Below are 72089 nucleotides of genomic sequence, written 5' to 3'. Positions count from 1 at the left end.
CAAACGGAGCGTCTTCGAGGAGATCATAGATATAGTTGTTGTAGATCTCGATGTAGGACACAAAAACGCTGTAACAACAGTCTTCATCCACATTCTCATATTTGCACGCCTCGTCTGAGCTGATCATATCCGCGAACTCTGGGTCAGCCTTCTGCCTGGAAAAATAAACCGAAAGAAAAGAAAAGCAACATCATGAAACAGCAGTGAACGTGTACTTTACATTCAGTTCACTCAAATTGCATAAGTAGTATACACACCATAACTAGTATAGAAAGTAAAAAGGGAAATAAAGTTACTCAGTTACCTGGAGGATGGTGTTTTGGGCACAGACTGCTGACTGTCTCGCTTCTGTCTCTCCAGGAGAGCATCAACTTGACCCTGGACCTCCATCCCATTTTTGTCATCTGGTTTAAACACCTGATAAAGATTGAAAAAAAACTACTACCATCCATCCCACAAAAAGGTAAATGCTTTGTTTTTTGAAGACCAAATACGCAAAATTTCTTACAAATCGTTTGGCCTGAAAGGGGCTGATGGTGTTGAAGAGCATGTCTAGAGAGCGGGGGAGGAGTCCACCTTCACCAGGTGAGCCGGTCATGGTGAAGGTCTTACCGCTTCCAGTAACACCATACGTAAACAGCAGACCTATGAACATGGAATATCACAATCACATAACCACGTCTCACACAGAGGATTAGGGCTGCGCTGAGGTCAGTGCTCTGCGAGGGCTGGCAGTGGGACAGACAATTATTTTAGAGGATATGTTAGTGATTTTCACTGGAGAGGATACAAAATCAATGGATGGGATTCTGCACAGTTCCTCATTAAAAACTGAACCTCACTTACCATTTTTACAATGAATAAGGTCCTCTATCAGAGGCTTGGCCACATCCTCAAACAGCTCCATTTGAGTAGTATTAATACCAAATACTTTTTTAAATGAGTACTGCGTCTGATGGATAAAACAGAAACAAAACATACAATACATGTAAATCATCACGTAATATACCAGTTAGTTTTCGAAGAAAGTATCGTGTCTCTACTGTGACTAAACCAGTTATAGATATAGGCAAATATGATTTGCTTTACATTGATAAAGAGAGGTGGGCAGCACACTTACCTCTTTGAATTCCCCGTTGCGGTTGGCTTTAAGGCCATCAGGAGCGTGTAGCTGAATAGTGGAGTTGCTGATCATGTCGACACAACATTCCTCATTTTCTGCTCCAAGTGGACGTATACGACAGTAAACCTACAAACATGAAGGAATAGATGAGGTCTACGGGGATGACGCCATCACAACTGGAATAACTACATTCATACGTTCACTTACTCCAACAGGATCTTTCTCTGTGTTGGACGCCTTTTTTTGGCCAGGCCTCCGAGGAGTCTTCGCTTTGCTGCGAGCGATGAAGAATTACAGAATCAACATCAAACACAAAAAAAATGCATGCTGCACTGAATTAATTAGACACATCGCCTCATCACTAATTCACCTGAGTAACTCACACAATGTGGACACCTGAACCTTAGTAGCTCACACTCTGAGGTCCAATTCATCCTCAAACTCCTCCACACAAAACTCAGATACATATTTCTTTATGGCTTCGTGCATCTTCATGTAGAGAACAGAGAAGACTTTCCACAAAAAGTTGTAAAAATATTAAGATTCCCCGAAATAGGAACTGAGGCCAAAAGTACATATGTTTAAAGCTACACAGCTAGGTCTAAAATTACTTTTGTAAAATAACTAAAAGTGTAATCAAAAGTGTCCCCACAGTACTCGCTTTTTGTATCCGTTAACGTCACGATAACTAACGTTAAATTAGCACAGGTGTAACTTGCTAACGACAATTCACATGTGACGATCAAGAAAAATATGAACTTAACATGATAGTTGCCTCTTCAACGTTAAGATAACTAAAGCTGGATAACGTTTAGCCCTTTTCATAGACACATAACACACATTGCTGGATAAATGAGCTGTGATATATCGATATATTGACCTATATTGTCACCTCGTTAGCGCTAGACAGAGAGCTATGCTAACAGTATGACGCTAACACTCTTTTTCTTCTGAACAACCGCTACGTGTGCTAACGTATATGGTTCATATTGCTACCACAATGCATAGGTGTAGATTGTTAGCCGTTTATCGTGTTGAGTACATAACAAAGATGGTAATACTCACTACGGTCTCTGCATTGTTTGTGTTGTTTGCCTTCCTCTCCACTGAACACAGAGCGCCTCTTCTCGATTTGAAAATTCCCTCTGTGAAACGTTTTTCCGTGTCGCTAATATTTCAACCAATCACAGAGCATGACACAGGTGGTCAGCAGCGGAAGTCCCGCCTCTCGGATCTTTGCTCGATTACAACTAACTGAATGTGAAACTCACAATTCGTCACTTTATTCATTATATTCATTTAGTTGCTTAATTGCAAAAAAACAAAACAAAATGAGCACATTGATTAAAATGACTTGACTTTAGTGCCATTTCTTTCTCATATATTAATTTATAAACAGTTCACAGCATTATCCTGTACCACTGTCAATTATAATATAATTGCATGGCACTATGTCCTGCTTCTTGTTCTCATACATGTATATGTTATTGTATTTATGTTTATGATAGTTTCACTCAATTCAAAAATGTATTGAAACGATCTCCGACAAGACAAAATGGACTTTCCTTGACTGTTTTATTCTTTAAAAAACTGCTTTAATAAACTGACATCAGAATGACACACAGGTAAGTTTGTTTTGTAGTTTATTTGAAAATAAATAACATTGTACAAAAATACTTTCAGTTTTGCATCAAAGGCACATTGTGGCAGGGGACAGAGACAGCAATCATATGAGGTTAATATTCTGAAAACATTTTCTCTGTATCAGGCTACATATTTTACATTAACAGTAACTACACTTTGAACTTGTTGACTTCCTACTGTGCAGGCAGCTCAAACTCAACGGCAATACATTGTCTTCCCTTGTCATAACTGTCTCCTTTGTCTTGGAATGTTTGTCAGTATGTGAGTGATGTACAAGGCAGTACAATCCAATAGGCTGTGAACAAGCACACGCACTATAAAGATGAGAAGGCACAGTGTCTAAATGCAGCACTACAATTTGAAATTGACAGTGAAATTGACATTTTGAATTTGACACAGTGATCGTTCCCTGCAGCGGACAGTCTCTTCATACCCCACGAGTGGAAATCATAGAATGTCTATGAGCATGTCTATCTTTTTATTAAGATAGACAGCACTTCCTCATAGAAGCAAACGTGCTACTTTTGTAGCTTTTGTAGAAAAGTTTCCTTAGAAACATTTAGATTCATTACATATAATAGTAACAAACATTTTGTTTAATTTCCAGTGTTAATTTACGTACGCCCTTATTTTCAGTTTACCCACACATGTAGCAGCAGTCATCAGAGTGACGTCTTAAGGCCGAATACCACCTCGAGTTTAGTAGACTGCAAGTTACACTACATCAGCTCCTCATAGCTCAAATATGTTCCTTAAAATGTTTTATAACACCCATAATGCACTCTTTCCCCACATCTGTACATCTTGTGACCAGCTGAAATTGAATAAGCCGGAGGTTTAGGAGCAGAGGCAGGCCCTGGCTGAGGCTGCCTTTGCACCTTTGTCATGTTTCTTTTCTTGACAGGCTGGAGCAGAGAGGAGAGGTAGACTGTAGAGGAAGATGACAGTCAAATTCACCACCACACAGAGCACCGCTGCACCCACTGAGTTGGCGAAGGTGATGGGCATGGAGTGTTCAATGAGCCAGGGGCGCCGTGCCACCATGTCCTGTTGAACGGCCTTCATCTGGAAGTGGGTGCCGAGGATGCCGCACACGTGGAAGAGTTGATGGCTGTGACCTGCAGGGGGAGCAGTCGAGTCGCGTTTGAGTTCAGGCGGCACAGCGAAAAAATAAGTCACAGTTGGAAACAACTGCCAACTGATTTCAACAGAGAACGTGGAGGTGGTTATAGATTAGCATTATTTCACAATGATTAACACAAATGAGAAAGCATTTCATGTGTTAATGTGACTCCAGTGGTGTAGAGGTCTAAGAAATGTGACATTTGACAGGGAGCTGTTAAAAACACTGCATTCAAAAGCTATACAAGACAATATTGTAGGATCATCATGAATGCATCATTACTGCAAACCTCTCACGCCATTTTTGTATTGTTTCATACGTTTATAAGACAAGTTGCTGCAAGTTTAAAACACAGAGGTTTTACACATTTATAATTTGATCCTGCTTTAACTACTTTTTTGGCTGTGAAAAAACTGTAAACACACCACTGACATACCATCACCATAAGTTGTTATGACTTATTGTAAACTATCCTGCAAATACGAAGCAACATTTGTTTGTATAGCACTCCTTTTAGCTTTGTTTTGGTCTTCACCTACTCTTGAGGGAAATATCTGTCTCTTTAGCTGCTCCACTATGATCACCAGATAATTGCTAACTCTGTCTGCAGTTCGGTGCTGATCAGGTGGTGTGCAGTGGGTTTTTAGAGTTTTTCTTAAAACAGCCGCCAGCTGTGACGGGAAACAACGCTGATGAGACCGGTGAGAATGAATCAAAACAGTAAAGCTAAATCATATTTACTCAAAGACGCCAAAACAGACTCATGTGATACTTCTCTGCTGTGGTTGGCACACTGAGCAAACAAACCAATGTGTAACATGCTAATGACAACAACAACACTCCTCAGATCAGTCTCACCTATGTAGTCGAAGCTGCCTGGCGCCAGGCGCTCAGGTAAATGTGTGGCAAACAGAAAGCCTGTGAGTTGAGCCAAGGCGATGTGGTTGTAGTGGAGCATGTTGGTATCATTGTCTGTGCAGCCGTCTCCTACACACAGAAACACCTGTAGGCACAACACACACAGAACAGATTACAATGCTATCTCCATTTCTACCACTTTTATCACCTTCAAATTGTTTTAATGAGGTGTAAACACATTTATTAAGTATCTCTCAGTGGAGCATAAAACTGTGGTTCTAGTCTCAAGAGGGAATGTGTCAAATGTTCCTCTTTCACTGACCAGATTCACAGCATATATCATACCTCACATACATTTACTATGTGCATTAAAAAAAAGCTTAACTACTGCTTATTATTACTTTAAATCATATCACATCAAATATAACCTTTGTCATGGACATTACAGTAATATAAAGCCATGTATATGAAAAAAGCAGAAAAGTCATTCAAGTAAAAGATTTGGATTTAAAAATGATGTCCGATACATCGAATGTTATCTGTGACACTTAGTGAAGACACACGTGTGTGTGAAGTTCACGGATGTGGTCCTACCCTGTAGAACAGAGGAATGTGGTCAAACATGTAGGGGTAGGCGAAGGCAACAACACGGAGATATTTGCTGAACTTTGGAGTCTGGCACTCGGAAAATCTGAAATAAAAGACACAAAGTGTTCAGTAGCTGGAAATGTCAGGATAACATCTGTTATAAAAGGTCCATGCACTTAAAAAAGGTAATTCAAATAACTTGAAATACATGAATGATTTAATAAATAAACTATTAATTAAATGTCATGTTTTCTGCGCTGCACATAAATGGTATACTTTAGAGAACTCTTTTATCTAAAGAGTTATTATGGCCATATTGTTTAATACCAGAACACTTTGTTAGAGTTAAAGTCAGTGAGTCAGGTTGTTACAGAACACGTTTTGCCACTCTTTTTGTCAGCTCCTCTAACCAGCCCAGCTGAAACTACAATTAGACTACATCACTGCTTAGGGCTGGTCCCCATCGTCACGCTTAGGTAACACCCATTGTGTTAGACAGAGAGTTGCTCAATTCTTAAAAGTCAAACATGTCCGTGGGATGAAGGCGGTCTGAAGACATGTCAATAATCACACATTTTGACAGGATGATTTTACATTTATCTGTTGCTGCCGTCATTTGAGGGACGATAAACACAATTTATGATAGAATGGTGAAGCAATAGGAGCAGATTTTTAACAAATGCATTGTTTTTTACCTCTTTAGGACGTCATGATTATAGTGGACAAATGGTAGGCCAAGCCTTAGCAGTGGGGAGAGATGAGGAAAAGAACACTATATTAGCTAGACCGAGCCAACATCAATCCAGTACATGAAGAGATAACATTGTGATAATTGTTCGGAGGTACGGTGCTGATTTTATACAGAATGTGTTCTCCTCAGTGACAAAGGTCCTACAAACTTAATATTTCTCATTTTAGTTCACATTTGATGAAAACCACTGCATTATTCGGCCTTATTTACCAACCACAGTGATCACACATTTATTCACAAGCAACTCAGCAGAATATAATGTGCAGTAATTAGCTCCACCGTTACCAACTATAACATTAAGGGGATCAACATATTAATGCATCAATAATCATAATCCAACAATCTTCTGAAATTGGCGTAATGACTAGTTTTAATGTGAATATTTGTACTTTTACTTCAGTCAAATTTTGAATGAAGGATTTTTACTTGTAAGAGAGTATTCATACCATGTGGTACTGCTACTTTTACTGACGTAAAATACCTGAGTAGCCTACTTCTTGTACCTCTGGACCAGGACTACACTTTTGAGGTACACGTTAACGTTATCCTTATTTACAAGTGAAGCCAACAGTAAATAAAGACACTGGAGATGAGCGAACACTGTATGGATACCATGCATGTTAATGTAGCTACTAAATGTTAATTTGCTGAGGTGTAACATTTAGCATGAACATGCTAAAATGTAGTATCTAGCATTTAGCATATTAACCTGTTATTATGCTAACAGGGACAGTTTGTACCTCTCATGTATTATAAGTGTTCACATTTAACTAACAAAGATCATTTTACCTTAACTGTTGCAAGTAAAACACCTTTCTGGGGATTTGTATTTTAGGAACGCATGCTAAGCCCTGTGACAACTGGATGCTTGCCAGCAGGTTAATCTTCTTTCTAAAAGAGAACACTGACATTTATTGTTCTCTGTGTTGTCACCATACCTGGAGTAGCAGGCTATGACAGTGCAGATGACAGTGTTAAACACAGCGATGGGGACGTAGCACCGGTGGAAGAAGCTGTTCACCCACTTGTCCGGGAAAACATAAGCTGAATAGACGATTGCTGAGCCTGCAGCAGGGCACATTAAACAGTGCACAATTATACATTTTGAACACAGTTTGTTTCATGTTAGGAAAAGTATGCGTACACTCCAGTTAGATACTTTGTCCAACACCATTTACAAAATGTACAGGAGGAAGACAGAGTATTAAAAACCCTTGTTTTTAATACAAAGACATTCAACGCAACACCATCAATAACTTCCATCAATACTTGAATCCAAACATTAAAGCCTCACAAAAAAGTATGGATTGATTATACTGGTAATAATATTCTGCAGTCAGTTTGAGTATCTCTGTTGCTGTCTTTTTATTTTTTAATTGTTTGAGAGTCAGAACTTTGTTACCTCTATGTTTACAGACAAAGACAGCATATTTGATTTGATCTGATTAAATTTGATTTCCCTTTATCGTCAGATTTCTCTAAAATTTAAAAAGACATACACAGTTTCACTAAACACAACATTTTAAGACACTCCATGCATATCTTTTACATGCACATGGTTTCCGTAACTGACGCTAACTTGTTAACCTCTTAACAAGCCAGTGGGCAGGGGGGTATTCCGCCTGCCAACGGGTTAGGGTTTAGGTTTTAAGGTTAGATGACCAATGTTTTATTAAATTAAGGTAAAATGTTTTATATTCATCAAACTGCTTCTGTATGTTTCCCGGTGTCACAGAAGTGAGTAAAAGCAGTTGGCACACACTTCATTTTAATGAAAATAAAACCTTTCATTCAAAAAATTGTTGATCATCATTTAACCCTGGACCCTCAATCCTTGCGGTCAGGTGGGTTTTTAAGAGGTTAAGTTATAGTAAAGTAAGTGCTCAGTGCATAACACATAGCCGCTCTTGGACCTTTTGACAGAGAACCACATGCACTTACCCAGGCTGTAGAAACTGAGGGCAGCGTAGTCGAAGAAGAAGCAGATGTGGCGTGCCCGCGCCGACATGCTGCTGAAGGTGTGAGCAAGGCTCGACGCCAGCGGATAAATGCAGCAGGTGAGCAGGAAGAGCACCAGAGGCCAGCTGAAGGAGTCCTTCCATGCTGTCTGCACCAACACCACCGTCACTGCTTCCCATAGGAAGTACCTGCCAGGAGGAACAGGCCACATTAACTTGATCATATTGGATGCAGCAGTTTTGGAACCTGAGTATCATGTCACACGTCAAGCAATTGGTCCCATGCACAATACAAAAAAGGGAGCAAATAAGTGTCAACATATACAGAGGACTGACATATTAAAGGAATATAAAAAGGGGGGTCACTGGATGCTTTCAAGAGTATATCACCTATGTGAAGGATATGTCCTTCACAGTCACACCTATGAGAGATTTTGGAGCATTATAATGTTTGTTTCTTTGAGTTTGTCACCAACTGTGGATTCATGGAGCTAAGTGGAGGTATGTAGCCTCTGCTCAACTTCAATGAGGGGAAGAAATGCTGACATCCTTACCAGGGGTAGATAGAGAAGCAAAACACTGTTGGTGTGGTCTTACTTTATACGTCTGATAGCATCATGAACGCATTAAGAAATGGAAGTAGTCAATGTTACAATAGAAGATATTTAATCAGTGAAAACATTGCCTCAGTACTGAGTTCTAGCAGCCAGAGATAACAAAGCACACAGCTGATCAGTTTCTATCTTTAATTTAGGCCGTTATCTGTCCCACTGTAGTAGTATCAGTAGTAGTATTGCAGGAATATTTGTACATAAGAGAAAATATAGGAGTGGCTTAACATTCGGTGTATAATATTTACACATCATAATTTCAGCATGTCACTTAGCATAAAACCACAACTTGTCATTTCAATATTTCTATTTGTTTAAGGATCAAGCAAACACAACATAACATAATTGCTAAGCTTCCGAGGTGTTGCTAGTTATATTTCTAAACATGTGGAGAGAGCCGTGCGAGCTGTTTCCCTCTGCTTCTAGTCTTTATGCTAAGCTAAGCTAACTGCCTCCCGGCTCTGGCTCCATATCTCATGCACGGACACGAGAGTGTTCATCTAAATCTAAGCAAGAAAGTTTTTTTTAACCAACCAAAACAAACTGGAACATTCAAGCAGCTCCGTTTGGTGAAAGTAAACCCTGAACCATCGAACCTTAAGAGACTTAATAATGAAAACTACAAAACAACAGAGATGTACGAACTTCCTGTTTGATGGCCAATTACCTTCTCTAGCGGGCCTGAACAGAATGACAATATTGTCACACACACACACACACACATAACGATAACCGAGACAGACATCTGATATGCTCACAGCATTTCATCCCTGTACCTGTCAGTACCTGTCAACGTAGTCAGAACAAAGCGTCACTCAATCAAACCCTGCATTTGTTAGTAACTCTGAGTGACATAACAGTTCCACACAAAAAGCTCAGTCTTATCATAGTTTTTGCCTCGTGTGTCCGTTTCCATGCCTCTCATTAACAAATCATCATTATTTGTGCTTTTCCCCGTCACTGAGCAGTTAACTAATTGAGTCAACTCATAAGCCTCGAGCACAGATCTGCTCATTAGCGGTCTGTGCCGAGCCCCAAGACACAAACACCCATGTGGCCTTAGCATATGCTCAACGCTCAGCCACCCGCAGACACACAGCCACCTGCACACACACACACACACACACACACACACACACACACACACACACATATACACACTTTCTCCCTGGACTATGCAGTCAAAGCAACTGGCATCTCAGCAGGGAGGAAGTGCATCGTGGCTCCTGGGGGCAGCAACCTCTGTAGTATCTTTAAATCACGAGATCTACTCACATAAACACACATCTACAAAATAAAAAATAATTGCATCAGTGAAGTCTTGGATTTAACCTTCATGCGGTCATGCTGTGGTTGTCAAACAGAGAGGAGACGCTAAACTTGGGGAGGAAGTTAAAAATGTTGCTTTAAGCTCCAGATCAATGTTAGCCGGCAGATACGGAAATCATTCTTTAACTTGTCTATCTTTGGCATTCTTCCTCTTCAGTTGTTCAGCCTCTCTGTTTGCTCGTGCAGGTGTTGCATCCTAAGTCTCTCAATACACTGTAAAAAATATGAGAAAACTCAAAGAAATTAGGCAATAAGCTGCAAAGTCGTCTTGAGTTAAGAAGTTCTCCTGTTTGTTTCATCAAACCTTAAATTACTAATTACATCACTTGGTTACTCTTTTGTCTGGACTTCTTGAAAGTTTTAAGGTAGAGAAACAAAATTGAAGTTGCTCCGAAAGCTTAGTTATATTGTCACCAGTTGATATCCAGTTTGTAAAGCAGTGCTTCCTCCACGCACAGCGACTAATCTAAGCCCTACAGCTTCTGATTCTTCTAACCGCCACATTCAAACATGGATCAATGGATCGGGGTTTACAATGGGAGGATTAAATGTGTTTCAAAGATGACAAGAAATGGATTTTTTTTAATCTCTTAATCAGAGAGAAGACCACCGCGACTCATCTAAGACACATGTATAGTCGGACTGTCCTCAACATTCTTAGCCGACGAAGATTTTGTCGACAAATCAATCAGTTGATTTCATCGACAGATCTGTAAAACTGAGTTCTCCACAAAGAACCACGCAAATCATCACTTTAAATCTTGTGTTTACCAGAAATATGCTCATAAATGTATTGGGAAGAAGTCGTTCAGCATGAAAAAAAGCATTCAAAAATGACTAATCGACTAAAGATGCTAAGACCAAAATGGCCAGTTAATTGACTAAGAGGGGGCGGCCCTACACACAACTATAAATAGACAAATCCAATTGTTCTCTCAACTCAATAAAAATGAGGCTTTCCGGAGTTGTCAAACTTTTGTGACGAGGTGGACTTTCATCAGTTGTACCAAACAGTATTAATCGATGTTTTCACAATGTATGGTGAAAAGGTTGAGTAAATGTATGAGCTGAATGACGGATAAATACACTGTATGAATGCAGCCGTACTATGAGAGTCCTGTTGGACTGGATGCCTGCTGCACATACAGTACAAGGCCACTAACAGGGAGGCACTGCAGGAGGTCAATAGGACACACATGGTTGCTGGGATGTATGTCTTCAAAACATGTGCAATCATTCTCATTTTGCTTGAGTCCTTCCAGTTCATATGTGTCCTATGCCAACTGCCCACGCTATCCTCAACGGCTTCGTTACTAGGAAAAGTCCATTGCTCTCCCAACACCTTGAAGAGTATATTTATGGTACTAAATATGCACCACTGACAGATACTATGAATACCAATCAGACAGATACTGTAACTCTGGATATGAGCAGTAAAAATGAATGGTAGCCTTTAGTCGGTAATGTGCCAGAACTGATATAATAAATCCTCGGTCTATGTGTGATAGTAGCTAATGACTTCAGAAAATGTCAGTCTGTAAATCCACAGATTGAAATTCTGTCTTACTGTCTCACCTACAAGCTCTACAAGCTGTGCAAGATTCCTTTTAACACAAAGACAAGCAACGTCTCGTCACTGGTATGAAAACAACAAACGCTCTGATTTGCTTAAGTGGGAATTTGGAAAATTCCAGAGGATGCAATGTAATGTGAAATAAACTCACTAACTCCGCCACTGGCCTGCAAAACAAAAACAACTGAAAATTCCCTCAGGTGTGTCACATGTTGCTGGTCTACAAGACACGACAGCTAGCAAGCACACGTTTATGGCTCTTAAAATTGCGATGCATTCGGGACACATTTAGAGTGTTTACCAGGTGGGCAAAAAGTGGGTCCAGATGTTGAGCGTCTCATTGGTCAGCTGGAAGAGGCTCAGGATGCAGTCGGTGGCTGAGCTGTGGGGGTGTCGGTAGCCGGAGATGATGCTGTCCTCGTGGAAAACCTTGAGAGAGGAAACTCTTAGTAAGTCCTCAGCCGCTTTGACAAATTTGTGAAACCTATTATTCTCCTGCTCTGGAGGCAGAAGAAGTCGCTCAACGAAGCAAAATACTCAAGACTAGGAAATCTCAGTGGACCAAGTGTTGCATGTTTGAGAGGGGTTCCACCAAGGAGTCCCAAAATAAAATGGTTACAGTTATTAGAAAGAAAAGTAGAGGTTTTTTGTTGGTCAAGATTATGTTTTTGATTTAATCTTTCTGGGGTTTCAAGCCAAAATGGTTATCAACCATTCTTCACATTATATTGGCAGTTTTTGTACAAAGCACCAATATGTTTTGCAGCAGCCCTCTCAAACTCACAGGAGTAATCAATGTTTATTTCATGAAGTGAAACATTAAAGGTGTAAGTCAAAGTGTGACTCTGTGGGCAAAATGAATACACTACTTTTTACTCTTTTGACTTGAAGTTTTAAAGGTCCCATATTATAAAAAGTAAGATTTTCATGTTTATTTAGTGATGATTTTCAATTGTATCATATATTATTCAGGTCCAAGTGCTATATAAATACTGCATTGAAATACACAGCCAGTATTCAGAAACTGTCTTTAAATGAACCGTCAGGATTTCTTTGATTGTGACGCCACAGCTACACAACATGTAGACCATTTCACAGTTTTTAAAGGTAAACTGTCTGAACGTATCCCAGTCTATTTCCTGTTGTAGTGTATGTGAATGACATCAGCTGACAGGAAGTAAACATGGACCAAAGCTGTTGCCTAGTAATGCAATTCTGTTGAAAAGAGCTAAAACAGAGCGTTTCAGACAGAGGGTGAATACAGGTACATTCAGACAGACTGTATGAGAAGAATAAAGAGTTCTTTGATCATTAAAGCATGTAAACATGTTCTAGTAGAAACCCAAAATACAAGTGTGGCGATAAAAATTAAATTTAATTTCCCTCCTCAACACTCGACCTCCTAATTGAGTCCAGCTCAGTCTGAGCGTATGAAATGTCCAGTTAAGATACAGTGAAGATGAACTTACTTTGGGCACTTGATTGATGGTGAAGACTTGTGGTAATTTGATGAGGCTGAGCATGACTGCTGCAAGGCGCTGCTGCTGCTGCTGCTGTCATGGAGGCGCTGAACTGAAGCTGCCCGCTGGGGTGTGCCTCATTCTTTATAAGGTTTGGGTTGCCATGCTGCTCTCCGGGTTTCTCCCCTTCATCTCCACCCTCTTCAAACCCAGCGAGAATATCCAGTGTACCTGTGCTACTCCTCCTCCTTTTTCCTCCTCCTCCTCCTCCTCCTTCTTCTGCTCTGCTGCTGCTGTCTCTGGAGTTAGAGGGTATGTGCACACAGGTGTATGCTCTCACACATAAAGGCATGCACACACACACACACACACACACACACACACACACACACACACACACACACACACACACACACACACACACACACACACACACACACACACACACACACACACACACACACACACACGTGCAAGCAACACAACTGCTGTTTGGCCATGGGATTATTATGTAAATGGCAGACAAGTCTTTCCAGATCACAACATCTTCACATTCACATAATGAGTCTGTCGTTTCCAAAACAGATCTCTTCTTTTTGAAATTGCATAAGTATCTCCCAAAGAGATGACAGTCAAACCAGTACAACAGGTTTCAGTAAAAATTAAAAAAATTAAAAACTGAGGCTAATATTTTCTAAACATTTCCCCTGCCAGAAACTCTCAGCAAAAGAAGCTGCAAACAGACAGCTCAGCTCAGCGCTGAACTTAACAAGTGCTATCTGAGTTTCAGCCGGTCCAGATAAGGTCTAACCTCATGAATGAAGGGTGTGAATAGGTCTGGCAGGAAAGTCAACAGAGTTCCTTTTATGCCACTTTCTTGCTCCTCTCCTGGTTGACATGTCACCATCTGCCCTCAGCGGTCACACCCAGAGACCTGACGGGGCCTGTTATCTTGTTTAAACTCTGAGACAAAGAAAGCAAACAGTTCTCACCGCCACCGCAGAATTAGGAAGTCAAAAGGCTGGAGACGTTGTGGTTTGTTTGACAGTTTTCTCACATTATAGAGAAGAAGGAAAAGTCAATTATTACATGTCACAGAAAGTCATGCTCGCTTAAGTTTGAACACATTAAATAAGTTAATGCTTCATCTCAACGGCTTGATGAAAAACCCACATTGTTCTGAAATGCCTAATCCTGAGCTACAAGTCCAAATTGTTCAAGTATGCTTACCACGCGTACACATTTTATCATGATTTTCTTTTTAAGCTACGCCAAAGAAGTCAGCTCTTAATTTGAAAAAAAAAAAAAAAAGTGTTGTACCTGCAATCACAACAGACCAGTGAGGTGAAACACACACGTAGTGCAGAGCACCTTGGGATCTCATTCAGCTTTCTCTCTCAGAGGAGCAGAGCTGCAGAGCAACACCTCAGGTTCAGAGTGAAAAGACAACAAACAAACAGACGAGTCACTTTGGGTTGGCTTGGAGTCAGTTCGTTAGTCAGTAAGACTTTAAGTGGCAACAGTTTAGACAAAGTCAAGAGGAAGGTCAAAGTGACAACAACATAGGAAGCACACCTTCGTAGCTTTATAGTAACGTTAAAGGTGATTTTAATATAATATATTTTGGTAGCAAAAGTGTTTTACTGCCCTCTCTGGTTAGAATTCTCAAGACGGGTGCACTTATGACACCCATCGAGCAGCACTGACGAGTGGGGTCAGGAATGTGCTCCGTGGCTCCAAAACACAACCTGCATGGTGCAGCGCAGCACACGACACGCCGACCTGAATCACCAGGCATCAAAACACCACATCAACCAACAGCATCGTAAACAATACAGACTTATAAAAACATATCCCACATGGCTTGTAGTGGAAGAGTAAAAATAGAAAAGCTTCTGCAGTCTTTATCAACACTTACAAACTGTAAGTTTTAAGTTTAACTTGTTTTTTAAAAGGATTCAATTAAAGTTTATGTCACAATCTCTACCACCTGCTGCTGTTTGATACCAGCCACCTCGTAGGCCTTAGAAGGCAGAAGTGCCACAAAGCACCGCCACATCTAAACTTTCATGCAATCAGTAGCCTGGCTGTTCACACCAGCTCAAGCTCATTTCTCTGTGTTGGTTAACAAATAATTATGCTCCTCTGCTCCATCCCACCTCTCTCTCTCTCTTCCCTCTGTCTGACTGTCTGTCGGCGTGTGTGTGTGTGTGTGTGTGTGTGTGTGTGTGTGTGTGCACATCGAGGGCAGGCAGTGGAATTTGGGCACAATGACAAAAAACAACAACACAGCTTTTAAGTGCAACTCGGTTCCCTTCGTTCATACCAAGGAGCCGTTCAAAAGATTCGGATCTTTCGTGAACGTTACATCACCAACAGTGATTTCACAGTTTACTGACAAAGTTGAACCACTCGAGGGAGATTTCCAGGTAGAGTTTCAAAACCAAGAGACCACGGACATTCATGTACAGAATAAATATATATTAATGCTTTTTTAAGTTTAAGTTGAGGTGAAGTTGATATTTGTTTGTAAAATCCTAATAAAGAAATGAACTAAAGCTTTTGAATATATGTGATAAATGCAGTGGAGTAAAAAGTGCAATATTTGGAGCGGAGTAGAAGTGTAAAGAAACAGAAAATGAAAATACTAAATATTGCACTTAAGTACTGAACTTGAGTAAATGCATTTAGTTGTCCGCTGTTGGTGTGTGTTTGTATTTCAGCATCTCAACAACATAGTCTTTTGAAATCCAGATTGATTGAATTGCTTCAGGGTTAAGAACTACGGCAGCTGGCGAGAAAACGCAAAAGGTCCAATCGAGAGCCAGTGTATGGTTTGTCCATTCTGGGCCACTGTAGAAACATGACCCGCTCCTTGTGTAGATGTAAAGATTCTTAGGTAACGAAAACACAATGGTTCTGATTTTCAGGTGATTAAACACTAAAGAAAACATACTTATTAATATTATACTTCATTTCTGCCAATAGATCCCATTAGATGCTACACACTGTTCCTTTAAAGGAAAACCCTGAATAGTGAGAAACATAAGGCACAGTTGCTTTTCCTTTAATCTGTCTCTATGAACGAAACATAAAAATGAGACTGAATACAAGCTGCCAGTAGCTGCTGACACTTGTACGGTCCCATCTCACCACAAGGTGTCAGTACTTCCAAACAGAAGCTGTGTGGTGCTGCGTGATGAAAAGGAAAGTTTTTTATTTATTTTAGCCTGAATTGAAGGTTTTCTTTACAGAAGCTCAATATCCTTAAACTCTGTCCTTAGATATTACATTTTGCCTTCGCATCCTTTTGATATGGGCTCATTTATCTTTCAGTAACCTTGGACTACAAAGCCAAGTGTTTTGGAGACATCACAGGGAATTAAAGTGCCTCACTGCAGAGACAGGGAGGTCTTGAAGCGCTGCACGCTGCTCTTATTGACTGTTAATGAGAAACAGTAACAAGTTCACTTCAGGTCAGAGTCTGAGGCCAAACTGAGTCTCCAGTAGCAAGTCCTGCATGTTTGTGTAACATCAGCGCAACTGTGGAGCACATTAAGCATTCATCGAGTCGCTGCCGAGGCAAACTTTGTTTTTGTTGACTTCAGATGACTCTAAGGTCATCCAAAGGCTTACAGCACAGATATTGATTTTTATTAAACACAACAAATGTAAGGATTCAATTTACATATATGCAGTGGTGGAAAGTAACTCCACTTCATACTTCTTATTCTCCTACATTTATTTTACAGCTATTACTTTGCACATTCAGATTTTAAATATAAAACCTGATATGAATTTAAAGTCTGATGCACTGTTATAGATTAAACTACCCAGCAGCATATCAAGTAGTTACAGTTGCTCAATCACCTACAGCATCGAAACCCTAACCCTGACGATAACAATACTCCAATAATGATATGGTGGAAGTATTTAGTTCTTTTATTTAAGTAAAAGTAGTAATATTACAATATCAACAAATTTTCACTCCTAACCCGTCAAATACCAGAGCCTAGTCAGTGGCCCTAGGGTTCAAACTATGACGCTTTACGTTGCCCTTTAGCGTCGGTTTTGGACGTGCATGTCTCTTCAAAACAAACATCTGTCTTCACAGGAAGTTAGGTTTAGGCAACAAAACCGATTGGTTTTGGTTTAGTAAACGCTAACAACGACTCACGTGACTCAAGTGACAAAATGTCAAAGTTTACTTTGACACTGCGCTCCAAATTACATACTTTTTCTTATCTACTTTTAGTAAATACTGCAGCTGCCCTTAAAAAGTACATAGTGTTGCATGCAGTATGCATTCAGTTGGGACTTCGTCATAACATGGCACCTTGAATTTTGACCCTCTTGCTCACATGGCCGCTGCGCAGAGGATTGTGGGTCAGAATAGGCAGAATTTCATGGTGGCTGCAGTCGGTCTTCCTGGTATTTTTGGTATACCGTATTTGACATACAAGTATTGGGACATACTACATATTTTTCTGGCATACTAAATAGTATATTAGTATAGGTATTGGAATGCAGATAGTTTCACACTGGACATGAACAGTGGTCACCTGGACGAAAGTCCTGTGCGTGCGAATATGGAAATACTCAAGTAAAGCAGAAGTACCTCTAATTTGTTCATAAGTAGTTGTGTAAATGTTCATAGTTGCATCCAATCACTGCATATATGTGATCAATAAAATAAAAGCACACAATAACACTTCAGGTGCACCCAATCATCTTACTTTTTACCGATTCTCTTTCTTGAGTTACCTCATTAAACACTCATTTTCTTCACACGTGCCATTAAAAAAAAAAAAAAAAGTAATGAGTTATGATGTGCTGAGTTAGAGTTGTGATCTGTCGTGGTTACAGACGGACAGATGTGCGATAGACTTCACTGAACCAGGCGGCCGCGCTGCAGCTGCTCAGAGCATTGGTGCCTGCCTGGTGTTTTGGTTGATGAGGTGTCGTTTGTGTCTCCAAATGAGGAGCGTGTGTGCGGCAGACGCCCCCCTGATACATTATTAATAGTTGTTAGACTCCAGGCGCTTTTTTTCCCCCTCTGTTGCATTTCAGACTTTCAAAGCAGCTTCTCCCTTTACTGAATCTAGAAATCCCCCCGCTGAAGTCTCTCTCTCTCTCTCTCTCTCTCTCTCTCTCTCTCTCTCTCTCTCTCTCTCTCTCTCTCTCTCTCTCTCTCTCTCTCTCTCTCTCTCTCTCTCTCTCTCTCTCTCTCTCTCTTACATCTCTATATTATTTACTCTACCTCCTACTGCTGCTCTGTCTCCTCATTGTTCTCTCTACCATTTAAACCAAAGGATGCCAGCTGCTCGTGAATGAGCAAAATACAGCAATTACCAGGTTTGGAAACAGAGGCAGAGAATTTATTTTCTTTTAGTGTAATGACAGTTTCTCCATCTCTGGGGTTCATTTAGAAGAGAGACCGAGCTGAATGTGATAACACTGTCTGTTCGATGGCACAAATGAAAGCAGATAAAGAAGTGACGTTTGAAGGCAGGGCTAATTTGGAAAAGCTTCACAGCAGACTGCTCAGGTAGCTGCTAATATGAGAGCAGCATTTTAAAGGAGTACTTCCACGCTTTAAAAAAAGATATGCTTGTTAGTTTTCTTGCTGAGAGTTAGACGAGAAGATTGATACCACTTTCGTATTTGTCCCTTCAATGTGAAGCTGCTTTCGTATTTGTCCCTTCAATGTGAAGCTGCAGACACCAGCCAGTTAGCTTAGCTTAGCACAAAGACTGGAAACAGGGGGAAACAGCTAGCCTAGTTCCAAATGGAACAAAATCCACCCACCAGCATCTCATGAGCTCACTAATTGGAAGGTTCGACCGGTGAGGTTTAATGTGTTAATTAGTGGGTGAGATTTAAAGGCGCTGGTAGGTGGATTTTTAAAAATCTTTAGACAGAGAATAGTTAGCTGTTCCCCCCCTTTTTGGTGCTAAGCTAAGCTAAGCGGCTGCAGGTTGTATTATCTGCTTGGTGTACAGATATGAGAGAGGTAGGCTATTGATTTTTTCATCTCTAACTTACTGCCAGAAAGCAAAAAAAAGCGTACTTACTTAAGTAGACCAGCATGCTGTTTTTTCCCCCACAGGGACATTTCCCAAAATATCAAACTTTTGCTCAGAAACGTCCTGCTGGGACGTAAATTGCAGCTGTATTTCTTCTGTTTTCCTTTCACTGGATGCCTCCACATCCATTTTCCCCCCTCATTTCCCACCTCCTCTGAGACCCCCCCCCCCCCCCAAACAACACACAAACAAATCCAATAACGCAGGGTTCAACGGAGTGTTAATTTCATCAAGTGGGTAGATTTATGGACACCATGAAGCCCGGGGCCTCCGGACGCCGCAGTACCAAGGATTCACTGTAATGTCACCACGGCCATCTCAAAGGCATCCGAATGGCAGCAGAAGAGGCCATGAAGAGACGGGGCTTATCGGGTTTATGTGGGGCTAATTACAGGACTGGGAGACCGACTCGCTGTCAGGAGGGACTGTAATATCATTAGCGTCGAGGAAGGAAGAGGAATGAGGCGAAGTGTGCGGCTGTGAGGGGGAAGTTGCGGCTGGATAGAATAAATGCCAGGAGGTAATGAAAAATGCAAGCGGGTGGCAGGAGATACAGTCCTTCTCAGGTGCCTGCGCTTCTCTCCGGATCAGAATAGCCTAATTAGGATAAATTATTAATCAGGATTGTTTTTTCCTCTGAGCAGTTTCACAGAGACGCCATTCAGTATGAACAAACTGTTTCTCTGCTGCAGTCAGAGCTGCTGAACGATGGACTTTATAGGTAGAACGTCATGAGAATAAATAACAATAAACTATTCTAATTTAAATTGGCAATAAATGAAGTTTCTGGAGATATATAAAACTCATATCAAAGGTGATACGAAGAAGAGAATAACAGATATCATCTTATGGATAGCTGATGGACTAATGCCTTTGTATTGCCTGTTTCTTGTCTTAATGTTTTTTTATATATATATATATTTATGCAGAGACTATGAAAGGTAAACAATTTGAAATGAGGTTTCTTGCAATAAAGTATCCTATATAATATGTAAATTATGCATATAAATATACATTCAAATATTAGAAAACAACAATGGACTGAGGATGCAACTATATTCAGTATTGATTGATCTCCCATTATTTTATCAATCAATCAATCAATCAATCATCTGTGTATTGGTGAAAACTTCTGTCTTCACATGTCTAGTCTTATCAACAGTCCCAAAAAAAGATCTTTCTTCTGTTTTTGATGACAAAAGACAACGAAAAGCCGTAAATCTTCACAATTGAGAAGCTGGAACCAAAAAATGTTTATGCATATTTTGTTGAAAAATGGCTTTAACCAATAATGGATTAAAACAATTGTAGCAGATTCATCATCTGTTGATCAAGGATAATAAAGCAGTCAATCGTTTCTTGGGGATTTTTCATTAAACTGTGTTAAATATCAAAGAGGAAGATATCCGACCAGAAGTTTAAGAAAAAATGCTTTTATTTTTTACACCTATAAAAAGCACATCTTTAAAGCACAAAGATTCACTCTGTATAGAAACGCCTCTCTTCCTTGGACTAAAAAAATGGTAGCATTTGCACATTGTGCTTGAATTGCAAAGTCTGTACATCCGCTCTGGGTCTCCTGTGGCGTTTACGACCCCAGTAAACATTTTATTGCATAAATCACATTTGACCACAGTGGTCATTTAGTTGGAAAGACGGAAACAAAAAGAAGAAAAAGAAGCTGTGAAACCCGTTGCACAGTGAACAATCATAGCAGCTCTCTGAATGAAGGCGGTGCACATTGTCCTGGAAAGAAAAACAACAGAAAACGTGACAAACGGCAGTTGTGCTTTTTGTCTATCTAGTAAAACATCCCACTCCTCTGCAAACAAATGACGAATGATGCAAAAATAAAACACTCAAAACAGAAGAAAAACTTTCAAAGAGAATTTACAGCTACCGGCTCTCTTCCCTTTAAAAGTAGCCTACTAAATGCTAATCTCTAGTTGCACACGTCCCCTTTACGATAGGCGAGTTTTCCACGTCTTCTCGGCTGTAATTCAACCTACATTTGAAAAACTAGCATTCCTCAAAAGGCAGTGTCTCTCTGCGACATCTCAAAGGAGACTAAACATCGTTAAATGCTGAATGGAAATCGGTTTGCACAAAAATAGACAAATTCCTATATACTTGACTCAATGACTTTGGTATAAACAAAATAAAGACAGTCATTCACACACAGAACTTCCATTGCTGAACGTTTGAAACTACATATTTCTACCTGTCCTGTCAAAATGGCTCACTCAGAAACGAACAAAAATAATCAGCAAGCGTACAAAGAAAACTGGAATTATCAAAACGTGCATTCATACCTCCTCTCTGGGAGATTTGATCTTTTTAACTTTAAAAAAATAGAACATCAATAGAATTCCTTCAACCCACAGAATAAACCAGACAGTTTGGGAATAAAGTCAAAATGTTTTGGGGGGGAGAGAAAAGGAAATAATATTTCAGTGATAAAGTCATAATATTTCAAGACAAAAGTGGTTATACTCGGATAAAGTCGTGGATTACAAGGTTACTATTTTTCCTTGCAAAAGGTTTTTTAATTTTCCTCTCAATGTTATGACTTTATTACTGAAATATTACAACTTCTTTCTTGAAATCTCAGATTATTGTCCTTAATTTGTCGTAAATCCTCACTTAGTTCTGAATGCAGAATGAGTTCCAGATGAAGCTGCGAGGTGAGGACGATGTACCCGCAGCCTTTAACAATGACTTTGAAACAAAAAGCAATACTTGTTCTCTAACCAACGCTACATCGGAATGAATCAACGCTTCTTTGATTTACTCTCATCAGCTCACACGACAACTTGAAAAGTGGGGAAAAACGTTTTTCATCTCGAAGTTTACATGAAAATGACCAAAAGAAAAATTCCCCATCAGCACCTTCAGGAAGAACAAACCGACCCGATTCCCCTCCATTAATAATCTTTACGGTAGATCGATGGAAGCTTCATTGGTGCTGAGGGCTCCACTTTGTTTTGAGTGCTGACTCATCCCCGACTCGCCACTGTACTGCGTGTGCAGCCTCTCCAGCCTATTAGCCGGTTGAATCGTTAGTGTCTCGGCGAGCTTTCTTTCTCCTCGCACAGCGGTCAACAGGTCGGCTCTCAGATTAAAAACACCGAGTTCACCCATCCACAGCAGCCGAGAGCCTGCCGGGACTGACAGCCTCTCGGTGCTCGTCAAGAATTGACCTCCACCGTCAGTACTCCTGGCATTGTCTAATTAAACGTTATGAACCGACGTGTTAGCGAGACGCAGTTGTGCCCTCTGCTGCCCACGTCTTTCCATCCAAATGCACACGACGCATACATACCACCACCACCTACACCTTCCTGCAATTATCATCTGGAAGTACGAGTTCCGGAGGGAGAGCTTTTACAGGCGAGTGTCCGAAAAAGGTCAAAAGCGGAGCATGAAACGGGAGCTGATGGTGCTGATGTTCAAACCGAAAGGGATGTGAAGATTCCAAAGATTAACAATGATCGGTCAATGTTTGCAATTTAAAAGAGAAATGCAAGTGTTGGTATGAACTTCACAGCTTGTCCCGTGAGTGGAGCTTAATGATGACACTGCCGGGCCGTTATTTACACTTATCAGGGACATTGGTCATACTTTGAATGTGTCACAGTGAGCCAAGATTTAGTCATTTACATACATCTGTAGTCAGACTAGTTTAAAGTACCGGGATCCGAAGAAGTCTGCACGCTGGGGATTACCTGAGTGCACATCGAGACAACACAGCCATGAGGAATTTAAATATGTTTAGCCGACCGTCTCAATCTAAACTGTTTTCTAGCTTTCACCCACAAAAATGTGCAAATGAGAGGAACAGAGCGACGGTGACTCCTGAACTCAAAGTGATGCAGAGCTAACTATTTGTAGCTGTGTTCTGCAGCGGAACATAAATAATTAAGTGTGTTTGTGGCCAACTGAGGGACTTTAGTGGGGTTTGGTTAGAGCTAAGAATGGTAGCACACAGCTTGATGTCTTAGAAACGTCACATAAAGGTAACAGTAACACAGCGGCTTCTGGATTGACGGGTAAAATCTAGGACAGATTATGAATTTTCTCAGGGAATATAACAGGAACTCTCATGTTGTGGCAGCATGCTACCTGCAGTCCTCCATGTGACACCTGGAACGCAAACTAAAGACGCAGTCATGCAGTCATCTCTGACCAGGTGTGGCTACACAACAGCTCAGCTATACACAGTGGAATTATGGGTAGGAACCAAGGAGGTACGCTGGTAGCAGAGCCGCTTTAACTGTCTGAACCCAAATATGGTGGTTTGAGGTGTTTATTCCCCGGAGCAGCTTAACAGATACCTAAACTGTGACTTAATATTTATATTAAAGGAATCAATATAATCCGTCCCCAAATGATGTGTGTTTGATGGAAAAAGAGATTCAGAAAACAACTGGAAGCATAAAACCTTTCTATAAAGGGACGACAGCGAAATTAATTTATCTCACCCAACAGCTTAAACACGGTGTGTTTGAAAATACGTCTTGATTTAAAACTTCTAAGTCTTGCGGCTTATCTGATAAAAATAACTTTGCAGTGGAGGAATTAAACCCAAAATGATGAAGTATTTCATATTAATAAGATAAATTGATTTGGCAACATTCTCCTCCTCATAATATATTCAGTTTTTTTTGTTTATTCGTTTCAATAAACTTTGCAAATCTCGGATGAAGTGGTAAAAAGGAGTTTTATCTGTCTCCAACGCCATATATTGTTACTCCACACACACACACACACACACACTCTTCCTGAACGCACAGACTCACACTCTGAAACTAGGTCTGTGCATAATTACAAACACTAGCTCAAGGAAAAACACAGGAGGGGAGAGCTACAGTCAGTGTTGCAGAAAATATGAAACCTGCAACAGAGCACACGAGAAACTTTTAGTGTTGAGAGCTGCAGCTGAATGAACTCGTCCTTTAGATTATGAACCTCGACCAGAACGCACGCACACAATGTGAGCACTCGCCTCACATTCAATCACCCGTTAAGAGTACAGTATATTCATCTCGGCTGTATGCGAGCTACAGTTTGTTTAGTTGTGCTTGGCACGAATCCCTTTTAAGTAGTTTTTCCAGCGCTTGACCACGTCCTTAAAGACGGGAGCGTTGTCTATGGATGCCAGCAGCTGCAGCTGGTTAATATGCGTGGTGTGATAGTCCCAGCGTGCCAGGTTGGGCGCCGTGGTCAACATGAAGTGACGGAGGTCGTAGATGCTCCCAGACCCCGTGTCAAAGAGCGGCAGCATGGCCTTCAGCGACTCCATGCCGCGGCTGAACAGCTGCCCCGCCTCCCTGCCGAGCTTCTCTCCGGCTGTCTCAGTCAAGTCGTGGAGTCCCAGCAGGGAGTAGATGAAGCCGTTGAGGACAAAGGAGCTGGGCGTGGTGGGGTACTCTTCATACCAGTCGTACTTGTTCATGAACACGGCTTTGACCCCGTGCTGCGCTGAAGGCACCTTGTAGGGTCCGACCGCCTTGAGGGCGGCGTTGAGGTACGCCTGGTCCTTGGTGAGGAGGTAGGCTCTCACCAGGGTGGACATGGCCTGGCCCTGAGCCATGGCCGAGTACCAGCCGGGCTCCAGGGGCCGGAAGCCTTCGCCCAGTTTACGGGTGACCATGATGGGCCAGCCGCCTCGTTCGTCCTGGTTGCGCGTCAGCCAGTCGCTGGCGGCGAAGAAGGCGGCCATGTGGGCAGTGGTGGAGATGGTGACGTTGTCTACGAAGCCGCGCCCGTGTAGCACTAATCGCACCACCCGTCTGGGCATGATCTGAGAAGGAAATCAAACAATCAATTATTATGACTGGGAGTAGGATTTGGCATTTATTCAATTACGGTATCGTCTTGACATGTAATTATTTAGTGTCAAAGTTCTCATGATGAAATCAGCTAAATGTTACAAAAATCTAAGATTAATGCGGCAATATTTAGCTCTGTTCATACCGCCAACTGAAATGCAGCTTTAAGATAAACTATGATTAATTAAATAGGGTCCGGTTCAAGGCTGCAGTTAACTATTATTTTCATAAATGATTAATCTGCAGATTATTTTAATTTAACGGTTTTGTCTGTCATCATTTCTTAAAACCAAAGGGGACGTATTCAAATGACTTGTTTTGTATGAAACCCATAAATAATTAGTTAACCACCACATAAGATGAAGAAAAGCAGAAATACATAAGGAAATGTTACTTCAACATCAATTAATCAATAAACAACAATTGATTGCTTAATCTACTATTGTTTCAGCTCTAGTCCAGTTGAATAGCCTTTAGAGCACAGCTGTTATATCAAAGGTACCGACGGTCTGAACCAACCTTTGTGGCCTTCACAGCCTTGGTGTTGGACAGGCCGACGCCCTTCCTGAGGTCGGTGAGCAGGTCTCGGGTCAGCGTGCTCCAGGAGGTTCGTGGCCCAACGCCGTACGTGATTTCACGGTCCTTGAAGGCGATGAGCTGCGTGCTGGTCACGTAGCGGATGGTGAACGGCGGGCCCTTCTCCGTGGTTTCGAGGATCACAGACACGCTGCCGTTGGAGACGAACTTGACGTCTAAGCTGAGGATGAAGTCTTTGGAGTTACCCAGCTGCAGGGACACGCCCTCAGAGGACTCTGTGGTGGTCGGATGAGAGGAGGGAGGGCGTTAAAAAGATGTGTATTATGAACCAAAAAACAAAAAGGAGAAAAGAAGTTTTGTGGCGTTTGGTCTGAGAAAACATGACTAACCTCATTTGACAAACTTCTGACGATTACTGGATGACATTGGACTATTTTTGGCAGAATGACAGAAAGCCTTGCGTACAGTGTGCGTCTGTCTCCTTTGATGTCGTGTTTCCACGAAAGCTCGTCTTTTTCCTCACGTTCCCCAGATTCACTATGCAGTCACGTTATCAAAGGATCAATATCAGATAACTTCTGTGATCAAAACCTTGTTTCATTAATACCTTTGTGAAGTGGCTAGCTCTGTGTGAGTGAGTGAGTGAGTGAGTGAGACTCTAACACAGACCGAGACAAGCTTCTCATGGGATGTGCTGTACAGTTGTGTCACTGCACACAGAGCTTAATTAGGAGGACAGGAAGGAGGGAGGAAAAGAACAGAGGAGTTGGAAAAAGAGAGAGAGAATGAGGAAGTTGATGCACTGCAGCAACCTTTCCCATTTGCATCTCCACAACTCTTCCCTACAAATCTCAAAGTTAGGACCTCAGACATCCAGTTTCCACACAGCCACCGCTCCTCTTACATTACATCAACTCCGTACCTTTGGCCTAGCTGCTCAGTCTGCACAGCTAAAAAAAACAAGCAACAAATCTTTTCAAAGATAGCTCCTGACAGGATAAAGAGAAGAAAGAATGTAGGAGTCCGGAAAAAAAGAAGGATAATAGCAAGATGGGTCGCCTCAAGTGCCCTCAACGCCAGCCTGACGGAGAGAGTGAAAATGAGCCAAAAGCGAGAAGACAATTGAGAATCAGATCTCACATGACATGAGCTGAGAAAGCAGAAGCAGACGAGGCCGCCTGAGACACAAAGGCAGTCGATCAGGAGGAGAGAGCCAGCCTGGCAGGGGCCTCTGGATGACTACGGCTCTTTAATGCACTCATAAATCCATTACTTAAGGCAATGCAGAGAGTAAGTGGATTTGTACTCTGGCCCCGTGATTACTCTGGCATCAATAAAGGATGGGCAGAGGGAATATAGACGAGGTTCCACCTCCCCTGCTCCGCATCGCTCTCTGGCTGTTTAGCAGTGAGGCGGGAGACAGAGATGACATGCAGCTACAAATATGTCAGCGTAAACACAACAAGGAGTGAGCACGACGAACACGTTGAGCGCATGTTGTGCATGCGGATACAAAGGATCCAAGCGACGAGACAACAGTCGATGCACATTGATTATTCATCCGCATCCTCCGGTGACTACTTCAGGACACACAGTGCCTAAAAACTATTCACCCCCGGGGGAAGTCTTCATGTTTTATGGCCACGATTCAAGGTTTTGTCCATTAAATGGTGGAAAATAGTGAAGATAATGATTATAATAACTGTCAACATTGTATTAAAGTAGGTTTAACAACAAATATAAAACTCAAAACACGTTTGCATAAGATTGAGCACCTTCGGCTTCTAGGTCTGCGTACATAAGTCGGTCTCCATCAGCTTTGCACATCTGGACAGAAGTTTTCGCTATTCTTCTTTGCCAAACTGCTCGAGCTCCGTCAGGTTGCATGGAGATCGTGAGTGAACAGCGTTTTTAAAGTTCTCACACCAACATGGACTGAAATCTTAACTATAAAGTGTTTAAAAAAAATATTTGATTCATTGCTGTGAGACCATAAAACATGAAAACTTCCAGACACATCTTAAAGGCGCCATAGCCGGTGGCAGCTGTCACTACGCCGTATCTCCGTACACAGATCACCTCACTAATTCTGGCAGGTTTGTGAAACTTCCAAGCGGCCGCGAGGGGATTCAGGAAATAAGGGTGCTCAGCGGCGGACAGTGTTCGTGCGGGAATGTGCAGATGGTAGATGGTAGGTTATTATCAGGGGACAGACGATTGATCCACTTGTCAGAGGATTTGAGAGGCTGTTCAACACCAGTGTCCTAGATACAGTAAGGAAGGAAAAAAAAAAAGACCCAAATAGGGCGAAGGGAGTAGGAGGAGGAGGAGGAAGTGGAGGGAGGCAGAGACGGGAAGAGAAAGTGACAGCAGAGGAAGAAAACAGGAAAAGTTTGGATGACGGAGCAGAATGAGGCGTTAGAAACGCAGAGAGCATAACGTGATTGCAATGTTTAGGAAGCTGAAGCGGGCCGAGGGGGCGATAAGTGGGTGGAAATGAGTAAAGAGAGGTGGAAAACTGACTGAAATCTGGGGAGAGACGAGGGGAAGATTAATGGAGACGGAAGGCTGCCGAGGGAGGGCTGAGGGGCGATGATGAAAACATGATGATGTTGAGGAAAGAGAGAGCCGATGATGGCGAGTCGAAGCTGTAAGGCAAGGTGAGCGGAGAGCGGAGAGAGAAAGTGTGGAGCGGTGAAATGAAAGGAAATTGTTCATGATGAGAGGGTGAAAGCGGAGGAATAAGGAGGTGGGGGGAAATTACAGTGGAGGCAGCAGCTCAACAGAGGACAGAGAGAGAGAGACACACAGACAGAGAGAGAGAGACAGAGAGAAAGACAGACAGACAGAGAGAGACAGACACACAGACAGAGAGAGAGAGAGAGAGAGAGAGAGAGAGACAGAGACAGACAGACAGACAGAGAGACAGAGAGACAGAGAGAGACAGAGAGACAGGAAAATATCAGCAGGAGATGAAAGGAGAATTAAGATCGCTCAGTCAGCACTCAGCAGGAGATCCTCACTTCTCACATATTCAAAAATAACTGTCAACTACCTCACGGCCTCGGTAATTTTACAGCTGTGACAATAAAGTAAATCTGTCTTCCCGTTAGCGTTGGGCTGAACAATTTAAAGAAAATATGGAATCCTGATGAAACCAGACCCAGAGCTATTAGGTGGGTTTGCTTAAAATATGAATCTGATTAATATACGTTATGTTTAAAAGGAATAGTCTAGTGATATAAAGCGTACTCCTCCGTGCCATAGACCTCCATTGTTGTCAATAAACATTGAAAAACACATCAATGTTGCAGTGGGTGACAATGAACATGCAGTTTGTTTGACAGTCAATCACACATACACTGTCCCACTGCTGTAGATACTCTCAAGACTATCAAACGGTGCATTAATCTGCAGCTGAAAATAGTCCAAAACCAAAGCACTATTTACTGTGTTTGATTAAAACTGCATCACCCTGGTGTTCCAGGAGATGATGAACAGATTTGAACAGTGAAATTAAATACTTGACTGGTTTTTAAAAGTTAATATCTTAAGTACTTGACCACCTGCCTGAAACGATCAACTGGATTGCTTCACTAAAGAGACTCTCAAAAAGGCAATCGTTAACTACCTTCTATTAAAGCCCATATGGCACCAATCGCCTGCAAAGAGGACACCAACCAGACGAAAGCCCGGAGATTTACTCCGTCCTTTGACTAACAAATTAAGGTTAATTGGCTCCAGCTGACAAACAGTTATCATTTCAACCGCCGATACTCACGCTCTGGATAAAAAGGGATAAAAGTCTGTTGTGGGAATAATGGCGTATAAATGCGTTTTCTGTTTTCCATCAGTGTGACAAAGTCGGACTCTTTGATCGGCATAGAATGAGATGTGCGATGTCGTGTCTGCTGGCTCTTTAATCATCATGATGCTCAGGAAGCCGTCGTTACGCGGTGGGTCCACCGTCAACCAACACAGTGGCTGGTGGCTGTGACTCAGCTCAGACTAACTTATGGTGCAGTTGCATATCGGCCTCCTGCAACCGACAGGAGATAAGCTGCTTTGCCCCGAGGCTCTCCGGGCTCACGGAGCGTTTGCATACCTGGAGCGCTGAACTGACGCACGGAGGTAGCTCGGGTCTTGTCGTGGACGCGGCTGAGGCCGCAGCCTTTCGGCACACTCCAGGGCGCCGCGCTGGCCCGGCTGTCTCGGTCCTCGGCCGTGTCGTAGACCTCCACGTGGGGGGGGCGCTCCGTCAGGTTCTTGCTGTAGTGGCTCAGGCCGTACTGAGCGATCTGGATGGCGTAGAAGTAGCCCTGAGGGCCCCACTGAGTGGACAGAGGCACGCCTGGGAGGTAGAGAAGGGAGATAAGGACAATGACGTTAAATTAATATAGAAAATGATTTCATTACGCCATAAATATTACATTATTATGCTTCTTGTTTTTTTCTGGCGGCCCCTTTACGTAAAATCTTGTGCTTACATGATCGTCTCGTCTGTGGAAAGGTTTTTATTTTCAGTACTTTGCAGTCTATTTTTAAGAAAATTATACTTTTTAGATGGCAGTTGTCACAACAGCGTTTTTTAGGTGCAGTGTCAAATTGAGTTCATAACCAGGTTCATATCAAGAAAACTGGGCTAAAATGAATTATTAATATCAAACAATATTTTAAGACTTGGCAGTAATAGGAAACGACAGTGGCAATATCAGAGATTCAAATCTGGGCCCATTTCATAAACAGACACAGAAGGCAAAAAAAGAAGGAGAATTAGTCTTTTTTCAAAAATCACCAGCTATGTGAACGACGGGACGGAGTGATGAAATACAAGCTAATCTACTGCGTTCTACCGGAGGCCAGCTCGCCTGTTTACCAGCCAGAAATAGCTCAGGCAGAAGAATCACTCTGATTAACAGATAGCTCACTTAAAGACCTCGTGACAGAGAGAGCACAAATGATGCAACCAAAACCACATCCTTCTGAGACAAACAGCATAACATACTCATGTTAGGGCTGGCTGAAAACATTCCTCCTCCATTCACATGAATCACTGCAGACGCTGATGCTCTACTTTCCTTACTGCCCTGTGTGCCGTTTTACCAAATAGGACAAAAGTATATCTTTGTTTTTATGACAGAAACAGCTGATTATGGGTTTTCATTCTAGCTCATGTGAGTGTAATTAATAGCGGAGGTGAAGAATTAACCCTAACAGTAACAACTAGTTGACCATAAGCAAACTGTTTAGAGACCAGTCAGCTAGTAGTGGTAGTATTAGTTCATAATACATTACATTACAGTCATTTAGCAGACGCTTTTATCCAAAGCGACTTACAATAAGTGTATTCAACATCGGTTTTCGAGAGAACAACTAGTCACCAGAAGTCATAAGTGCATCTCCTTTCCTCAAACAAGCATCTAAGAGCATAAACCAGAGCCAACGTACAGTGCAGAAACAAACGAATGCAATAAGTGCCACAAACTAATAAGAAAACAATTAGTGCAATAAGCTAGTATGAATACAATAGATGCTAAGTGGAAGGCTCAGGGTAGGCCTTTTAATCTAAGACATTTAATCTATATTGCACCTTTCATACAGAAAATGCAGAATTAAGTTAAACAGAATTATTTCCAAATTCGTCTTCCAATCTGGAACGTCTAACATCTACCTCTGGTCCTCCCATTGTTAAAGAAATGAAGTCGCTATTCACCAAAACCCTCCATCCACCACCGATCCCATTATCTTCATGGACTGTGTGTGTGTGTGTGTGTGTGTGTGTGCATTACTGTGAAGACGTCGTTCAGACAGACCAAATCCATTGCACAAAAACAATCACAGCATCTTTAACTGTAGAATGGCCGTCGCATTGCGGAGCAGAAGTAAAATATCTCCAACTCTCCAATGCAGAGCGCCTCGGCAGCTCATCCACACAGACTTCTCATGCGTTTGAATCGATTTATTTTCCTTCAAAAGTCAAAGTGACATACAGATGACTATCGAAAGGTTTATGTCTATTTTTAAAAAGGGACAAGTGCCGCATGAAATGCATATGCACACACACTCACACACACTTTCCAGTCCCGTGCCAGACTTTCTCTCCATGCCTGTCTTGTTACTGGCGTCTCCCCTGACAACTTAAGTCAAATGACAGTCAAAATCCTGACACTGGAACGCTGTGCTTCTCCCTGAATAACACTAAGTAATCCATGTGGAATTGACTGTTAAGCCGGCACATATTTTAACGACTCCAGAGGGCGGAATTTTCTAGAAATCTGAAAAACTAGGTCTTCGACCAATTACACTATAGTCTCTAAGCCTCGGAGGTTAATATCGCTGCTAAAGAGCTAAAGAGCTCCACCGGCTCGTTGGTATTCAAGCTTTGCTTTTGACCTCCAGTAGGTCTGCAAGACTGGAACAACTGGTGGAAGGTGAGTCTACATTAAAGCTCCATTAAGCAATATGTTTAATATTAACATTGAACCAATTGACTAATGTGTCGATTGTTGTGCTGAGAATTAAAAACCCAACTATGTCTTTGCACCGTTTAGTTTCTTTAAACTGTTCTTGAGCAAACAAACTTGGACGATCTCACCGTGAAGAACCAAAGTAAAGTGGTGGAGAAAGTCCAGCATGTTGCAGCTCACGTGTTTTAATCAGGACTAGGGTTAACTACAGAGAATACTTTTGACCGGTTCCGCATGTTATTTTATAGATTATTTTACGGTCTATAGATTACTTTAACATCGGCACCGAAGCTTCCTTTTGGCGCCCATGTTAACTAACCGGGCTATTCAGACAGGGCCTGGTGTGTACGGCTCACAAATAAAACGATTGGTTGATGGTTGATGGTTAATGTAAGCAAAATTTACCAAAACTGGACACACACATGTCATGCAGTCAGAAACATGTTGCATGTTGATCTGTGCCTACTGGATGCGTAAGTAAACTGGGCAACTGTTTGCCGACAGTTGGACCTCAACAACCAATCAGGTTGTGTTTCTGAGACGTTCTGCCTCCTAGTGGCCAACATATCTTAATATAGCTTCAATGTTTTTACATTACAGCTGGGTGTTCTGGCCGATTACATCACGAAACACTTACTATGTTTATTTAGCAGCACGTACCACCTTCTGCTACGTAAGTGTTTCACAGAATACAGGACTTGATCAGCCGACAATCTGCAGGCAGCAGCTGGCTGTGACCCGGCTCCAGACGAGCAGTGTGAGCTTTGTCCTGGATTCACAGACTATTCATCCACATCCACCTCCACCGGAGAGAGCTGCATCCATCTTGGTCAGCACGCTGAGGGTGCGCAGGTGTTAGGTTAAAAAAGATCACTTGTCATGCATGTTTGCATCGAAGGTGTAAGTGAGAGTATGTGTGTTTTATCAAGCACTTAAAAAGGTTAGAATGTGTGTGTGTTGGTGCAAATGTTTAAGTGACTTCGGTCTGCAATAGAACCCGGGAGTGAAGATAAAGATGGTTGAAGAAAAAGCGAGAGACACAGAAAAGGAGACCGAGCGTGATATAAGAGGATTAACTACTTCCACTAATGATAGTGCTCTGGCTGCTGGAGATTCATTATTCTCAACTTTTGTTCTTTGCAACAAGGAAAAGAAAGACCCTCAATTTCTAACCCTCCACTATAAAAACCACACGCCCAGAAGGAGATGCGACAAGTAATGGCACATAAAAGTGCTGCGTTTTTATGTCTGTCTAATAATAAAAACCTTGATAGCATACTTTTGTATTCAGATTTCAGACTCATTTATCTGAAACGCTCTCTATTTGAAGTTTTTTTTTGCCCCCATCCCAATAGTATCTCAAAGACTGCTTGAGATGTCTGAACCATCTGGTTGCATGTCGAATGTTTTGACTCCTGACACAAGTTATACTCCAACAATATGGCCAGAGTGAGGACATTTAATGCTGCAGAGGATCCTGTTAAATAACTCTTCCCTGGGCAGCAGGGTGCGTTGGGAGTGGAAGGCTCCCGTGACCTTGTTTAAGCCCTGCTGTAACTTGGACTGTGACAGGCTAATTAATGAACTGCTATTTTAACCTATAAAAATATGCTAAGTTGAAGAGAGGTGTGTATTCTTGGGCGCGTGGAGTGCTAAATAGCAAGGAGCCTGGGGCTTAATTAATGGACCTTGTTAAATTGAGTGTGTGGATTCCCGTCTGACCCATTTCCCGCTTCATCTCTTCCCTCCCATACATGTGTTTGTGTAGTGGGTCCTTAAGTGGGACTGCAGTTCACATAAAACAATTTTAAGCCATTTATTGATAATCAGCCAAACTCATTGGAACTAATTGACCAAATATGTAATCAGGCGTTCTGACCGGCGTCATAATTCTGTATTCTCTGCATCCATGCGAGAGTTAAAGCCTCTGAAAGTGTAGAACAGAACAACAGAATGTACTTCATGCAGACTTTGCTGTAAAGAAAACTACTGCGCGTGTTGTTCTCTGTGTGTGTGTGTGTGATGAGCAGAAAAGCAGATTCATGCTACCAGGTACATAAGAAGCCATTGTGGGGAATTTGCACAGTCCTTGTCAACAAAAATACCGATTTATTTCTGGCAAATTGCTCTTGCAGACATTGGCTATTATTACTCATCAAGCTAACCTCAGCAACTGCCACATTGACAGTGAATATAATAATATAATAATACCTTTTATTACATCGCCCCACAAAAACAAAGGCTTGTTTCTTGAGAGGAAAAGGACTGTGGACGAGCAACTACATGTCTGTAATTTTCACTGTTGAAAATGATATGATAGAATTTGTAAGGAACATTTTGGGTGTTTCTTTTCTTTTACCGGTGGATCTAGTTGTCTGACAATAAAAGCTGAGCCATAAATATCTATTTTGTAATTTCAGGCGAGTATAGAGGGTCACTTCTTCAAGCGAGCGAGGAAATTATATTGATGACAATGTGGTTTCAACTAACGGCCTTTTTAAATGAGCTATTGATCCTTCCGGGTAATTATTTTAAAAGGAAGCTTGAAGAGAAAACAACTTTCTGGATGGACTCAAAGTGGGAAAGTAACAGGGAGGGATACACTCACTTAACAGACTTCCAGTCAGTTATCGATACAAAGACTTGCTGATTGTGCCCATGTGAAGAAAAGATACATTTTTAAATTGAATTCGCACAAATCACTTTAGGCAGTGTTAAAGAAAGGCTAATAGTGTTTGGGAATTATATATATATATATATATATATATATATATATATATATATATATATATATATATATATATATATATATATAATGTGTCAGTGACACAGGGTTTATACGCACCAAATGCCCCCCCCCCCAAAAAATAAACCTAGCGGGTCTTCAGAATCAAAAATAATCTTTTTATTACACGTGTCAAAGGTGCCACATTGTGAAGTAATATGGCAAAAGAATGAATGTGAAAAATGAAGTTTTTTTGACACCTATTTTTTTGGCATTTCTTATTGAGAAGAGGCTGTTGATCTTTGCCACACACACACACACACACACACACACACACACACACACACACACACACACACACACACACACACACACACACACACACACACACACACACACACACACACACACACACACACACACACACACACACACACACACACACACACACACACACACACACACACACACACACACACACACACACACACACGATTTTCTAGTATCCAAGAAGATAGGGGCATCCGACACAGGTGTGTATTCTCAAACATCCTTGATAAACATCAATGACAAGAAAGATAATCTTACCTTCCACTCCACTTATACACTTGACTCGGTCGCGGACCTCCACATTGTACCCCTCAAACGACATGAAGACCCCGTCGGGGTGGTAGGGCTCTCGCTGCGCGTAAACCTTTGAATAGCTGTGCTGGAACTCGAACCGGTCGTAGCCGTCGTACTGCGCCACTTTGCCGTACACCTCAAAGTATCTCTCCATCCAGCTGAAGGGCAGGTATATCTCTCCGCCCTCCCGCCGGCCTTTGATGGTGGATTCGTCGTTGATCAGGCAGTCGATATCTTCATACTTGAGCCCCGCGACGACCCCGACGACGGGCGGGGGCTCCGGCGGTTGTGGAGGGTGTTGCTGGCTGCTGATGCTGGCGTCCCCCACCCTGGGACTTGGGGCCACCAGGGCAGCACGGGGCAGGAAGCGCAGGGAGGTGTCGCTGGAGCAGCGGTTCCATAGCAGCACCGTGATGAGCGTGAAGAGGGCGCAGATAACGATGAGGGTCTTGTAGTTCACCCGGGCAGCCAGGCAGCGCATGGTCACAACTCACCTGCAAGACACAAACACAAGAGAAACATTAGAGGAATTTGGACCGACAGTGCAGCGAGAAGGACAAGCTGTGTGTGTGTTTGTGTGTGTGTGTGCTCAGTTTGTCCTTTCAGTAACAAAGATTCAAATGTTTAGCAGTGGAAACAAACTTTTCCAGACTTCTAGAGGCCACTTAGTGTCAGTTTCAGTTTTAGTCAGAAATCCTTTTCAAAACAAGGATGGGATATGTGTAATGATGATAAAATCGAATGAAAACAAATTAGCTACATGGTAAATTACACTGCCGAGCAGAAGTGTTATCCAGCGCTAATCTCATGAAACTCTACATAAACCCAAAGGAATGCAGCTTGGAACAACTTTCCCTAAATACATTACAAGTTGTAATTTGTGTCAAACACACATTTTTGTTTGGTGAGGATCGTCTATCTGTAGATGAGTCGGAAGCACACGAGGAGCGCGATGGTAAATGTAGAGTACGACGTAGTTACGACTGCGGTCGCACATGTAAAACGGCAGTTTTGTGACCAATGAGAAGCTCTGGATTGTGCTTTGAATGCCAGCATGTGCATGTGTGTCTCATTTACTACCCAACAGACAACCATTGTCTGAAATTGGTCTTTTGGTCTACTCGGCCATCATTTTTACTTCTTGTTTTTGGGACGCTTTCCAGTCACTTCTGCTCCTCATTGCAACACAAAAACTGGCACATTTGCAATTAAATATTTCAACATTTTGGGAAATGTGCTTTGTGCTTATGTGCTTTCTTGCTGAGAGTTAGGTTGAGAACATTGACAGTAAATATGTAGCTGGAGCTAGTAGCTGGGTTAGCTTAGCATAAAAACAAACAGTTAGCCTGGCTTTGTCCAACAGTAACACAATCTACGTTAACTATCAAAACCTCGAAAGTTCACAAATTGACACGTTACAGCTCGTTTGTTTTATCCTTAAAAAAAAAAACGGAAGTTTAAAAGCAATTTGCCATTTTACAGGGTGTTATGTTCCGGACCATTCCTTTAAACAAATAGTCCTTAAGAAGTAGCGACGAGACAAATAGTATCTCCCCGACGCTGACCTCCCATCATTGGCTACCAGACAAGTCTATTTCAGGGTTCTTTTTGTTTCATTTTAGAGCATTGCAGCTGTGTTCATCTATGACCTGCTCAGCCCATGTTGCATCTAGAGGGCTCTTACTTTGGAAAGGTTTACACCATCATTCACAATTAAGTTGAATATTGACATTTCAAAATCAAGTCTTAAGAAACGTTTTCTTTTACATAAAAGGTTATTGTCACTACAGGATTTGTTTAAATTCCGTCTGTATCAGATTCTGTGCATTTCCGATACATTCATCTATTTCATCTATTTTGTAATTATCGGACCGTATTTTAAACTTTGGTCAACATTTGCTATCATAGTGACATTTCTCGCTCACGGCAAATCAATAGCCGTTCAACAACACTTGACATTGCACAGATTCTATTTTAGTTACAGCTTTGCTGAGGGCCTAATTGGATATGAATGAAGACCTCAAACAATGCAACGCGACACACTATTGGATGAATCAGTCTGGATCCATGTTTTCATGTCCTCTGTGTTTCTCTGGCATTTTCACCGAGCCAGCGGGAAATCAATACAACCTGAGGTCTCCTCCTCCACACTAATTACAGCTCACCGCTCAAAGAATTCACCATTACAGTGACGAAGGAGTCAGGTCCTCTGATGACGGAGGAGGAAAATCATTATACCCAAAGTTCATTTCAATATCCCACCTTAAACGAGACACTGCTAAAGGTCAGCTCAATTAATGTGCGTTAATTGGACGATAGCAATGTCCTTCAGCATTGCAGAGTCAAATTATAGTGCTAGTGGCCTCTGGAACAAAGTTAATGGTTTAGGTGACTCTTACCAAATAGCAAAGTGGACTTCTAGTAGTGCTTTAACAAGCAAATGTTGAGGGATAGCACATTGTAGAAGATGAAGAATAGCCTCCTTTTAAATTAAGATGTAGGGGTAGAACTGTAAAAGCCAAACAATAATATAATATTGTTATTATAATAAATTTAGGCTGTGCGTTAGTAGGAAAGGGGTTGAGATGTGTCCACTCAGAACATCTCTTTCTCCGATAAACAACTGAACTATTTTCTTTCCACGAGAAAGAGAAAAAGGAGACAAAAAGTGTTGCTATATTTCTTGTATAAGTTCTAGTTTAAAATCTGTTGCTGTTGTGTTCCAGTCAGTGGTGAAAAAAAAAAAAAAAAGCACTGGTTCATCTCTGCGGCTGATTGATTATCGCCACATATAAAAACTATCATTGACATTTACAGGTGCTGCTTTGTACAGTAATGAAAGAATAGCCAACAGGAGCTTTTTTGAAATGGTAAAAATGCGAAGGAGAGGGCCTGGGGACTGCAACCTGAAAGATAAGTAGGAGCGGCCTCGTCAGGGAGCCGACTATAAATAATTGGCTCTTTTTATAGTGATTCGGTGCCGGTGTTGAGCTCAGGCTCAAGGTGGATAGACACGGGCTTAAGCACTGCAGCATGGAGAGGTATCGCTATGCCTCGCGCCGACTACGAGGGGATCCGTCAAGAAGCCATGTCCCATTTCCTGAACGTAATTTATACGCAACAGTAAGCACAGAGGAGTTAATGTCACAGGTGAGCAGATTACATGATGCAGTTTGTTTGTGGATCAAAAGAATCACAGAGTGTTTTGATTCGGGCGATACCTCTCTCTCCCCCGTCTATTTCTCATCCACATCTGACACTGAAATCAGCATTTGATCATTTACCACCGGGTGGAAATCTGCTCCGGAGGTTGAGAGATCCACTAGTAACCATCTCTAGAGGGATGGGAATTATATTTAAAGAAGAGCAAGAGAGCAAGACAGCAGAGTAGAGACAGGTACAAAAAAAAGAGACGAGCAATAAAGTTAAACTAAAGAAAATAATTCATGATGTTCCATATTTTATTAAATTCTTTGGTTTCCCTTTTGCATCTGATAAACTTTTTAACACGTGCTTCTTTTTGCTCAAACTTTAATTCTTTGGCCTTAAACAAGACGACCCCCCCCCCCCCCCCCCCCCAATGCGTTGTTTTAATGGAGGGCTGTTTTCAGTCTAAATCCCTTCTTAGGCGGCACAGCCAATAAACACGTTTATTTGAATCCACGTAAAGAGTAACAACTGGCATCCAAGTTGACAAAAACAGTTGAGTTTAACACCGTTATTAATGTCCTCTTTTACTGTGTTTCCACACATGAGGACATTTGTAAATCACATCCGCTGCTGATGCTCGACTTAATTACAAGGCACGCAGACAACATTTGGCTAGTTGCTCAGACAGTAGCTGCATTGTCTCCGGTGCATTTTGACCCAAATTCACTTTCATCTATTCGGAGTCTGTTCTCACCAGAACAGCGTCATCGGTTGTTTACTCAAAAGCTTACTGTGACTTCTGTTTAGCAACCTCTTCAGTTGTTTAAATAATGACTTCTTCACTCAGTAGCGAAGACAGGGACTGTGTGGTGTGTCGCACGACCACAGAAGCCGTTATGGAGAGAGTCGGAGGGAATAGTTGAGAGTTAAACACTGGAGACTGCAGTTTGTTTCCTGCCAACGTCCACTTTATTATTATTCATATTTTTAACGATAAAGGCAATCCTTCCCTTACCTTAACCACGAAGCTTTAGAAAGAGCTCGGGGACAGTGCCATGCATCATTTTTATTTCCTCCTTCAGGTATGAGGACTTGTCTAGGAGATATGGATGGACCTTCGTGTAATCCACTTGTTATCAGCTCAACTCAGGAAGTGCTGCATCGATATAATCCCTCTGGTAATAACACTGTTTTGATCTGGAGTGAAGACTACACTGAAATAAAATATATAAATAAATAGAAAAAGACAGATGCAACTTGACAGGAGGTGAAAGACAAACTGTTTGAGTATAAAAGTCTTCCGTGCCTGACAGATTAAGGAAAAAAGACCCTGGAAAACAAAAGCAGTTTTTCAGTTTTACGTGCTCCCAGAGTCCGCCTCAGGAAACAGAGAAGTGCCTTAAATAGCCGGCAGTGCCTTGTTGAGGCTTTAGATCTTTATATGATGGCATCATTCTTTGTGCCTGAATGATACCTGAATGATAAAAACCATGCAGGTCAGAAAAGCAACGAAGGAAAGCTTCGGCACATTAAACCTCGATGGGAAGTGATTCCCTCCTCACTCAGCATGAGCAGGAAGAATGGGAGGGAAGTTGGGGCCACTTGATTATTGAATCCCTATATTAACAATTAATCAATTTATAATTAGCTCAAGATTATCAGCCCGACTTTCACTGAGCTGCTATTGATAGTAAACTGAATATCATTAAGTTTTTGATGATATAAACATCTGGAGAAGTCACCTGGTGAAAAAAAGAAACATTTTCACTTTATTTTCTGAAATTATACGTACAAAACGGTCAAACAATGACCGAAAAGAACCGTCAAATTAATCAATAATAAAAAACAGTCATAAGTTGCAGCCCGCGATGTATGATTTAAATTATTCAATAATTTAGGAAAATAACAGGGCATTGAAAATGGGCATTATATAAGAACTAAATGCAAAATGTACAGTGTGCTAACAATTACAAAGCGCTGGTAAATCCCATCGGACTTTATCAGAGCTTAATGATATCTGGCTGACAAGTCCTACATGATATAGCTGACAGCTCTACACTGTAGCTGCTCGGGCGAACATCGGCTTCACTGACTAACAGGACGACCGACTTCACAGTCTCGACTTCCAGAGGTCCCAGGGGCGCTCACATGCCCGGCTTTTCTTGCCGCTTCTGCAGATCAGGCTTCAGACTTTGATTGTGAGCGTTCGCCTTTCGGCTGCGATGGACTGTGTATGAGGGATCTCTGGGTGCTCCATCAAATGCGGCAAGTGATCCCTCGGCTTAAAACTATGGGTATTAATTCTGCCTCGCACGGACAACACATGCAAATATTTGGATGTCTTTATTCCACAAATCCCCGGTAACAAGGCTGGGAAAATTCCAGCAAGCACGTAGTTCTGCCATTGTTTTTTTAATGATGAGAAAGGGTTTGGGCATTTTCTCATGAAATCAAACGTCAAAGAGACTTTGAGACCTTGTTAAATGCACTTCAAGCTAATCTCCGTCCTGGTCCCCGGTGCAGAATCTACAACACTCGCAACACGTCGAACCTGCTGCAGCGAGCGAGCATAAGGACGCGTGAATGGAGTTGTTTTTCTTCTCTCGCTGTCCTCTGGTGTAAAAATCATGAGCAGTCATCACAGCAATAAAATGTGAGTGCTCGTGAGCCACCCTTGGGGAGCTGTTGGAGCAGAGGCCCGGTGCGTGCGCGAGATGCAGGTGTTGTAGCCCTAACTAAACTCCTGACATTTTCACTGCTCTCCTGCGCGGGTGAAGTGAGGTACTGCTCTGAGAGACTGCCGGTAAATTATCCGCTTATGCTGAAGCTGTGAGGCATGTTCGCTGTAGAGATGGGATTGTGTGTGTGTGTGTGTGTGTGTGTGTGTGTGCATATATGTATTGTGAGTGTCTGGTGTGGTTGTGAGCCTGATTATGATACTGTGGAGGCATCGGGGTGAATTCAAGGCAACGAAAATAACTTTCTATAAATCTCTATTTCGTCGCTCGCATTCTGGTACCATCATAGACTACATTATCTATTTGAAAGAAGTGCTGGTGCATAAACAGATCTGTCTGTCACCAAAATATGTTTATATATACACAGGCATGATTTATTCATTTCTACAACAGACGGGTCACAGGAATTAAATCATAAAGGTTGCTAAGCTACAGGGTTGAGTCATACTTCTGAAAGCCAGCACTTATCTGAGGTCAGTCATCTAAAGACTTTCACACTCAAGATGCAGGCAAACCTTTGAAAGAGGTGCAACTGCAAGCCACTTTTGATTGTGGGAAATGTGCAGAATCTGAAGTTATAATTGTGTCTGCAGACATCTCCCTCTCTCTCTCTCTCCCTCTCTCCACAGAGATGAAAGCCTAGAGGCCTGCATATTCGTGGAGCAGCACTGGGACTCACTTGAAGGAAAACTGCCACTAATGTCTGCCCAACAGCCACTAGATTTGTTGAGAGGGTCGTTTTTCAAACAAAGTTGCTAAAACGGTCTTAAAAGTCACCAAATCGAGAGACACCAAGAATGCAACTGGCAATTAGTTTCATTATAAAACTCATCTTTGGAATATCTTTCAGATTTGTCGATTAATCGTCTGGATATAGAAAAATCCCGGTTTTGTTGCTCAGCAGCCCCGAACCACAAAATATTCAGTTTTCTATAACATGAGATAATTAGAACCAGCATATCATAGATATAACAATTGAAACTGGAGCCAGAGAATGTTTGCTCGAAAAATAACTTAAAAATCATTAAACAAACAAAGAATTCTGAGTGACAAATCAGTTAGAAATCAGGTAACGCTGCGGTGGTTTCCAATGTGATCCAGTCAGTCCTCATGAATCTGTAAAACATGCACTGAAGACTAAAACCCTCGGTGTTACTCCAGGCCGAATGATGCACGGCCACTTTTCTTAGAAGAGGGTCAGATGCTCAGTTAACAACTCTACTCCAACACAACAGACCGACAAGTAACCTGGCCTCACTGCTCAATGATAAAGCTTTGTTTAGAGGCAGCCCAGAAGTGAGTAAACCGCTTTGAAGTTAATGTGCCTGTGCGTTTTATCTCTAGTAGGAGGATTAAGCAGGTCATTACCAAGAAGCTTATAACCGAGGCCTACTGAGGGATTAAGCAAACTCCTAATCAAATGGAGAGGAGACGAGAGGAAATAAATAAACAGACGAGACCGCCTGCATCCTTTAAGAGGCCGGTCGTGTCGTCTGCTTGTCCTACAACATCGCAGGAACAAATCTGGATCGAAGACACAAGGGATGCTGAAAGCTAAGACACCAATCATGCTCTGGTATCATTTAGTGCACGTGGTATAGAAGTGCTTCAACAGGAATATGACTGGGTGAACTCCAGCAGTTAGGAAGGAAACGGCACTTTGCACCCCAACTGTTTGGTCCCCTGCATTCTGATTACTTTGTAAATGTACAAAATGTTTTAGAATTTTTAATTACAGCAAATGAGTGACTTTAAGGAGAATGTTGGTGAAATATGTGACATGTATATGTGTGTGTATTCATTGTTTTTAGCCTTGGGCACCATGATATCACTGGTTTCTAATGACGCTGCATCTCCTGTATTTGTCAGTTAATGAAGTAGACACGAAGCCTGCAGCTTTGAGCACTATTCAAAAAACAACACATAATGACTCCAGTGTCTCCCAATTAGAGGCAATTACACATTTGTATCACTTTTTATAACTTGATTTTCAAACAAATTGTACGAGAAGTTGTGCTTACCAAGAAACAATAACAGGTTCAATTGTATGTTCCCTCTGGTTGTTGATGAATTCAAAATACACAAATGATTATTACACACTGACCACCAGACACAGCAGTGTCATATTTCAGACGTGGTGTGAAGCGGTGCGTCATTATCCAGAGAGATGAGAACACTGCTGTGTGTGTGTGTGTGTGTGTGTGTGTGTGTGTGTGTGTGTGTGTGTCCCTTCATGCAGACACACACTAACCGGTGTTATAAAAGCTAATGAACCCAGAGTTAGTTCAAAGAGCTCCCTCTTAACTTATGCTTTCAAAGATGATTCAGTGATGACAAGAGAAGGAATGCAGGGCCAGGGGGGTCTAGTAACAGCCATGCTTCATCGTTTCATCATACAGGCAAGACTGGGCCCTATTCTTCTCTTCACAGTCGATGTAAGAGCATGGAGAAAACGTGAGATTTAATTTGTCCATGTAATAAAGCCGAGCACAAATTGGCATACAAGAGAGGTTGTAGTGCAATCAGTGTGTTGTTTGATTTCACATACTGAAGGTAGATGTACGTCATAAAACAAAAATAGCCAAAGTGAGGTCGTAATCAGAGGTTTAGCGAGAGCAAAATAACATTTTAACATATAACTGGATGAATAAATATTCTGTGCACACCAACTGGGACATGATGACCTTGATCATCACCGTGAATCGAGGACTGATATTATAATACTGACCTCTAATCCATTCACAAAGAAACGGCCAACTGGCTGCACATCCTGCCGACATTCACCACCGAGTCTGTCCACAGTTTGCTCTTCCGCTTTTTACGGTTTCCTCAGCACCTAAACATGACAGAGGAGACAGGGGAATTCAGTTAATGTGGCTTAAAGTTACGCATTACAAAAAAAAAAAAGGTTACTTAAACATGCATGCAGGTCTTTAATTTTGTATGAATGTTAGTCTGAATATGAACCTACACATTGACGTATTTATGGATATCGTCGTTCACCGGTTTTGTTCATGCTATTTACATTTTTGAGTGTCTTTTCTCTTTGTAATCATGTATAAAGTATGCTTTTAATTTGGATTCATTTCAAATATCTGCTACATTGCTATTCAGAGTACCATCGTAGTGGTGATAGCAGGTTTTGGACCAGCTTTATCCCAGCGTGCATTAAGGGAGAGTTAACAGCAGTGGACGGGTTACATTTTCACACAAACGATTAGATAATCATGCAGAAGAATGTCAGTAATCTGAGCATCTCGGTCTAAGCAGGCTCCACGTTCTCCGCATGAAATCTTTGAACAGCCGAAATGTTTACGATGAATTGCTGCTGAACACGAAGCAGCTTTTCCAATACAAACTTTTCTGAAGCAAACAGAAAACTGTTTTTCACTGTGGCTAATTACAACCTTACACCAAAGCTCCATCGACTCTCACACTGATGCTCTATAAATTAAGACCGGGAAACACGTACATAATCGTAATTGGAGCCGTGATGAATTTATAGGCTTTTTCGACAGCAGGGTCATTAATGTACAACCGATCTATCAGAGCAAATGCTCTCAGAGTGGCATGGATACTTTGCTCTGCAATTAATCTCACCAATGTATTTCTGGCCCCTGTTGAAACAGCCTATTAAACCAAAGAAAGTGCTAAATTGCCACGTCAAGAGAGAATATCGACCTTTTTATGAAATGCGCTCATTGACCAAGCACTTAAATTAGATATTGTAGAAGTAAAAACAGCTGGGCTGCTTCAGTCGTTGCCCCCGACAGTCTCACAATGCGTGGAGAGTAAATACAGAGAGAGGGAGAGAGATGGCCACAAATAACACAAAACATCTTACAAAACAACGCAGTCCAATTAGGAATAAGTTAAATGAGTTAAAGCATTTGTTTGTAGCCATTGTAATTAATCTGTCGATCCACCATTAACACACAAGACTTTGTCTGCTACGAATAAGTAACTACCAAATCTGCAGAGAAATCAGCTTTCCAGCATTTGTCTGTTATCAGATTAGCAAAGAAAGAAGCAAATTAATTTATGTAATTCATGTGAAAAACCCTGTAGCTACAATCGACATATATGATCTGTACTGTAAAAGGTCTGAGAAACCAAATGATTAAAGATATTTGTGACATAATTATGCTGTGTGTGTGTGCGTGTGTGTGTGTGTGTGTGTGTATAACCTGCCTTCATCTGAAGGAGGGCACATGTTGTACCCAGACAGAGTGAAAAGGAAGTAGAAATGTCAGCAGTCTTAATCAATATTCCCCGGCTACTGTATGGGCGTACTGATGTTGTTTTGAGGCAGGTGTGCTGCAGGCAGATGGCGAGAAGAAGATAATGAGAGTAAACATCAGCCTCGAGCTGCTCATTATTCCTGGAGCTTATCCTGCACCGCTCTATGCATTTTCGAGACAACATTTCAGTTCAGATATCTCGTCTCTCTGAACATCTGTCTGCAGTGTTGCCTTAAAGGAGCATCTACGCTGAGCCACTGCAATGCATCCATTTATACAGTCAAGAATGACGAGCTAATATTTTAAGGGGTGTCAAGATCTACGATGCAATCTTTCCGATTATACCGACAGGTGTTTGTATTATTTTGTCCATCCCATTTAGGGTAGACTAAATCACAGAAACACCCGTCGTTACTCTTAGCTGGGTGTACCTGATGAAATGGCTAAGCGTGATATTAAGCGGTGCTACATCTCACAGCAGAGCTCCACGTATTTAATGAGAGGTGACCGTTTAGACATCTTGTAACTGCATTAATAATGAGACAACACATCTGGATTTGTCTGATTTAGCTCAGCAGGCGATTCATTTGCAATTCTGCTCCACAATGTCCCGGAGAAAAACCAGAATACAGTTAGATATTCTAAAAACAAAGTTTAAATACCTTTTAAACACACTTGAATATGTGTTTTTGTTGGTTTACTGCATTTTAATTTGATTGTGCCGGTACATTTTAAAGATGTTTTGGTCTGGTCTTCTTTTCATTAAAACATTCTTTATCTTCAGAAAATGCTTCTCCAAAAACAGGTGTTCAATACTACACCCGACCCACCAAGTTTCATGAAAATCTAGCCAGTAATATTTCCGTAATCCTGCTGACAAACAAACCGAAAACAACAGAGGTAAACATCAAAAAGGCGTTGCTGGACAATGCGTGAGGTGTTCTGATAAAAACGGAACATAAACCCTAAAATATTTCACCAGAGATGATCACCTCCTGTAGCCATGGTATAAACTACTGCTAATACCAACAGCAGGAAACAAATCCTGTTTGCTTTCATAATGAATAAACTGTAATCATGTCTGACTGGTTGATAAAGATCATCTTTTCTGCAGAAGCGTAACTTCTAACATTGAAGTTGAAGACTGTAATGTAAGAAACAACCTCTTAAAGATGCGTTATGAAGGGCAATGAAAGCCGAGCAGCACTCCAGCTCCTCTTCAAGGTGGCTTATATGTGGCTCTCAAAGCTTAGCACTGCACTGACACCATTTTCATCGCCTTTACATATCGTCCCATTCACTCAACCTTTCTTAAGCAGCGGGTTGACACCTCGCATATGAATCACGGACATCAGCTTTATGGCTCTCTCCTGTGAATACACTCTGAACATTAGGCCGAGGATATGTCTTTTACGGCGCCGTGACCGAGGATGATATTAGGTCATTAGTTATTCTAGTCGCTTCTCACTCGCTGCCATCCTGACACAAGCAGCCCTCTATCAAGACTTGTAGTCGGGGTAAAAAAAAAAAAAAGAGAGATGGAGACCGATCTGTTGGGCCGTCATAATACATCCCATTCTCTCCGGGGATGTCGATGGCCGCCCAAACGCTGACTGATCGCACCACTGATGCCACGGTGGTGCCAGCCATCGTTGACCATCTGATGCCCGAAGACATTTCCAACATTTCCACGTCTGCAGAGTGAAGAGCTCAATTAATTGAGATGTCTGCTTGCAGAGACGAAGCGAACTCATCGCACATTTCATCAACTCTGCCCGTTCCCACAAACACAAAGCCAGAGACGTTGTGTTTGAGATTCAATACAATTTTATTTCAATTTGAGCTTCGGGAGGGAATTAATAAAGATTTCTTTATCGATCAATCTTCAGATTATTTTCCCACTTAAATCAATGAATTGTGTAGTCTGTAAAAAGTTTAAAAATACATTTAACATTACTAAACGATAAATCAATATGAAAATAATTAACTTTCTCAAGTAATTTTTCTCTTAATGAAACTATCAACTTATTTCTGCAGTTCAGTGCCAATGTAGCTGCAGGATAAATAGACTGCTTTTATTCCAGTGCGTGGTGTGTGTGTGTGTGTGTGTGTGTGTGTGTGTGTGTGTGTGTGTGTGTGTGTGCAAAGCGATATGGACACAAAAAGCTACATTTAAAAGTTTCGATCTGTCGTTTGAAAGATGACAAAAAGATAACGTGTCGCTTTAAGGCTATTTTATATTACGCGTGTTCTATACCGAAGGTTAAACATACACTCTTGAAAATGGAAATGAAACTCTTGCTCATTACATATTCATAATGAAGCTGTCAGAAGCAGAATAAAAATGAGACAATCTGGAATATATCTAGAATACTTTATGAACTGCAATGAAAGAATACAATGTTTCTATATTTAAACTAGTCTATTTAAATCAAAGAAATATGCATAGACCAAAAATAAAGATCTTTAATTCACCCCGCAAAAAAAGCCACAAACTGGGGGGGGGGGGGGGGGGGGCATATTCTCTAAAAGCTCTGGCTTCATGCCAACCTCTCCCAACTCTCAAAACATTAGGGTAATTTTCACACTGGATTTAGCGAACAATGAGGGCTTCAGTGGGCCTGCGTCACACGCTGGGAGATGCGTTGTGGTTGTCACAAGTGTTCAGGGATATAGACAGTAAATTCTGATGTTATTTAGTGGTGCTTTGCATATATTTGGGGGCTCTGTCGCTCCCTTTTTTGTGCCCAGATTGGGTGCAGCTGTTCTCCCACAGTTTGCCCTCTTCTTTCCCATGCACAGTCTGCTTTCCATGTGTGAAGTCCCTAAAAGAAAGACGACATACTTCCACACTTCACGAGTTAGTTATACCCTTTACGTAAACATACAGTCTAAGCTACTTCTTGCATTCGGTCATTAGATCGCGGTAACGTCAGCGTTGGAGTGCCACAGTTAAAGGATGAGGCAAGAAGCACAAACAGGTTCTGGGGAGGGAGGTGGTGGAGTCAATATGCAAAAAAAAGAAGAAGAAAAAGAGAGAAACTTGAGAACTGAAGTATCTCTGAGAGCCACTCCTGCTTTTGCACTCCAACTCTGAAGTGAAGAAACAGGATGAAAGGATAATACTTGGGAGTGGGAGGCGGCAAAGGCAAGCTTGCAAGAGGAAGCCAAGATGAAAGTAAATAGGAGTTTGGAAGTTTTCGGAAGCCGAGTAAATACCCTTGGTGCCTGTCAAGACTCTGTGGCGCTCTCTGTAGTGAACTCTGCTTTCATGCTCGAAGGCGAACGCTGCCGCCGGAAAGACTCTACCGTCGGATTCCAGCGATAAGTCACAGAAGTAGCAAATAAATAAACACATACACAACAACCTTTAGCAACAGCAATAAATCATCTCATTAAATATGCAAAAGCTGAAATTGTAAACTCAGGGCCTGTGTCCACATCGTGTCTTTTTCTGGCAGAAATGCCGCCGCACCAAAAAGGCGGAGCGCTCAGAAAAGAGACGCTGGGTGCAGTCTGACATCCACCAAAGTAGAGCTCACTTCAGTCTTCATTCACCAGATATTTCATTGTGCGTCTGGCCTGGAGTTGAGTTCATCGTGTGCTTGGTTAAACGGAGGTCTGCTGATGATTATTTGTAATACCGATTAATCTGATTATTTTCATGCATAAGCGATTCATTGTTTTCGTCCACAAAATGTCAATCATGTGATCACAATTTTCTAAAAGCCCAAGATAACGTCTTCTGCTTTTGTTTTGTTTTTCTTTTACAAAAGTATAAAACGGAAAAAAAAAAACGCAGCAATTCTTCAAATTCTAGTATCTGGGACCGGTGAATGAGAGATATTTTCAAATGAAAATGATCTGAAACGATTTATGAAATATAAAAATAGCTGCCAATTACTTTCCTGTTGATCCTCTAATCGAGTATTTACTTCATATTTCAGCTCTAAAATGGAATAGGTCTGTTCAAACCAAATATTACATTTTTTTTAATGAATCAAAACAAACACAAACTAGGATTTCCTGACTGCCACAACCACCCAAAATAAAACAATAAAAATAAGATGGTCAAACCTGGAGTGCAGGAAAACATGTCCGTGGACGGGCACTCTTGCAGAACAAGTACAGAAAGTCAGCTGACAGGAGAACATGTCCGGCATCCGTGTATCTGACCAACGGCTCTGAAGCTTGTTGGTAGCACAGACACCTCGGTGTGTTTTTGGGAAAAGCAGAGGGCTGTGCCCCAGCTGCCTTTCACACGAAGACAAGACTTGCATCTTCAGAACCTTGTTAGTTCTCTGAAAAGGCCACCGACTAGTTTGGAATATTAAGCAGCTCGCGCTGTCGGATATCAAAAGGATTTTGGAAGAGAGTGGGAAGCCTCGTAAAAAGCTTTGATGGTATATATATCGCTCAATCTCCTGCAGATATGACGGAATGAGGAAATAAAGACGGGGGAACAAAGGGCTCCTGAGAGAGGGGGGTGGCAGAGGTTACTCGTTCTGCATATGCATTTATCATTATGCCTCAATCAGAGAGACTCGCTCGTAAAATGTCAAGACTTCTGACTGAGACAGAAATAGAAGAAAGAGGAAAGTGGGACACCATAATGTTTCCGGTCATTTATCATAACAAGGACACTCAAGTAAGGCCGTTGTCTCTCTTCCAGTGTTGTCCAAATGCAGACCACATTTACAGCATTAATAAGTGATGCCAGTGCTGTAACGGCTTCTTTACTCTGTGTCGAAAAGGAAGCATCTGTGGATAACGAGACCCAAATGTACAGACGTTTCCGGTCTGTCTTCTGCTGGGCAGTAATGAGGGCGCGGAGACGGAAGGAAGGGGACAGGGGCAGGAAGCAGACCAGAAATATTTTTTGGGATTTCTTATCAGGGGGTGGAAGCGTTTCGACAAATTCTCTTTAGCCGAAATGGAGGTCATGTTCCTCATTACATTACATTACAATCATTTAGCAGACGCTTTTGGGGGTTAAGTGTCTTGCTCAAGGACACATCGACATGCGACTAGCGGAGCCGGGGATCGAACCGCCGATCCTCTGATTAAAAGGACGGCCCTGCTCTCCACTTAGCCCTGGTCGCCCCCAGATCTTGAAATCATGAAATGATTTGATCACCAGCGGTGTTTGCAGGAATAATCACAGAAACAGCAGGTTCCCGCTGAAAGATTTGAAGACATGACGTGTTTTTTTTCTTCTTGGTGTGACTCATAGACAAACATGTTGATTTAATAACGGCACTGAGAAAATGAACCACTTTGCAAAGAGATTAGATTGTGCTCGATGCGACCTTCCTTCTGTCACAGAACTAAACAGGCTGTTGCCCTTGAAGCTTTAATTTAATCTTTAGTTAAACCACATCAGACTTCCATATTCAATATGAGAAAGAAAAAGCCGAGACCTTAAAGAGTCACAGCGGAGATAACCAAGAGTCTGTTGTGAGATTCGATATGTAAGTGCTCACCAAACGGAAGAATTCAACAGAAATCCAGCAACAAGGAGGAACATGTCTGACAATGGGAGAGGTACGCGACCTCGTCTGCGCTTCATTCAGCAGGGTTACCGAAGACCAATAACTACTTCTACAGATTGTATAACAAGGCCACGCCAATCCCTTGACACCGTTTAACAGATTGTTACTCCGTTTGTAACCCAGAACGTCCGTGTGGCTTGGCTGTAACACTTCTGACACGGTCCAAATGTCCACTGGAAGCATTTCAGAAGTGGAGTGTCTGAAGAAGTCTCTCTCTCTCTCTCTCTGTATGTATGTCAACACCATGGTCAGCTAGCTTTAATGCAAGTATACACATGAATTTTTGAGACGCGATCCAGTTAGCGCTGTTTACAATTTTTACCTATCAGTTAAACTGTTCAAAGAAATATTTAAAAAATGTAATAAAAAAAAGGAGTGGCTTGATAATATCCTGGTCCACTTTAAAGGCCACAGGTGGTGTTGTAGCATTAATTCCCTGCACACACGGTGTACAATGCACTATATTTACCCTCCGCCATCTTATTTGAGTGGCCAAATTCAAAGTGTGATATTTATGCTTATATTTAATATAGTGCCCTCAAGAATTCCCACAATGGAAGAAAAAAAAAAACTACCATCTATCAACAATCCCACAATGCAATGCATTGGATTTTATAGGTTATAAGTCAACACTAAACCTGTCAGTAATTAGGAAAAACTACAGTTCACGGGGAAATCTCAAATGACTGTAGCCTGCCTATAGAGTAAACAAAACCCTGAACAACTAAAGAAACTCATTTTTTCATCTATATGCGCAGTAGCCTTCCCCGTTTCCCTGTCCAGCACAAGCAAGGCTCTTTCCCCGGTTGTATAATCACAGTGTCTGTTTTATATTAGATGGATAAAGGGGGTTGAAGATATGACTTTGAGATAGCGATGGTAAATCTAATTCGCCATCGCCAACAGGGCCGTCAGAGCTGAGCTGAATGGCTAATGTGCTACTCAGGCATGGGATCGGGTTTACAGTAAGAAGCAGAGAGAGGAGACAAGCCTGAGCTGTGATGGTACAGCAAAGACTATTTATTCAGCTGCACTTCTTCATATGTGGAGCTCTGCAGAGACGGCAGCAGCACACTCACTCCCTTTTCTGCAGGCAGCATTCCCGCGGCTTATAGACTTTATAATGAGAAGGCAGATGTAAAAAGAAAAAAAGGGGGATCATTAAACTCTCGTGCAAAAATAAATGGTCATGAACAGCTCATACTGCTGGCTCGACGCTCACATTCACTAACAGGGGATCACTGGTGGAAGAGGGACATCTGAAGGAGTCTGTATACGTGTGGCTTGGCCAAAACATTACAAGTGACCGAGTGTTGGGTTTATTGTAACAACCACTAATCTGAAGCAAATTTAAAATTAGCTGTAAAAAAATAAAATACAATTTGCTTTTGACCAATCAAAAGAGGAATTCTAAAATCGATCTCAGTCATCCAAATTCTGATGGAGAAGAAATGTAGAACCTTTTTTTGAAGGCAGTCTCTTTGCGTTTGCCTGATCGACTAAAGCCTGTTCAAAACTTTGAGAACAAAAAGGCACTTTTACATCTTCGTCGTCTGGCACTCTGCTGAGACTTACAAGCAGAATAACACTTTAATAACTCACTGAATGCAAAAGCGTTGACTCTTGCAAAGGGCATCTATAGTTATTTCAGTGCTTCCAGTTCACCTGCCCAACATGTCTCTTGACTGTTGGGGGAAGCAGGAGCACATTTCTGACAGATTACACACATTTACTCTGTTCTGGTGCATCAAAAGGAAGTGAAATGCTTTTGAGTGTGGGCTATGTTTTTAGCTCAACGCCATAATTAACAAGACACGATGCAGATAGATCCGTACGGTGGCACAACAACAACTAAGATCATTTCAAAAATGAACATTAAATCATGAAAAACATCCTAAGAACAGAGCCATTGTTAATGTTATCAGTAACTGAGAAAAAATGTCTACTTTGAGAAAGGTAACTCTTTGTTATTAAAAAGACTACTGGAAATGTTGGATAACACGAGCAATCTATATCAAAGTTCTTTTTACAAGCCTTACGGTAAAAAAACAGGCCTTTCTCAGTGTGGGCATTTAATACAAGTACAAGCACAGGTGTAATTAATAACTTTAATGGAGGCTTTGATATATTTAGTTGTTCCAGTAAGCTATTCGAAGTGAAGAGGCTGAAAAGATTGGGCAGTTTTACAGCAAATCAACCCACAAATGGGGTCTCTTTTGACCACAAGTAGTTCATCTTTATCTCAAGTCATTAGATGCTTCCAAGAGTCCAGACACGAGGCGACAGAAGAGAAGCTGAAACAAGAGTGCTGATGACGCTGGAGCAGAAACACAGCTGGGACAGCCTCCCAGCTTAATATGTCCGGCCAATCCAATAAAGACTTAACAGGTCTCTGGGGCCAAGGTCGCGCCTCCTACCTCAAAAGAAGGAAAACTTCATTTGCAAGCCTAATCAAGTGTGAATGTCACGGAGGCGAAGCAGAGGAGGGTTGTGGAAGTTAAGGGAAGATGAGAGAGCTTCAGCAGTCCCCCAGTTTTGCAATTTTGGAGGGTGTCGAGTTGTAAAGATGGCTATTACAACAATTAACTAAGACATCACTTAGCTGCACTGGGTAATAAGAGTGGACGGCTCAAATGGCAGCCCAGAGACAAGTTTCATGCACTAAGCGCTTCAATTATCAAACTGGATGGAGAAGAACTCCTTCATATAAAACCATATATTGTGATTTGTAGGCATAAGTTATTAGTCTGGCCAGCTACTTTCCTTCTTTGACAAAGAACCAAAAAAAATGAATTAAAGGTATACCCATCATAACTGTTTTAATTGTCTGTCCAACAGTCAAGTATTTCCTTTCATATAAGACAAAGAAAAAGCGTCACATATGAGATTCAGGAACCGGAGACTGTTTGGCATTTTATATATATATATATATATATATATATATATATATATATATATGATATTTAGAAGTCCTTTCTGCAGCGGCCCAGGTTCGATTCCAGGGTCCTTTGCAGGATGTCATTCTCTCTCTCCAAGCTATCCACCTATTCAATAAAGCAGAAATGTTCCTGGTGATATTTTGATCTAATTTGATTGTGGCTTATGAGCATTATGCAATCAGTGCATACATAAATAAAGCAAATGACTTAATACATTCCTATTCAGTGATCTAAACACGAGCCATCTGAAACCACAGAGCACTTTGAATTATTATTTAGTCAAGTAAAATACTATGTTGCCAGTACTCTTTTATGTGAAGACCTTACTTAGTTTTTCTCTTTTTGGCATTGATGGAAAATAGAAATTGAAATATGGGTCATGCTAACTTTGCACAACTGTGTTGACTAACTGGCAAGTTGTCCTTGAAGTAGATCGCTATGCAGTTCCTTAAATGAGCTCATCTGAGGCCTACTTCCTGTGCTTACTGTCAGACGGACCAAGAGATGAGTGTTAAATGATATCACTGAAGCTGCCCAGATACTTCTGTTTTTTTTGCCAGAGCAAAAAAAAATCTCGACAGCAGAGGTGGTGAGTCCACAGCATGACTCACAGTCACTATGGCCACGATTTTGAGAATAAGACTGGAAATCTGACGATGCATAATGAATACAAGTAGCAGAAAAAAAAACACTATTTGCACAAACACCAAGACAGGAGTAGTAGACAAACAAGCTTCTTGCGCAGCTATTGCCAAACTAAGTTTTTATAAACCTCAATTCCATTATTGACTACAATTCTTTGAACAAGTGAGTGACACAGGAAGTCTGCAGTGAGTTAAAAAAAAAACGAATGAAGTGGGAAGCATTCAGCTTGTCAGTGTAACACAAGACGTGTTATTAACTTTGGTTGCACAGAACACAAGCTGCGAGACAACCCGGTGGCATCTCTATTTACTGCCATTGAATAGACAATTCAGGCCGCTGCAAGAGACAGTTGTGGCCGGGAAGAACGGCGCTACATTATTGGCTTGAATGTGCGGCTAACCCAACGTGTATGAAGGGGTTCTTGGGTTTGGGTACCGACACTGACAGACGGCAAAGGCACAAGATCACACATGATCATGAGCCAGCCAATCAGAGGATCTCGCTCCCCGTAGAGTGGTACAGTTCCTTGGACCTACCGGCTCTTAATCCACAATACAAAATCAGTGTTGGACACGTTATTTTTTCTGAAAGACTTGCTCACTGAAAGCCCAAAAAGTATTGTAAAAAATGAGACTGGAGTGTAGGTCCATATCTGTCTGCATGCCTGGGGGCAACTCTTTTGTTATAGGGGGGCGGGTTGGTATTTAGTATAGAGGAACGTAACTTGGGGGGGGGGGGGGGGGGGGGGGGGGGGTTATGAGTCCAAAGTATGCAGACATAAGCTGTCTGCGTGGTGCCTTTGAAGACGGCCGTGGTCGGCTGTTCTACGAGGGTCACAGGGCAACGGTTTACAACAGCAGTGTCCCACAGCGAGCCCTGACTCATCCAACCCCCTCAACCCACTGCCAAGAATTAACACAGAATGAAGGCTGCAAAACAAAGGCAGTCATTATGAAGCGCTTGTTGAGCTGTGAGCGTTCTCGTCCTTCGAGAAGTTTAAAGTCGAACTAACTTTCAAACCATGATTGCTTTGACAATGCTAACAACAGCGCCACAAACTTTCAACAACATAAGTCAGTTTATAAAATGTGTAAAGTCAATCGTCAAATGTAGATGGCAATCATAGAGCAACAACATAAAGACAATCTGGGAGAGGTTGCATGACAATGTCTCTAAACCACCGTCAAGCAACAAAAGAAAAAATATCCATCTTCAAACACTGACACATCAATACAGAGGTCGGCACTATATTATGAACATCTGCAATCCAATGATTGAGACCAGGCTACGTGACATCAGCTAGATAATCACCTGACAAGCCAGATGTAGGGAGTAGGGAACAAAAATGAGCGTTGGGCACCCTTTTTTTGAATTGCTCATGATCATCTCCAAAACACAAAGTATAAGTCTGGTCCCTGCATAATACCATCGAAACGTCACCTGATCCATAAGTGTATAATGTTGAATTCCTCATGAACTTTATAGAGAAGACAGAGGTTCGGGAAGTGTCATGCATGCAGCCGAGACAGAGCGGCCCTTTGTTCGTTAGTCTGTCATTAAGCAGAAGGACAACCTGGCTTTTCACTGCATTAGAGACTAAAGTCTCAGCATGAGCAAGCTCAAGCAGCTACAGCAGTGGGGCAGAAAATGACATCCTGTGGGTAGAAGACGCATCAATGACATTTAGGCTGAGGGAAGATGGTGTAACAGCTCGGTGCCAGCAACTATTCTTTGAAATAGGTGCTATCCTGATGGAAAACCAAGCAACAAATACAAGTGACATTCTTTTTCACTTCAGTTTCCTATTTGTGCTGTGAACCTTTGTTTCCTCAACACATTAAAGATGTGCATGGCAAGCATTTAAAACAGCACTTTATTTTCAATGGAAGCACCTATGTGGAGAGAAAGGGGAAGTTGACACAGAGCAGGTTGGAGTGGGGAGTGGTTTAGTGCCCAATGAGAGAGAAAACATCAGGCACTTTGTATTTTAACTGTATGGAAAGAGAGTAAAACAACCATCATATGACACTTGTTTTTAAATCTTACTTTGGAATTTAATTTCAATGATTTATATATGCATTTTACCCCTACATGTATGCTGATTCTGAACTATATTAGCTATATATATATATATCTCTAAAATTATGATGTTATAGATGAAATAGAATGATCAAATATTATTCATGCTTTTACAATTCTCTGATTTTCACAAAATCTCTGCAGAATATGTCTAGCTGCAGCTATTCAAAGAAATTGTGAAACGTCCTCCACGGGTGTGGAGGAGGACTAAAGAGTCCCAGATGGGTCAGCTCCCTGCTGAGAAGAAGAAGAAACAAATCAAAAAAAGGTCCTTGGTGTAAAGTGGAGATAAAGCCTAGGCTGTTTTATCAATATCCAACATCCACTCAGCTGGCTATTCAAGTGGATCCCAGCAATAAAGGGTCTCAAAGGACCAGCATACACAAGACGGCAGGTTGGACTGCTTCCATGCTCGATGGTGGGAGGTGAGGTGGTGAGGAGCGGGAAAGAAATGGATCATTTAAAGAGGATTTTCTTGTCAACTTCAGCAAGAAAAGGGAGAATCAACAGTGGAGCTGTCAGCTGCCAGCTTGGTCACAAACAACCCACATCTGATCATCTCTCTTCTGCCACGAGGAGAGGGCAATATGGATCAAGTCTTAAATTGAAAAGATGTGATTCATATCATAAAGTAATATCAGGAAATATAGTATATAGGCCATTTTCTGCTTTTTGGCTAATCCTGTGAATGAGGTCTCGGTACTTCATCACACCGATATTACAGTGTAGGCTACTTTGGTAGAAACACTATAAACTCTGTGCTGGCTGAGGAATCGTCATTGTCTCGTGACTTGTGTTTTTACCGACCCTATGTAAACCTCTCCCATCACATAATTACAAACCTGGAACAACGAAAAAGCTGTTTTAGTTACGATTATTTAGTCAGTGAGAGGCAGCAGGCAAGCAGATCTAAGGCTCGCAAACTGAATGCTGAGGACACCACAGAACAATAAAAAAAACAAGTATATTGATAGATATTCTAATGTCTTATAATTTGGCAGCCTTATCTCTTTTCGGGCTGCTGGTAGAAAACAGATGGGAAAGCCTCACAGAGACCTTTCCTTTAAAACTTCATTAATATGATAAACACACGACACAATGAGGTCCTGTGAACACGGATGAAAATAAATGTTACATTGGATTTGTTTTTCCATCATTACAAATGTATAATTAGTTGATTATAATATAAAGAAAATGAAACTTTTAGAAATATCCAGAAACTAACATAATAAGGAGGAAGAAATGTCCTATATTAGCTGGAATCGCATCACACTGGTAGCTGCTTTAGAGCCAAGAACAAAATATGATTTACTACATTGGAAGCATCATCTGGCTGAAGATAAAATCTTTATGCTGTTGGTTCTTGTTGAGACAGACATGTTAAGACTTGGCAAAAAGCTCAGGCCTAACAGCAGAATAATGATATTGGTTTACAGGCAGCTGGCTGATTCAGAGAGCAGGTCTCAGGTACAAGTTGCATGGCTTCTACTTTGCTCCCACTCTGCAGTGAGAGTGCTACAGAAAAGGGGACCAGAATGAGTGGAGTTCAGTATAAAAACACACCATTTCACAGCTTTCGGTGCGCCTCAATTTCTTAAAAACGGACAACGCATTTGAATCGAGACAAGAGAACTTCAGCCACAAGGACACTTGACTGTTTCATGGCGCCTGGTGAAATGTGATGATTAAGGGCACTCATCAGACAACAGATTGAAATGGCTTCGGAAGGACTTACATCAACAATATAAATCAGAGCACGGCGACACAAAACTGCACTCTGCCAAACTCAGCAGATAGCACTGGATATGTAATATCTTTTGCAGATGACACACTGAAGGGGGGGGGGGGGGGGGTATGGGTTTTAAAGCTACAACTGTGACATGTGAACACCACAGAATCATGAGGATTTGGTGAAACTGTGCTAGTAGACGCTGCCGTTAAAAGACGCGAGGAACTATGAACAACACAGCAACATGCTCAGAGATCAGAGCTGCATCTATAGGGCTGTGTGACTGCGAATATCCATATGAATGCATGCATGCATGTGGTTTGTATGAGAAAAAAAAGCAGACGTGTATTATGGAATGATGACGCCAAAATATCAGAGGCACAGTCATCCAGGAAACTGAAGACTAAATAGCAGTACTGTGTGTATCAATACATAGAAACGTATCAGAATAGACAGTGAAATCCAATAATAGAGTATATAGAACAGAACTGCAGTGTAGAAGTGGATTTTAAAACATGCTGCTGCATGGGGTTTTATCTGCTGGAAGACTAACTTTTGAAAAAGGAACATTTTGTAGCACAGCAGGAAATAGTCTTAATAGATCTGAGGGGCGTATGGAGTTGTTGATCAATACCAGTGACTTAAGGATTACTCCGCTCAGGTGCTCAGATTTATGGATTTCAAAGCGCTTTGTTTGGGTCTAAATTTGTTCTTGGTATTTCAAGTCTAATTCAGAATCTCGCCTCTTCCCATTGAAGTATTTGCTTGCATTATCTATTCAATAGTGTTCACAGACTGTAGATATTTTGCAGAGTGATAAAGGCCAATGCAATTCAGTCTTTCTTGGCACTTTTTATCAACTCTGTACTTTGATTAGCCGACTTCCTAATTAGCAAGCTGCCAACCTGTGTCAGTGTTGCTGCAATCTGCCTCCCCCCCCCCCCCCCCCCCCCCCCCCCCCTCTCAACAATAGCACTCACACTCTCTGGGACAGGGTTTTGTTCCTAAGACACTTCTGGAATCCCTGCCTGACTATGAAACCATATACCAAACTCTAAAATCATACACATAAGTTCTCATTCTTCTTTCTATTAAGTGTCACTAATGACGTTTTTTTTCCCCAACAGCCAGCTGGTTCCAACTGGTGCACCAGTTAGTTTTAAGCAGCTTTAGGCGGTAAGTAGACTAAAGCTATAATTCTGCAAAACCAAGCTTAAAAAGATGCAAACCAGGAAATAAGCAATGGTTAAATATACTGCTTAAAAACTAGCACCATATTCATATTAGATGAATCTAATAACATTAATGTAAAAAAACAACAACTAACGAAACAAAAACCTACAAATTATCTCCAGTAGTGTGAAACAAAAAGCAAAGGCATGATGTGACCAGTGACATACAATGTAAATGTCACATGACTGTATATTTATCATATATTTATCCACATGGATAAACAAACCTATCAACGCCAGTGCATGAAGTAGAAAGTGTGTAATTTAAGAGTGTGAATATTTGCAGATTGTGCTTTTATGTGTTGCTCCAAGTGTGTGATAAAGTGTGAGTAGTAAAGTCAATCAAAAGTATTTATGCAAAACCTCTCATTACTACACACACACTGTTACTAGAATGTGAAATGTGAAGAGCTGAATCCAGACAGAATTTAGATTGTTTGCAATGACTTGAATTAATTTCATCATTATGACGAGACGAGTGTGTGCCAGCCAGCAGAAAACATATTGATGGCACAATGGAATATGAGGAGCAATATTAAACATAAATAAATACCTGGAAACGCATTTCTTATTCATACCATGAAAACTAGTGATCTTCTCTTCCGCCTTTAAAATGTGAGTCTTCCATTTTTTAAACTACTGCTGTGCATCGGCTTCACTCCGCTGCCTTCTGGTTCATGTGTAGAGTCAGAGAATGGAATGAAACCAGAAAGCACCCGGCAGCAACTTTTAGAAATGGTTGCCAGGCTGGCTGCCAGGGATCAATGTTGGTTGCCAAAGTTGACAGAATGCCTGCCGTAGATTTATAGATTGTAAGTGAAGCAGTAATGTCTCCGGGTGATCACACATCATATTTAAGTTGAAGTAAAGTTCACTAAAACTTAAACCGCATCTCTCCAAGGAAAGAAAAGGGTTAAAGGGAAAAGTTCAGTATGAGAAATCATTTTCGAAATACTTTTTTTTGCTTTGATGTGGAACACAAAGAAAGTTTTACTAAACAGGGTTTTTTCCCCTGAATTTATTACATTTTAAAACTTTTGCCAAGACAGTCTGAGTTGCCTTGTTCACACTCTCACGCGTGTCGCTAAAATCACTAATCAGTCAATGGCGTGCACATAATAACTTCCATATTCAGTGTATTATCTTATCTCAACTGAGTATAGTCAAATTATTAATGTGCATATATATATATACACACACAGATACATACATGCATACATACATGCATACATACACACACACACTGGGGCATTTCTGAGGAAAGAAGTAGGCGTGCGATGAGTGAAACATTTAAACATGTTTCAGCTGGCTCTTGAGTGAAATGTGAAGCATCTAAGGTATTCGATAGTCAGTCACCGTAATAAAAAACTACTCTGTATAGCCGGTGGTGTAGTGTGACATATGAAATGTAAATCATAGCTGTATGCAGAAAGACCTGATGCAGAACATCCATCACTACCATTTGAATCTTGATCTCCTTAAATCAGCCATAAAAGCGAAGCCGCTCTACTCGCTCCTTTCATCCGACCGGCTATTTGATAGTACAGACGTGAGCTTATTTGTTGTGTTCAGGACACACGAGGAGATTCAGATATCACACACTTTGCAAGGTTCAGCCACTTCGCCTTCATCACATTTATAAAAAAAGGGAATAAACATAGTACATGAGGAGTATGGTATGTGGCCTGTGAACACTGCAGTACAGAAATGCTGAAGTAGAAGAATGCTTCTCCATCATCAAAGATTTTTCTCCACGATATTTCCACCTGCAAGCGCCACGCACTACTGCAGCTGTCCTGTTATTAGAGACTAAAGGTAAAAGACCACTTTGGGTAATTGTGCTTCTGGTAATACAGCAATCAGAGATCCAGGGGCACTAATGTACTGTTCAGTGGTACGTTCAAGGCCCTTAAGGGATCAGTATCACTATATAAAAAATGCATAATTCATTGCTTGTAATTTGGAACATTGTAACCCCACAAATTCATTAATGTGTTACGCCCTCATTAGCACATTCCACTTTGTTAATTTCTTTATTTTTCTACTTTAATTGTACCGTTTTATTTTGGTATGTATGTACATTTTAGTTTACTATGTACATTCATAGTACATTTTGAACTTGCATCAGTATGAATACAGAGTATATGGTCAGTTAACTCAATGTCAGTACCCTGAAAATAGCCTCATGCCGTCTACATCAGATCCTCAACAATGCACACTGTTAACAGCTGTGTAGTTACCAAACATAGAGGGATTAGGCTGCAAAGGACTGGTCTGGAAAGACACTTTAAGATGTATATTCAAGGACCACTAAACAGTACATGTAGTGCCACTGATTGCTGTATTACCAGAAGCACAATTACACAAAGTGGTCTTTTACCTTTAGTCTCTAATAACAGGACAGCTGCAGTAATGCGTGGCGCTTGTAGGTGGGGGAAGAATCTTTGAGGCTGGAGAAGTTACTGCACATTAGAAAGAGACACTAGTATCAGGGTAAACTTGCAATGAAAAGGAGCTATTTTGTGGCAACGAGTTACTGCTGAGAACTCATCTTTACTGGAAAACAAACAGCAAAACTGCCTTTTAAAACCAAAGAGGACTGGACGTTAGCTAACGGGTGGCACAAGTTAAGTTTGTCAGTTTCTGATCTGGTCCATTCAAAAAAAAAGCCTGTCATCACATCGTCGCGTAGCCACAAAAGCTACAATAACGTAAAACGCTTATATTTTTGGTGAAGAGCTGGCAGGAAGACCTAGCCAAAGCTAGCTAGTAAGCCAGCCAACAGCTACTTTATACTAAGCAGATGTATCGTTAGCATACAAGCTAACAGGGGTATTGCATTCCAGAGAGTCAACACTGAGCTGGACAGAAAGGAGCCAACGAGACGTAACGTTAGCAATCTTACCTGCTGGATTAAAGGTGTCCTGAAAAAAGCCGGTGTTTGTTGAGGAGCCACCAGAAGTAGTTGTTTTCGGTTGGTCGGTTAGTTTAAAAGACTCCTGTTTCCCTTCAGGTTTGAATCAAGGTTCAAGCGAAGAGACTGGCTGACTGTGCTGCCTCCCAGCCACAACAGCGACTGACGACAGCTCGCTCAGGATCTGCTTCTCACTGGGAATGATCTGCAGTATCGCGAGATTAGGACGAGACCTCGGAGATATCTACGAACCAATCAAATTAGCCGGCTGGAAAAAAGCGTTTGTTTTGTTGTTGGTGCTCACTGCATGGTGCTCTGTGGAAAATAAAATAAAATGAAATAAAATGAAATAAAATGAAATAAAATGAAATAAAATGAAATAAAATGAAATAAAATGAAATAAAATGAAATAAAATGAACGTCATGGTAAATCAGGATAATAAAGTTAAAATAGAAGTACAAAATATTGTTATTTTGTTTAAAATCACATTCACCTGTGGTGAGTTTGCCAAAATTCTGTTAAATGAGCAACTTGCAGGTTCAACTGTTTACTAGATTTATACTCGATCTTTCCGGAAAATTACCAGTCGAAAACTCAGTGCACAATTATATATATTTTACAAGATATAATGGCAGAAATTAGCAATTTTGAGCAATGCTCCTAAAACTAACATTGTCATATTATGTGACATAAAGGAGCCATTTTCCACTGTTTCAGCTCAACTTCTGGTAGTAGGTGGTGACATGTGGTACAGGTGTTACATTCCATTGCATTTTCAGAAACACAACTAGTATAGAAATAAATATAGCCTATGCACTTAAATTATTTAAACTTTTTACACTCAGATAGAACACATGGGAACAGCAGCCTTGTTTTAGAGGTGTACAGAGTTAAGATCATAAAACAAAGCAATTCTTTTTAAAAAGGTAACAAACAGCAATAAAGAATATGGTCATATACAATTATATAATCTTGAACATAATTGTAATTGTAAAGAATGAAAACATCAGTAGTATGAATTAATCAAACGCATCAATCAGTCAACAGCATAATCATAAAACCTGTACATACTATGGGATCACAAGAGTGTTGAGCTTCAGGATCTGTTATAAAGCAATCTACAGAACCTGCAGCAGAAGTCAGTCTGCAGAATGTGTTGATGAATTACAGATGCTCAGGTGAGAACTTTATCAGTTTAGGTGCATGAAAATGTATTTTTATTTACTGAAACCCCTTAAACTCATGTCAAAAATACACTTTTGATTTCAAAATAAACAATATGGCAGTTACAAAACAAAAATGTATGATCTGCTGGTGTGCGTATTTGTGCTTGGTTTCTTTGATGAATCTGAAAAAGGTTGTGTACACTGGACCATGGGATTGTATGAACAGACTGTAAAAGCAAAAACACGTAATACAGCCTCGGGGGGCATATGAATGATGCTTTAATTTCATGACATCAAAGAAAGACTAAATGAATGAAATGCTCAAATAATCATATTTATTGAATTAATCAAAACAATCCTAAATGAACCATTGTCTACGGCATTCTGCCATCATCTGATATTATTTCAAGTACCGCCTTCCATCTCACGTCTGTCTCTCTCCATAATGCATTATTCACTGTGTTCAGGCCAAGCCTTGCTCATTATAACTCTCCAGTTAAAAAGAGCGACACTTGATTCCATTGTGGCGAGGATGTGTCACCCTTCGGTGATAGGGTGTTAATGACACCGTGCTGCATAATTGTTAATCTTTCAGTGGCAGAACTTGTTCAAGATCATCACAAAAAATGTCAAGTTGCAGCATTGTTTCTTTTTTTTGTTTCAGTGTGGTCCCCATCACAGTGAGTTTCCTTCTACAAATTACTATTGTTGTAAAAGTAGTGGCAATATAAAGTGGATTGATCTTCCAACATGCCCCCAGATCCCATCCTATCCCCTCCTGTTCATCCCTTTAATACATCATCCTGACTTTGTGTGGAGTTTCCATGTTGTCCCTATGTTTGTGTGGGTTTCCTTGCAGTATTTTGTTTTCTCTTCCACAGACTAAATTCTTATGCTTTGCTTTGTTGTCCTTGTTTTAGCCGTGTGTCTGCGTGCATCATTTGTTCTCGGCACTGTGTGTAAGAACACAGAGAATCAATGGAAACTGGAGTCAAACATATACTTGGCCAAGGCTGTTTCTGCTTCCTATTATGATTTCAAAGAGTAGCCTGGAGTATAATTCATCCTCATGTGATTTAAAATGTGGAATCAGCCCTGTGACAGACTGGTGACCGGCCCAGAATCTCCTTCGCTTTCTCTTCAATCAAACCCACGCCTCCCTGCCACCCTGAAGACAAATACAGGAAATAAATGCACTATTGTCAAGGATTAAGGCAGAGTGCGCTGCAGTATTTTTGACGACAATGAGGAAACACTGCTGGAATGTGTTACATAAAGTGCAATTTTAAGCTTTTCTTTGAGCTCTAATGCCTTTTTCATGAGACTGCATGATGATATTTCAGCAAAGACTAAAATAAATGAGATAATCCCCTCTCTTCAGTATGCCTAATCTTATGAAATACACTACGAGAAAGAATAAAAGAAGATTATATCATCGCAGGCAAACATGCATGATGCAAGACAGCAACATCTCCCCTTTGAAAAAAGTGTGTTTGCTCTCACACTTTCACTGTTGACTGGTAGTAATGTTGTCATGGAAATTGTAGATGTTTAAGTCGAGGATGCTCATTAAAACCAGTCGGTGTAGATTCACCACATTCTACTTATTTTCTGAGTCATTTTAAGGTCAAAGTTGCATGCACTGTAGACTTTAAGACAATTCAAGCTTTTTATCTATGCATGTTTTATTTTGCTGCAAAAAGAAGTGTCTGACATTCCTATCATTTACAATAAATACAACTATTGCAAAGCTAAATGAGGAATTCATATCACAGGTGTCATTGAGACCCTAAGATATTGTCTATGTTAATGAGTTTTAGCCGTATGGTGGTGTGGCTCGAGGGACGGCAATGTCAGTCGATCTGTCTGTCTGTCTGGTCTAGACTGAAATATCTCTACTAATATATGATGTATTTTGTGCAGACATTCATGGTGCCTAGAGGGTGTATTCTAGGAACTTTTTTGATCCCCTGACCTTTCCTTTAACGCAAGTGAAATATCTAAAAGTCTAATCTATGACTTTGCACCAACTTTTGTACAGCGTTCATGGTCCCCAGAGGTTGAAGCTCAATGACTTTGGTGAACCCCTGACTTTCCATCTAGTCCCACCATGAGGTTTTGTGTGAAACTATTGAATGGACTCCCATGACAATTGGTGCAGACATTTGTGTCCCCCTTTAGATGGACTGTAATGACTTTGGTGATCCCTTAACGTTTCATCGAGTGCCATCATCAGTTTTGATTTGTCAACATTTTTGAATGACCTGAAAAACGAATGACACTGTTGCAAAACTAATGACAATGTTAGCATTGCCATTGTTATCATGTCAGCATGCTCATGTTAGCCAAAGCACCACTGTGCATACATTAAGCCTCACAAAGCAGCTAGCATGACTGTAGACTCTTACTCCTGTTCTTTAAAGTCAGATATGAACCCAAAAATGTGATGATCAAATAATATTACGTTCACTCAGGTGTTCATGTATTCCTTCAAGCAGAATTATTCCTAATGCTAGATTTCCACTATGTCCCATTCTTTTTAATATGTTGTTCCTCCATACATCTTTTAATATTCCTCTTTTACAAAAACAAGGAAACTCCTGGTGATTATTTTTTTCATCAAAGCATTGTGTGAAACTGACTGTGGGAGGACAGTGTTAGCCAGACAATGTGGAGCTTTTCAGTGTTATATATTGAGCACTGATTATGTTCAGCTTGCATTGGATCTCTTTATTGGAGCTTTTTTCATTTATTTATGTATATTTTACATTTTTTCAAGAAACCAAAGCCCCTGGGCAGTTTTTAATAAGAGATTAGGTTCCATCAATGTAGAAAACCTTGGACAGGATAATTCATTTTAACAGAGAAGATGAGATGCAGAAGGTATTTTGATTTATTTATGACATACTGTGATTTAGCTAAATAGTATGTTGATCCAAAACCAGAAACTTCTTAGAGGTAAAGAGAAACATTACATCATTAACTGTATAAACTCTATAATATAATTGCAAGTGACAACAGGTGTGGGTAATGAGACTGATAACCGATGAAAATGTAAAGGAAATGTGGCTTTACAGCTCATTTATCTACTCAACATGCACGCAGCATGATACAACAAGTCATTCGCTTTGTGCAATTGAGTAATATTCTGCACTATCACCGTTGAGAGGAAGATGTATTGCCAGCAAAAGTACAGATTTGGGATTAAAGTCAATTCAAAGCAGATCATTTCCGCTTTTCATTCCTTTCAGTAGAAATCATAACGAGAATGTGAATCTGTGAGTCACTTTTGGTGAAGCCTCAACAAGAGTTCTTCAATCAGCAGAGAGTATTTCAGAGCTTAATCATATCTCTGGTTGACTAGCACCCTTCTTGCACTCGCTGTCGCTGAGGAATAACTGAGGAATGTAATGGAAATTATCCGGCTCTTTTTTTTTAATTCCACTCAAAGGCTGATTAAACACATCACAGCTGAAGAGATTTCTGGCTGTTTTTTGTACCTCAAACTCTTAAAATCGATGCTTACCTCCAAGTTGAAGACGTGGACTCACTGAAGCTGTTTAAAAAGAACTTCAAACACCGGTCCTACTTTTAATACCCGTCAGAAATCATTCCAGAGTGACAGGGGATTACCAGGCTTAATGCTCTGTCTTAAAAATCAAATTCACTCCCTAAAAATGCTGCAGAAACTGGAGTCGGATGAACCTTTCTGGAAAATGTCTCTTGGCAGAGGATTGGCAAATACAGCGTGAGTAGAAAATAATTCTTTGAAAAAGCTATAAACATACAACAAAATATTGGATGCAAAATGGAACGTAGTGTGTGTGCAGATGTAACTGTTTCCCCTGCAGCCAGAGAGATAGCTGGGTGGATCTCTGAGGTCATAGTCCTCTCTCTGGGTCTTTGTAGCGGCTGCCATCTCCAAACTGACTGACTGAGTGAGATAAGGCGCTCAAAATCCCTACCATTCATTTGATCTATGGCTATTGGTATTCTAAGTCTGTTTCTCATTTCAACTTTTGGAAAAGGAGAGGAGGTGCGGCGCTTTAATGTGGCGCTCTCCGTATCTGACATCAACCTCAGGCACAAGAAAGAGAAATGAACTGAGTGACAGCGCTATGTGGACAGAGAGGGGGAGAGGACGGGGGGGACGGGGGGGACGGGGGGGGGTCTCACTGTGGATCGAGACATTCAAAATATACTTCTCCCTTCCGCAGCTTCATCCGTGTGACAACATCGAACCATTTTTTGGCCACAACCCCGGAATGCCACTCAGTGATTTGTGTGCTTTATACCGGGGACGTTTTTGTCACATTATGGACCCCAGGAAGAGTAGTTGTTACCAAAGGGGATCCAAATAAACAAAAGAAAACAAAAGAAATCGCACTAACAAAGAGTTTCGTCGTCTCATAAAATACACAAAAACCCACGGAGACCATTCAGCTTCAAAACAGTTTGTTTGTTAGAATGCTAATTTACATTCTTAGTCCTCGAAAACGATATAGTTGTGTTGCTGATGGAAGAAGGAAAGCAAAGGGAAATAGTAAAATGCTAATTTTCACACGAGGCACCGAGGGACATAACTGATACAGGCTTGGTTGCAGTTGGCATTAGAAATGATTTCCCTGCAAGCTGTCTTGTTTTATGATATTTTTAAGTGGAAAAGTGTTGGACAAGTGTGTTTGACAGACACTCAAGTTAGACTGAGACGGGGCAAGAAGTGATCTACAGTATCCATGTGACCATAGGTAGTTAGCCATGTTATTGATTGTGTCGTGCACATACAAGTGCCAAGCCCACATGGGCTTATAAGACACCAAAAATACTGTTCCAGTGAAACAAAGAGCTTTGTCTTCTGTCCCAAGTTCAACAAATAAAATCTCCCACAAAAAAGAAACTCCCTATGAGACACGACTCAAGTTTTTCATATAATCGTCGATCCAGAAGAACTCATCATGAAGGACATTTTTTTTGTGTTGCCCCTTAAATGATCATATAATAAGGGAGCCCAGTGGACCTACTGCTTCTACAGCTAATGTATCTGCATGTGCAACAGAGCACGTAGAAGTCTGTGATATCGTTGTTTTTCATGGAACAATATGTTCAGAATTTTGGTTTGTACCAAACATCAACAGACCATATTCCCTTGTACATCTGAACTTTGTGAATATTATACTGGAATTAAAAAAGAAATTCAAAATAAATGAATACAAAATAAAGATTTCCACTCTCTAATCCAGGGATTCCCAGTAGACGTGTTAACAACTCCAAAGTCAAACCATGTCACATATATGTCGGACTATATGTCTATATGTTCTGCTTAAATGTAATTCATGCTGGATGGATCTGTGAATCACCACTTCATTCACACAACATCGTAGCAACACTCCCTGCAGGGAAGTGATTGTTAATATCTCTACATTTCTGCAGATCAGCTGAAGCAACTTATTAGTTGGCACGTAACAACAGCACTTTAGCTATCCTCAAAGGCACTGAATGAGTCACACAGACGCTCCGATTAGGATTCCTCACAGAGATGAGTCCGTCTGCCCAACATTTGATTGATCTGAGCGTCCAGAGTCTTCCGTCTTTCACTTTATCGGCTCTCTCCGGGTCATAAAAGATTCATGTGCTGTGGCTTCCAGTGTTTTTCAATTTATTTAGAGCATTGCAGAAAGACACCAAGAGAGAACAGTGGTGCGTTGATTTTATAAATATTTTCTAAGGGCCTGAAAAAAAGTTCTGTTTAACCAGAGAACAACGTGAACGAAAGCTGGCTGGTGAGTAGAGGAGAGGAGCTCTTTAAACCAAAGTAAACAAGGAGCAATCGCAGTCATTTTTAAATGCAAATCTACTCCCAAGCCTTCTGCTCTTACTTTAAATGAATGCAAACAAAGCCACTAGTTGTGTTGTGTTCCTCAGCATCTCCAGTGCAGCTAACCTTAGCACGGATTCATATATTACAGATAAGAGTTGTATTAATACAGTTAAATCTGACATTAAATGTGATGACGTATTTTGTGAAAATATATATGTATATATTAGTACTGGCATATTCAGACCGACTTATATAAATATGTGAAAACTCCCCCACAAAAAAAACTTTAATACTTCTGAGGCAATTACCATAAAGCTGCTCATTTTAGAGGTTATAGAACTGCTGAAGCAGGCAGCGCCTCCTGACAGCCGAATGAAAACTCAGCTTTTTCACTTGCAATCCATCATTGAGCTAAAGCCCGCTTTGACAAATTTGAGTCTGTGCACTTTTCGATTCATGCATATATGTTGTATCATCCACAGTTTCACCGAAAGGGAACCTGTCGTGATTTGTCTTATAGGAGCTCATCTGCAGTAAGCGAAGACTCCACTCGTGTCATCTTACCTCAGCATTAAATTAAAATGTATCATAATCGGAGAAACAGAGAGGCGAGTGAGGGGTTCTGCACATGAAAACAGCAACAGTTCTGCTGATAATCTCAAGGTAATTGAGGTAGCTGGTGTAGTTGGTTGGTCGGGGGATAACTACAGACCATGGCTCATCGTCACCAGGCCCCACCCTCCCTCTCACACCAGTCGATACACACCGGTGACCCGGACGATTAACTGCATTTTTCATGGAATCAAGAGCCAAAGACACACACGGCTACTTGAATTGGTCATTGAACGGATAGCCTGGCTCTGTGTAAAGATAACATAACCCGCTTACCAATACCTCACAGCTGGTATAGTTTTTTTATGCTAAGCTAAGATAACTGAGTGTCGGCTCATGAGGCATACCTAATGGACACAACAGGAGCTGTATTGATTTTCCCATCAAACTCTTAGCAAACTGACACTGAGTCGATGTCTGTTAATTGCTGAAATTTGTTTGTTCAGGACCAAAACAACAAAGACCGTTGATTAATTTGAAGTTGCAGTTTTTTTCTGGCAGGGGTTCTAATTTCCCAGAAGTGGGAAAACAGTCAGTGCTCACATATCTCTCTGACGGCTGCCTGTGTCTTTAGTATGAAGTACAGCGCTGCCATATGCAGACATTAAGAAAGATATATTCGAGAATTTAAATGATTTCAGGACAGAATAAGCTTTTAAGACGACTGACAATGAAATCTACTCTTCCTATTTTGTGTTCTTCTTCAGTATATTGTTGATATGAATTTATATTGTTTACTGTTGAATTCTTTAAAAATGGGATTAAAAAAAGGCTTAAGATTGCCATAGAGAATTACTTTGTAGACCCATGAAACAGCTTGTTGATAACAAAGCGCTGCCTGCTGAGAGGAAAGCCACACATCATTCATTGTAGTATCTTCCCATTAAAAGGTTCAAGAGCCGTGTTAAATAACAAAACAGTGTAGGACAGACAACAACTTTGCTCGGTGAATCCTTAACTGTTAAATTTGGCGCAATATGGATTTCTTTCTCCATAAAATATGCCTTTCTTCTCAAAACTAAGCGAGCAGAACATTTTCCTACAAGAGGAGAGAACGAACTGATGAGTACAAGTGGAAAAGGAGGAGAGCAGCTTTATGAAGCTTCTTATGGGATAATGGGAATTATGCAAATGAGGCCCAGACTTTAAAAAACATTAACAGAAGGAGAAGTCGTGAAAATTACAAAAGGAAATCTTGATACCAGATGAATTATAGTTTAATTTATCCCCACAGATTCTCTCTTTTACTGCAGTGATTATAGCTTTTTTTATCTGGAGACTGAGGACACGGTGCTTCTTTCTGAGAGAAACAAGTGGTTGCCTTCATGAATATCTATCATGTTATGATGGCTTCTGCTGCTGTAGCAAAGGCTTGACTAAGAAATAAGAGCTTGCGAAGGCCATTACACAGTGGAGGAAAAGGACTGAACATACAGCCAGGCTAGTGTAAGATGAAATATGTTTTAGTGAAGATCTATTTTGTAGATTGTTATTGAGATGGTTTGCATGCATTAGGGTCAGCGGCGTGATACACAATCCGACAGAGAAGTGATGTATCACATTTATTGTCAGAGTTCTGTTGTCCTACAGTTGAAGTGGACATTAAAGTGTGAATTAGCACCAAACACAAACTACTGTTGAGGCTTTTGGGAATGAAATTAGTTTTGCAAGGTCAAAACCAAAGTGACCCGATGGTGACGGTGGAGTTATTACAATCTATTCTGAGTTCAGTGTCTGTCCCAAATTTCAAGGCTGATAGTTGTGCCAGAGGTAAAGTCAGAGGATCAGAAAGGTAAGTAGGTGCATCATCTGAGAACCATGAATGTCTCTACAAAATGTCCCAGTCCAATCCAGTTTGTGGATTTCACTGGAAAAGTGACCTCCTGGTGGAGCTAAATGTCAAAGGAAAAGTCAGAGGATCTCCAAAGTCATTAATTCATCCTCTCAGCACCATGGATGCATGTACCAAATGTAGTGACATTTCA

General features: G+C 41.1%; 3 protein-coding genes across 5 annotated transcripts in view; all 3 read right to left on the bottom strand.

The window, feature by feature from the left end:
* LOC142934300 (kinesin-like protein KIF23) overlaps positions 1-2217 on the bottom strand; it is an 11882-nt gene extending 9665 nt beyond the window's left edge. The window contains exons 1-7 of the mRNA XM_076078831.1: positions 2189-2217; positions 1331-1397; positions 1121-1249; positions 847-952; positions 509-645; positions 305-417; positions 1-155 (exon numbers count right to left, since the gene is read on the bottom strand). The exon at positions 1-155 is cut by the window's left edge and continues 16 nt beyond it. Of these exons, the coding sequence (XP_075934946.1) occupies positions 1-155; positions 305-417; positions 509-645; positions 847-952; positions 1121-1249; positions 1331-1397; positions 2189-2202 (721 nt within the window). The 5' untranslated portion in view covers positions 2203-2217. The remainder of the gene's footprint in view (positions 156-304; positions 418-508; positions 646-846; positions 953-1120; positions 1250-1330; positions 1398-2188) is intronic.
* Positions 2218-3604: 1387 nt separating this feature from the next.
* On the bottom strand, positions 3605-15077 carry paqr5b (progestin and adipoQ receptor family member Vb). The gene is given in 10 exon segments (XM_076078541.1): positions 3605-3885; positions 4749-4893; positions 5343-5439; positions 6032-6076; positions 7026-7152; positions 8029-8234; positions 11860-11987; positions 13028-13099; positions 13101-13219; positions 15026-15077. Coding segments are annotated over 10 exon segments (1272 nt in total).
* Positions 15078-20521: 5444 nt separating this feature from the next.
* Positions 20522-62884, bottom strand: glceb (glucuronic acid epimerase b). 3 transcript variants are annotated; one of them, XM_076078686.1, is made up of 7 exons: positions 62499-62869; positions 60172-60385; positions 43905-44012; positions 35253-35782; positions 29578-29823; positions 25455-25747; positions 20522-24907 (listed from the first exon to the last, which is right to left on the bottom strand). In XM_076078686.1, exons 4-7 carry the CDS (start codon positions 35767-35769, stop codon positions 24176-24178), a joined length of 1788 nt encoding a protein of 595 aa, XP_075934801.1. In that variant the 5' UTR covers positions 35770-35782; positions 43905-44012; positions 60172-60385; positions 62499-62869; the 3' UTR covers positions 20522-24175. The 3 variants fall into 3 exon arrangements, with proteins under 3 accessions (XP_075934801.1, XP_075934800.1, XP_075934803.1); XM_076078685.1 differs by lacking the exon at positions 60172-60385 and having other exon boundaries at positions 62499-62868; XM_076078688.1 differs by lacking the exons at positions 20522-24907; positions 60172-60385 and adding an exon at positions 25862-26009 and having other exon boundaries at positions 25616-25747; positions 62499-62884.
* Between the last annotated feature and the right edge of the window lie 9205 nt (positions 62885-72089).

This window comes from Anarhichas minor, unplaced genomic scaffold (assembly GCF_050575085.1).
Source record: "Anarhichas minor isolate MPS153535 unplaced genomic scaffold, ASM5057508v1 ptg000067l, whole genome shotgun sequence".
Lineage (NCBI taxonomy): Eukaryota > Metazoa > Chordata > Actinopteri > Perciformes > Anarhichadidae > Anarhichas > Anarhichas minor.
The sequence above is the reverse complement of the archived record's forward strand: the minus strand, read 5'-3'. Positions and strand labels throughout refer to the sequence as shown.

Bases quoted from the DNA above. Each gene is read 5' to 3' on its own strand.
- glceb (XM_076078686.1), bottom strand. From the start codon at position 35,769: ATGCGCTGCCTGGCTGCCCGGGTGAACTACAAGACCCTCATCGTTATC. The intron at 29,824-35,252 runs GTAAGATTATCT...TCTACCTCCCAG, and splicing joins GTGTATAAGTGGAGTGGAAG to GCGTGCCTCTGTCCACTCAG. The intron at 25,748-29,577 runs GTATGCAAACGC...CGACCACCACAG, and splicing joins GCGTCAGTTCAGCGCTCCAG to AGTCCTCTGAGGGCGTGTCC.